Source organism: Lathyrus oleraceus, chromosome 3, assembly GCF_024323335.1.
Source record: "Lathyrus oleraceus cultivar Zhongwan6 chromosome 3, CAAS_Psat_ZW6_1.0, whole genome shotgun sequence".
In the NCBI taxonomy this organism is placed as follows: Eukaryota; Viridiplantae; Streptophyta; class Magnoliopsida; order Fabales; family Fabaceae; genus Lathyrus; species Lathyrus oleraceus.
Window position 1 is genome coordinate 436,476,783 of NC_066581.1, and position 72,089 is coordinate 436,548,871.

At 36.0% G+C, this 72,089-nt stretch overlaps 2 protein-coding genes and 1 pseudogene across 3 annotated transcripts; 2 read left to right on the forward strand and 1 right to left on the reverse strand.

The window, feature by feature from the left end:
- Nucleotides 1–27,603: 27,603 nt before the first annotated feature.
- Nucleotides 27,604–36,014, forward strand: LOC127128079 (SAGA-associated factor 29 homolog A). Of its 2 annotated transcripts, none has more exons than XM_051057329.1 (9): nt 27,604–27,881; nt 29,297–29,390; nt 29,655–29,731; nt 31,459–31,568; nt 32,005–32,090; nt 34,188–34,241; nt 35,161–35,314; nt 35,495–35,508; nt 35,621–36,014. In XM_051057329.1, exons 1-9 carry the CDS (start codon nt 27,764–27,766, stop codon nt 35,721–35,723), a joined length of 810 nt encoding a protein of 269 aa, XP_050913286.1. In that variant the 5' UTR covers nt 27,604–27,763; the 3' UTR covers nt 35,724–36,014. The 2 variants fall into 2 exon arrangements, with proteins under 2 accessions (XP_050913286.1, XP_050913287.1); XM_051057330.1 differs by having other exon boundaries at nt 31,462–31,568.
- A 3,317-nt stretch (nt 36,015–39,331) lies between these two features.
- Nucleotides 39,332–41,820, reverse strand: LOC127128080 (GDSL esterase/lipase At5g14450). Its single transcript, XM_051057331.1, has 5 exons — nt 41,325–41,820; nt 41,033–41,242; nt 40,771–40,943; nt 39,892–40,165; nt 39,332–39,812 (listed from the first exon to the last, which is right to left on the reverse strand). Exons 1-5 carry the CDS (start codon nt 41,557–41,559, stop codon nt 39,565–39,567), a joined length of 1,140 nt encoding a protein of 379 aa, XP_050913288.1. The 5' UTR covers nt 41,560–41,820; the 3' UTR covers nt 39,332–39,564.
- Nucleotides 41,821–42,866: 1,046 nt separating this feature from the next.
- Nucleotides 42,867–44,658, forward strand: LOC127131599 (pectin acetylesterase 2-like; annotated as a pseudogene).
- The last annotated feature ends 27,431 nt before the right edge of the window (nt 44,659–72,089 follow it).

The following is a 72,089-nucleotide window of genomic DNA, read 5'->3' on the forward strand; positions in this document are numbered from 1 at the left end:
CCAAGTTGACTAATTCAATCTACTCTTCAAACGGTTGAATGGCTTTTTCCTCGTGCTCAAGCAAATGAGATAACTCATCAGATACTCCATCATCATTTTCTTCCTTGGCTTCAAACACAAGGAAATCAAAATTTAGAGAGGGAGTAGGATCATTATATTCAATGGGTTTGAGAACCAACCTGCATAATGATTTGATATTTAGATTTTAGAGAAGTGGAGTACGAACAAATATTATGCAGATGGAAAGATTATTATTTATTTATGTTTTTTTGTGATTGCCATTTTCAGAAAAAGAAAAAAGTAAAAACAAACATCCTACATGTGGGTGAATAAAATTGGATTTTATTGATGATAATAAGGAAAATGCCCAACAATGTTTCACTTCTCCCTTAGGCATAGGAGAAGAATTTTTTATTAAAATAATAAAAACAAATTACTTCGAACGGTGCATAACAACAGGAATATCAACAACGACCCAATTGTTGCAAGTCTGGTCGTGTGTTACAAAGTTGTCACAAACTTTATCTTCATCACTGTCTTCAATAATGGAAGTTGAGTGTTGATCATCCTTGTGAATGAACCCTCCACTGCAGAAAACTAGTTGTATAGTCTTGAAATTGGCGTTGAATGACCCTTGTTGAAATCCAAGCCCTGCTATGTCTTATTCTCAATGACTTCCACAACATGGCCCCATCTGTCGGTGCTACCAGCCTGTACAACCTCTTTGACATCCTTCATAGAAGACATGGGTGCCCCAGTCTTCTTCAGTTCATCAACAATAGACAAAGCTTGGAACATCGTTCCAACTTCCTCTTCAGCATCTACATAAGTAAAGGATGACAAATGGCTTACCAATAATGCTTTTTCACCACCAACAGCGACAAGCTTTCCGTTCTTCACAAATTTTAACTTCTCGTGCAGAGTAGATGTCACAACGCCAGCTTTATGGATCCAAGGCCTTCCCAACAAACAACTATAGGTCGGGTGAATGTCCATTACTTGAAAAAGTAATTTGAAAATCACTCGGACCTATCTTTACCGGAAGGTCCACTTCTCCAATGACAACTTTTCGAGAATCATTAAACGCTTTAACAGCCACGCCGTTGTACCTCATCGGGGCGCCCTGATGAGAAATTCTTGCTAGAGTTGACTTCTGCAACACATACAACGATGAGCCAGTGTCAACCAACACATTGGACAAAGTGTCCTATTTGCAGTTCATTGAAATGTGAAGTGTCATGTTGTGATTCCTACCTTCCTCGGGATGTTCTTCATTATAAAAGCTCAGATTATTACAAGAAGTAATATTAGCAATAATATGGTCAAACTGATCCACAGTAACATCATGTTCCACGTAAGCTTATTCCAACACTCTCTGCAATGCTTTCCTATATACCTCAGAATTCATCAATAGAGAGAGCACTGAAATTTTTTATGGTGTTTAAAGCAGCTGCTCCACAATGTTAAATTTTCTTCTCTTGATCAAACGTAACACGTCATTGTTGTATCCCAAAATTTTCCCTCCACTCTTTCATAATTCCATCCAACCACTTGACTTGGAGACCAGTTACTTACATTAATAATTCATTCATATGCATCATCCACTTCACTAGTGGATCACCATAGACTCAAAAGTCTTGGCTGATGCAGCTAGGGTTTGTATAAGGAATCATTTCAAAAATGTGGCTTTGACTTTAATCAAATCATAGGGGATGTGAAACCCTAATTACTTGATGGTATGAATTCAATAAGATGTCGTCTGAGTGATCTTCAGGAGTCTTCAAAACCCTAACTCTTAATGATATGATGATGGACCCCATGGAATCTCTCTAGGCCTTGTCTTGGCCACCAAACCCCTAATGAGAGATCATGCATTGGAGAACTTGTTTGTAGAGTTCTAGTTTGATTCAAAAGGGCTTATTTAGAGAGTATACCTCATTGGGACCTTGGTCAAGGATAGTTGATACATGAATGCCATGTAGGCTGACCTCTGAATTTAGCATTCCTCTAAACCCTAGCTTTGGATCTGGGAGGTTTGTAAATCACTTGGCTTGAGGTTCATGTTTATGGCTTGGCATTATGATTCTGACCTAGCTAAAGTCTAATTCATTGTGTTGTATGATTAATTCAAGGCGTATTTGCATTTGTGTCCCATTGATTTCATGGTCTCATGATCCATTTGATCTAAGTTTAATTTACATCTATATCTCATTATTTACATTGTGTGTCAAGATTCATTCATTTCTAGTCCCATTGATTCAATTTCAATGCCCATTTTAGTTAAGGGATTCCATTGGCCCTTTGTTTTCCACCTCATTCATCTTATTCAAATTGGTATTAGAATGCATCTAAGCCATTTGTTTCATGGTGAAAAAAAGGATCATTTGATTTCATTTTGTTTCATGTGTTTCATTAGGACATCTGACTGAACATGTGTTCCATTCATTGATTACATTATTGATACACATTCCATAAAAAAATTGCAAAGGAAATTGCATTTTTGCATACGTTGACTTTTGGTCAACAATTGACTTTTTGGTCAACCGATTAAACAAAGTCAACAATCAAAATATGAACACCTTAAGCTTAAGGTGTAGCATTCTAATCTCCATTACCAATTAGCATAAGATTGTTTTAGGCCATGATTCATTTAACTAAGTTTTGGTCATGAATAAGTACCTAAGCTAGTGAGATTAAGGCATTGACAATAAAACCATGATATTCATTTCTTATAGTGTAGCATTCATAAAAGAATCTCATATATTTTCCATGGCAAGAGAAGTGAATTTTGATCAAATTTTGAATCATAAATTGCATTGATAAAAGTATAGTTTTCACTTTGCGTTTATATTCACATAACACTACAATACTTGTCTTTAATCAAAATAGAAAGAAAAAAAAAAGCAAAATGCCAACCAATCTCAAAGTTACAATTAGGATCTTTCATACAATTCCATGGTAATGCATCACAATTTTAAAATCAAAGTGTATCCTACACTAATGACGTTAACTTGGTGCTTTGGATTGCGGTCAAAGTAAAAGCGTATCCTACAGTCGAGATCTTGGTGACTTAATGCTACATCCGCATTCAATTGGAGCAGCGTTCCATCCTATAACAAAGCCAAGCTCCATCTCCTTCGAAATGCATAATAGAAGCAGCAAAAGAAGAAGAACATCAGCATGGCAGCATAAGCATGGTATCCAGTTAATTACTTCATAATTTGACCAAACAAGGAAAGGTCCATCACACACCTGGCAGCATAAGCATGGTATCTAGTTAATTACATCAAGATGCAGTCCCATGGTAACCTGTAATAGCAAATAAAGATGACAGAGTATCAGTATTGACAACTAGAGAGTTAGGCAGCACGATTTTCTTTGTGTAACTCTGAACTAATTTAGTAAGGACTATGGGAAGCCCAGCTAATTAAATTGAAGGCTACTATAACATATCATGTTCCAACAACTTTTCAGCAGGGGCATTCCATAATCAAATAGCAAATAAAATCACTATCCAAAACAATACTTGGTCATAGTTAACTGTCATCCAAGAGAATGCACAATGAGACTTTTCATTAGTCTTGCAGAATCTTAACTAAATCAAGAAAAACCTAAAAAAAATCGCAAGCTTAACTAACCTCCAACCGAAATTTACTAACAGAACTAACCAAATTTCACCTTTAACAGAATGGTTGCATTTCTAACAACTTAGTGAATTTCAGTCAGATTTGAGTTGCATCTCTAACTGTTTTTGGGTGAAAATTCGAATCTATAAATACCTATCAGTCTTCAATCACAGTTGGGTTTTTGCTCATTGGCTCGCTCTTCCTTCTTTTCTCTGCGATTTTCTCTTCTTCTCACCCTCTACTAAAAGCTCAATATTATGGCCATTAAAGCTTCAACGCGCATGAGCTGATACCTCGCGCACTCTCCATCACTCTCATTTTCATCAACCTGAAGGAGATTCAAGGACAAGACAACGCGGAAGATTGTAAGAAGGCGAGAAGAAGAAGAAGGCCGAAACCAGAAAGTCTGAAAGATTTGAATCACTTACGAATTGAAGATTTTCTCAGCTTGTATCATCATCTTCGACTCATTTCGTCTTCGAATCTGTAAGCTCCTCTTCTCCGACAGGTGAGCATACTATTAACCGTTTTGCCTTATTTTCGATTTATGATCGCATAGTTGGAGGTTGGAAAAACCAAAGCCCTAAGATTAGGGGCTTGGATTCATCTTTTTGAGAGTTTAATTGTTGATTTGGGGTTTAGGGTTCTTGAGAGGAATGTTTTGGTTTAACATAAGGAGTCGATTGGGAAGAATTCATGTATGGATTCGTGTAGAGGATGTTGAGAGGGAGAGATTGACGTGCGAATTTCCATTCTTGGATGTCTCCGCCGCCGAGGGGGCCTCCGGCACGACGGAGACGGTAACTGGAGTTTAAGGGAACAGTCAGTGTTTGTTGTTCATTAGGTTCCAAGAGAAGCAAGTCAGAGGTTTTCTCGTCCGCTTGAATTATATATCAAGATTTATATCGCATATGATTGCCACATGTGCACCCATATTCAAGCTTCTTCGAAAAGATCAGTCTTGTGATTGGACCAAAGATTTCCAATTTTTTTTTATAGTATCAAAGAATATCTGCTTGAACCTACGATTCTGTCTCCGCCTGTTGAAGGAAGATCATTGATCATGTATTTGATTGTGCTTGATAAGAGTATGGGATGTGTTCTTGGTCAGCAAGATGAATCTGGAAAGAAAGAATATGCAATTTACTACCTTAGTAAGAAATTCACCGACTGCGAGACTCGGTATTCTATGCTTGAAAAAGACTTGTTGCGCATTGGCTTGGGCTGCTAAGCGTCTACGCCAGTATATGTTGAATTATACTACTTTGTTGGTATCTAAAATGGACCCAATCAAGTACATTTTTTAGAAGCCTGCTTTAACTGGGAGAATTGCTTGTTGGTAGATTTTGTTATTTGAGTATAATATTGAATACCGATCTCAAAAATCTATTAAGGGTAGTGTCTTGGCTGACCACTTGGCTCACCAACCTATTGAAGATTACCAGTCAGTGCAGTATGATTTCCCTGATGAAGAGATCTTATACCTGAATATGAAAGATTGTGATGAACCATTGCTTGATGAAGGGCCAGAACCATCATCTTTGGTTGTGTATCAGATCAAAGGTGAATGGGAGACAAATCAACCTGGTTTGATACCATATAGAGATTATGCGAGGAGGATTTCAGCTTTCTTTACAAAGATTGAGTTTCATCTTATCCCTAGAGATGAAAACCGGATGGAAGATGCTCTTGCAACGTTGGCTTCCATGATAGTGGTGAACTTTTGGAATGAAGTTCCCAAGTTGACTGTGATGCGTCTTGATAGCCAACTCATGTGTTTGCTGTTGAAGAAGTCAAAGATGAAAAGCTGTGGTATTTTGATATCAAATGTTTCCTCCAGAGTCAGATTTACCCGCCTGGGGCATCTTTGAAAGATAAGAAGACTTTAAGGAGATTATCTGACAACTTCTACCTGAATGGGGATGTGCTTTACAAGAGAGACTTTGATATGGTTCTGCTCAGATGCATGGATAGACACGAGACAGACTTATTGATGATTGAAGTCCATGAAGGTTCCTTTTGTACTCATTCCAATGGACATGGTATGGCTAAGAAGATGTTGAGAGTGAAGGAGATTGGCGATCCAAAACGTAGCGGAAATTAAAATTTTCTCCTTTAGTGATCCTTACGAATGGGCATGATCAGTGATAGAATATTTACCTCTTGTGACGATTGAAACCTTTGATGCAGATCTACAGAGCGATCACGAACGTTGAACGATGACAACGCCTCTACTCAGTCCACACGAACGGATTCCTTCAATCTCAATGCTAGCTGCTATGAATGAACGCTTTGAGTGAAAGAGAGAGAGAGAGAAAGAAAGAGAAAACGAAAATGCAACCGCAATGAATTCTTCTGCACAAGGGTTCTATTTATAGAACCACTTGTGTGGACTTCAAGCTAAAAAGCCCACTTAAGTGTATGTGGTCCATATATTAAATCACGTATTTAACATAATAAACAGTGAGCGGTATCTAGCAACACATCATTGCTACCCAAGACACGAAAATGTCATGTGATCTGAAAAATCCTTCTGTGATAATACTTATGTGCATAATTACCCTTTTGCCTTTATGTCTATATTGAACACAAGGCATAGAGCGTGTCATCCTTGTCCAGTTCAATATTGGGCCCATAGACATTTATCCTGTTACGCAGGATGGGCAAATTCCATCTAGGTCACTCATGTCCCTCAACATGCTTCATGGAGTACCCATAAACTATCTTTATGGTTATCCAATTACGGACAACGTTTGATCAGCAATAAAGCACTCGACTCTACATCTATGGTCCATAGTGGTTTCAGGTCGAAGGGTGGTATACACCATTATCACCATGAGAATAACTTATGACACTTTGCATAACATTCTATATAGTATTCTCATAGTGGGTCAATCCGATATAAATATTACTCTTAATATTCATACCTATGTTTAAGACTTGATAACTCCTTATCCATGATCCATGAGATGTGATCATCATTCTATATACATAATAGTCTTAATGCTTTAATGTTATCCTACTTCACAATAAAGCTCGACTACAGATACTTTAAGAATAGTGTTCTTATGTTTAATGTGATCTCATGATCAAGCCACACTTGATACATTAAACGGACTAGTTATCCTAGGGACTTTATTAAACAAACATAATAAAGAAAAAGCCTTTTATTATTAATAAATAATTCGATACAAGTACCAAAAGTATTGGCCTCTAGGGCTTACACCAACAATCTCCCACTAGCACTAGAGCCAATCAGGCATACCCTTAATACCCATAGATCTAGTATGGTCATCATGCTTCTGCTGTGCAAGAGGCTTTCTTAGTGGGTCTGCAATATTGTCAAGTGTAGGTACTCTGCATATTTTCACATCTCCTCTATCTATTATCTCTTGAATGAGATGATAACGCCTAAGTATGTGTTTGGATCGTTGGTGAGATCTAGGTTCCTTAGCTTGTGCGATAGCACCATTGTTATCACAATAGAGACCAATGGGATCCACAATGCTAGGAACTATGCCAAGTTTACTAATGAACTTTTTGATCCAAATAGCTTCCTTTGCTGCACTTGAGGCAGCAATATACTCGGCCTCGGTTGTAGAATCAACAACTGTATCTTGCTTTGAACTTTTCCAGCTCACAGCGCCACCATTTAAGCAAAACACATAACCAGATTGTGATCTAAAGTCATCCTTATCTGTCTGGAAGCTAGCATCGGTGTATCCAAATACAACCAGCTTTTCCTGACCTCCATATATCAAGAATGAGTCTTTAGTCCTTCTCAAATACTTAAGGATATTCTTGACAGCTACCCAATGAGCATCACCAGGATCAGATTGGTACCTATTCGTTGCACTTAAAGCATACGAGACATCTAGTCGAGTACATAACATGACATACATGATATATCCTATTGCAGATGCATATGGAATCTTATTCATGCGATCCCTTTCTTCCTTAGTTGAAGGGGATTGTGTTTTTGATAGACACTGGCCATGTTGCATAAGTATGAATCCTTTCTTGGAATCATGCATATTAAAGCGTCTCAGCACTTTGTCTATGTATGTACTCTAACTTAGGCCAAGTAGTTTTTGTGATCTATCTCTATAGATTCTTATTCCTAATATATAGGTTGCTTCACCTAGGTCCTTCATAGAAAAGCATTTCCCCAACCAAGACTTTACTTGTTGCAGGGTAGGGACATCGTTTCCAATGAGTAATAGGTCATCTACATATAATACCAGGAAAACGATCATGCTCCCACTAACCTTCTTGTAGACACAAGGCTCATCTTCGTTCTTGATGAATCCATATTTTTTTACTGTTTCATCAAAACAAAGATTCCATCTTCTAGAAGCTTGCTTCAATCCATACATTGATCTTCGTAACTTACATATCTTTTGGGCTTCCTCCGGTATGTCAAATCCTTCAAGCTGTGTCATGTACACATCCTCAAGAAGATTCTCATTAAGTAAATCAGTTTTGACATCCATCTGCCATATTTCATAATCATGATATGCAGCGATAGCAAGTAAAATCCGAACAGATTTAAGCATTGCAACTGGTGAAAAGGTTTCATCATAGTCAACCCCATGAATTTGTTTATATCCTTTTGCAACCAGTCTTGCCTTATAGGTATGTACCTTCACATCCATGTCAGTCTTCTTTTTGAAGACCCACTTGCATCCTATAGGGTTAACTCTTACAGGAGGCTCTACCAAGGTCCAAACATAGTTTGTGTACATGGAATCCATTTCAGATTTCATGGCTTCTAGCCACTTCTCAGACTCGGGACCAGTTATGGCCTCTTGGTAGGTCACAGGCTCATCTTGATCCATGAGTAATACATCACCTTGATAAGTTATGAGATATCCATATCTCTCAGGTAGGTGACGTATCCTACCTGTCCTACGCTGGTCTTGTTCTACTTGAGCAGGTTTCTCTTCCACAACTACTTGTGTTTCCTGCTCTAATTCCTCCATAGGTGTATCAATGCTTTGTGATTCTTGAGTTTCTTCAAGCTCTACTTTCCTCCCACTGATTCCTTTGGAAATAAAATCCTTTTCTAGGAAAACTCCAGGTCGAGCAACAAACACTTTGCCCTCAGAAGGATTGTAGAAGTAGTACCCTCTTGTTTCTTTAGGATACCCCACAATTAAGCATTTGTCATATTTGGGCTCAAGCTTAGTTGAAATTTTTCGTTTCACATAAACTTCGCAACCCCAAACCTTCATGTAAGACATATGTGGTTTCTTACCACTCCATATCTCATATGGTGTCTTCTCAACCTTTTTGGATGGAACACGGTTAAGTGTGTAAGCTGCTGTCAATAGTGCATGTCCCCAAAAGGAGTTTGGAAGATCGGAGTGACTCATCATGGATCGGACCATGTCTAACAGGGTTCGATTTCTTTTCTCAGATACACCATTCCATTGGGGTGTTCCAGGAGGAGTAAGTTGGGATAGAATCCCACACTCTTTTAGATGGTCATCAAACTCTAGGCTTAAATACTCACCACCTCGATCTAATCGAAGAGTTTTAATATTCTTACCTAGTTGGTTTTGTACTTCATTCTTAAATTCCTTGAACTTTTCAAAGGACTATGATTTGTGTTTCATTAAATACACATAACCATATCTACTGAAATCATCAGTGAATGTGATAAAGTACTGAAAACCTCCTCTGGCTGGTATGTTCAGTGGTCCACATACACCGGTATGTATGAGGCCCAAAAGATCATTCGTTCTTTCACCTTTTCCTGTGAATGGAGACTTTGTCATCTTTCCAATTAAACAAGATCTGCATGTCTCATATGATTCATAATCAAAAGAGTCCAAGAGTCCATCTTTATGGAGTTTGGAAATGCGTTTCTCATTTATGTAGCCTAATCGACAATGCCAAAGGTAAGTTGGATTTAACTCGTTAGATTTCATCCTTTTAGTATTAATGTTATATATAGGCATTTTGAGATCAAGGACATATAGTCCATTGTATTTGTGCAGTAGCATAGAATATATCATTCAAATAAATTGAGCAACAATTATTCTTTATTATAAATGAAAAACCAAACTTGTCCAAACAAGAAATGGAAATAATATTCCTACTAATTGCAGGTACATAATAACAGTTCTCTAACTGAATTATTAAACCACTAGGTAAAGTCAATACATAAGTTCCTACGGCTAAAGCAGCAACCTTTGCTCCATTGCCAACTCGTAGGTCAACTTCACCTTTTGCCAAATCTCTACTTCCTTTTAGCCCCTGCACATTTGTACAAATGTGAGAACCGCATCCAGTATCTAATACCCATGATGCAGAAGTAGATAAATTTATTTCAATAACAAAAATACATGAAGTTGAAGTCTCTACTCCATTCTTCGTATCTTCCAGGTACTTTGGGAAGTTTCTCTTCCAGTGTTCGGTCTTACCGCAATGGAAGCAGGTGCTTGCCTTTGCTATGCCTCCACTAGGTATCAAAGCAGCAACAGTGGGTCTGGGTTTGGCAACTTCCTTGTCTTTCCCTTTATCACCCTGCTTGGTAGCCCTTTTGTTCTGTCTCTTTCCATTTCCTATCATCAGAATGGACTTCCCTTTTGACTTCAAGTTCTGCTCAGCTGTTCTTAACATGGCTAAAAGTTCAGGAAGAGATTTGTCCATATCATTTATATTGAAATTTAGGACAAATTGACTGAATCTATCTGGCAACGATTACAAGATCAAATCAGTCGCAAGTTCCTTTCCGAGGGGAAAACCCAACCTTTCAAGGTTTTCCACATACCCAATCATCTTGAGCACATGAGGACCTACAGGGGCTCCCTCAGCTAACTTGCCTTGAAAAGGGGCTTTTGAAACTTCAAACCTTTCATGCCTTGCTTGCTCTTGATAGAGAATCTTCAGGTGTTTGATCATATTGAACGCTGCCATGTTCTCATGTTGCTTTTTCAATTCTGAGTTCATGGTAGCTAGCATGAGACAAGCAGTTTCATTAGCATCATCGACATGCTTCTTATAAGCATCTCTTTCTGCCTTAGGTGCAGAACTAGGAGGTTCCTCTTCAGGAACATGTTTCTCCAAGACATACAGCTTTTTATCATGTTTGAGGACAATCCTCAGGTTTCGGTGTCAATCCAGAAAAATTGTCTCAGACAATTTTTCCTTGTCAAGGATTGATCGTGAAATGTTGTTAAAGGTGTTTGTTGTCATGGTAATCTACATAAGAATTAATGAAAATATAAGTATCAACAACATATTTAATTAGGCCTTTAATTAAATATGCTCCCACTATTTTACTCAAAACAAATGACCCTCATCATTTGATTCGGAAAATCCCGTTGGAAGATTTTCTAGTGGGTCGAGATCCATATTTCACTTTGTTTTAAGTCCGCGTAGGCGGATTACACAAAACTAGGTTATTTAGGTAGGAACTCCTTCCAATTGTATCTAATACAACTCTCGAATATTTTAGTCGGGTGAATAACTCCTTATTCCAATCCATCATATGGATCATTTCCAACTTTTGCTTCTAAACATATATAATCTTATTATAATTTGTTTAGTTAAGTTTGACCCATTGTTTTAGCAGTTGGATATTATAATTATCCCATCGCACCTTACTAATATAGAACATGCACCTCGCGTAGGCGAAACCTACATTATCCGATACTAGTCTTGATGAGTGCTAAAACTTGGAAAACATAAACTTAATATTTAATTTGAGGGAATTGCAATTATTCTGATCTCACCGGCTTATTTATCATATAAATCGTCTCTCACATGCATCAACATACATTCACATGCATCAACATACATAATGAAACAATTATGTCCCCTAGCGTAATTGTTCTCCCAAGCCAATGAGAGAACCTAAGCTAACCTAATAACGATCTAAGCTTCTCCAAGCAAGATCTTCAAGGTTGTCCTCCTTTGATATTGAATTTTTTTCTTTCTTCATAACATTGTCCTCCTTTGATATTGAATTCTTCTCTTTCTTCATAACATTACATTACAGAAGAAACTCGTTTTACATACGAGGGATTGAGATGAGAAAAGAAGTTACATTAAGAGATTGAAAGGAGAGGCACGACACGCAGGTCGTATTTAAAAACCCAAAACAAAATAAAGGAAAACTAAGGCCATAACTGATCACCACAAGGCAATAATAATAAACACATTATTATTATTAATTTTAATTCTTTAATTAATTAAAACCAAATTAAATTTCGGCGACCGATCACACTACGAAGAGAATTCTGACTCTATGAATGTGACGACCGTCACAAGCATGTTACGACCGTCACGTCCAGCTTGTTACGACCGTCACAGGCCCATGACGAACGTCACGCGACCAAAATAACAGAAACGCCTAGAATTCTGGATCTGTGAATGTGACGACCATCATAAAGCATGTGACGACCGTCACGTCCAGCTTGTTACGATCGTCATAGGTCCATGACGATCGTCACGCGGCCAAAAAAACAACGCTTTGAAACAGTCAACAGACGTGTTCCAACAAGCCCTCAATGCATAACTCTTTGACGGCACAACCCTTACGACGTCACTAATGTCGAATTCCGAAGCAAATGACCATTGATCGCTCAAAGGAAAACAACCATTTAGTGTTTGAATGAACGAAATAGAAACAATATATCATATATACCGTACTTTGTATTAGGATTACTTATATCATATATAAGTTGTTCGGTCTCAATTGCGTAATCTATGGACGATCGATGTATCGCTGCTTCACCATACTAATGTCGGTTTCGAAGCATAGTCAACATCAATCATCCAAATTGTACACACATGATGCCAAATTTAATTACTCGTTTATTCTTTGATTCATTCTGTCTTTTAATCATATTAATACAGAAAATAAACAGCTATCCGATGCATGGTTTCGTAAATGGCTCTGATACCACTGAAGGAGATTGGCGATCCAAAACGCAGCGGAAATTAAAATTTTCTCCTTTAGTGATCCTTACGAATGGGCATGATCAATGATATAATATTTACCTCTTGTGACGATTGAAACCTTCGATGCAAATCTACGGAGCGATCACGAACGTTGAACAATGACAACGCCTCTACTCAGTCCACACGAACGGATTCCTTCAATCTCAGTGCTAGCTGCTATGAATGAAGGCTTTGAGTGAGAGAGAGAGAGAGAGAGAGAGAGAGAGAGAGAGAGAGAGAGAGAGAGAGAGAGAGAGAGAGAGAGAGAGAGAGAGAGAAAGAGAAAACGAAAATGCAACCGCAATGAATGCTTCTGCACAAGGGTTCTATTTATAGAACCACTTGTATGGGCTTCAAGCTAAAAAGCCCACTTAAGTGTATGTGGCCCATATCTTATAATATGCCCAAAATCACTTAAGCGCATGGTACATTACCATATTTCGTATTCTACTTAAGTACACCGTACCTTATGATGTTCTATAATTCACTTAAGTGCACTGTACCTTACGGTGTTCCTTAGTTACTCTATCTCTCATCAATTCGTCCTTTGTGTGTGACCCTATAGGTTTTCGCGGCATTGGCAATTATATTAAATCACGTATTTAACATAATAAACAGTGAGCGGTATCTAGCAACACATCACTGCTACCCAAGATACGAAAATGTCATGCGATCTGACAAATCCTTCTATGATAATACTTATGTGCATAATTACCCTTTTGCCCTTATGTCTATATTGAACACAAGGCATAGAGCGTGTCATCCTTGTCCAGTTCAATATTGGACCCATAGACATTTATCCTATTACGCAGGATGGGCAAATTCCATCTAGGTCACTCATGTCCCTCAACATGCTTCGTGGAGTACCCATCAACTATCTTTATGGTTATCCAGTTACGGACAACGTTTGATCAACAATAAAGCACTCGACTCTACATCTATGGTCCATAATGGTTTCAGGTCGAAGGGTGGTATACACCATTATCACCATGAGAATAACTTATGACACTTTGCATAACATTCTATATAGTATTCTCATAGTGGGTCAATCAGGTATAAATATTACTCTTAATATTCATACCTATGTTTAAGACTTGATAACTCCTTATCCATGATCCATGAGATGTGATCATCAGTCTATATACATAATAGTCTTAATGCTTTAACGTTATCCCACTTCACAATAAAACTCGACTACGGATACTTTAAGAATAGTGTCCTTATGTTTAATGTGATCTCATGATCAAGTCACACTTGATACATTAAACGGACTAGATATCCTAGGGACTTTGTTAAACAAACATAATAAAGAAAAAGCCTTTTATTATTAATAAATAATTCCATACAAGTACCAAAAGTATTGGCCTCTAGGGCTTACACCAACAGAGAGCAGGTTACTATTGGCTGACAATGGAATCTGACTGTTGCAAGTTTGTGAAGAAATGTCACAAGTGTCAAATTTATGCAGATAAAATTCAGGTTCCTCCGACACTGTTGAATGTCATTTCCTCTCCATGGCCTTTCTCCGTGTGGGGAATTGGTATGATTGGCATGATTGAGCCCAAAGATTTGAGCTAACATCGTTTTAGTCTGGTGGCCATTGACTACTTCCAAAAGTGGGTTGAAGCGGCATCATATGCAAATGTAACCAAGCAAATGGTGGTTAGGTTTATCAAGAATCAGATTATATGTCGATATGGTGTGCCAATTAAGATCATTACTGATAATGGATCTAACTTGAAAAATATTATGATGGAAGCTCTTTGTAAAGACTTCAAGATTGCACACCATAATTCTTCTCCCTACAGACCTAAGATGAATGGGGTTATTGAAGCTGCAAATAAAAACATCAAGAAGATATTTTAGAAGATGGTTGTGACGTGCAAAGATTGGTATGAGATGCTCCCATTTGCTTTTCATGGGTACCGTACATCCGTCCGCACTTCAATAGGGGCAAACCCTTTTTCTCTTGTTTATGGTATAGAAGTTGTGATCCCAGTAGAGGTTAAGATCACATCATTGTGTGTCTTGATGGAAGCCAAGTTGACAAAAGTTGAATGGTACCAGACCACATATGATCAGTTGAACTTAATTGAAGAGAAGAGATTGACTGTCATGTGTCATGGTCAGTTATATCAACAGATAATGAAGAAACCTTTTGATAAGAAGGTCAGGCCTCATGTGTTTAGAGAAGGTGACCTTGTGCTCAAGAAAATCTTATCTTTCAAACCTGATGCTAGGGGAAAATGGACTCCTAATTATGAAGACCCATATGCTGTTAAGAGAGCTTTTTCAGGTGGTGCTTTGATTCTTACAACTATGGATGGTGAAAAGTTCACTCGTCCTGTGAATGCCGATGCAGTCAAGAAATACTTCGCCTAAAAAAGGAAAAGAATAACTCGCTAAGTTGAAAACCCGAAAAGGCGGATTAGGCAAAAATGAGCGTCTCGGTGGATTGAAAAACCGAAAGGGCGATCCAGGAAAAAGTTAGAGATATAAAACAGATAAAAAACATTCCGGTAGATTGAGTACCCTACCTTGGGGAAATCTAGGCAAAATTAAGGATTATGGCAAGTAACTGCATTCGGTTAGTTCTGATCATTGAGAGCAGCTTGAGCAGGTCGTTTGATTCTAATTCTTCATTCTCAACCAAATACGAGAGCACAACGGATATTGAAGTTGGTAGAAGGATTAGTGATCGTTGTATTCAATGTAGCCCTTTTCCATGTAAATTACCATTTTCAACTTTGTAAAAATCTATGGAGTCTTGTCATTTACATACTACCATTCTATTAAATAAAGTTGAGCTTTTTATCCAATTGTTTCTATTCTTATTTACTTCTGTTAAATAAAATTGAATTTTTATGATGATAATTTTGAAATAAATGAATAAATAAAAACCATTTTTTCTTAAGAATATAAAAGCAATCACTTTGAAAGCAATCAATTTCAGTAAGGAATATCAACATCAATCTGAGAACAGGTAAGTCTTGATGACGTGAAACCTTGTTGGTCTTCCCCCAAGCAGTTGGTTTGGTAAATTTTCAAACAATTCATCATCTATCCCCAGTAGAGTTGAGTTGTTGATCCGCCTCTTTTTGCAAAACTTTTTCCCAGCCGAGTTATAGGTTCACATCTTCAGCAGTTTGCTTAGATCCTTCGTGCAGAGTTTTATCTCTTGTACTCCCCGGTGAAGTTCATCTTCAGATACGACAATGTTGATTCTAAGCAGTATTTGATTTGGTCCCCTGCGAGGTTGTCTCCCATTTGATATGGTGTGGACATAAAATTCCCCGCAGAGTTAACAATTTAGATCCTCAGTAGATCTTTTCTCTCTCCATCTAGGATTGAGTCATTCAAAGCCAGATAATTCGTGTTCATATCCATCATTTTCTCCAGTTGGTGTTTCCATCTTGTTGAGATTGGCCGAGTGTTGTAGTGGTAATTCAAATATATGATAATTGTATCCACGGTGATTGTTTTGTCAGCATAATCATCAATCATATACATACATACTCATGCATCAGATATTTCATTATGCATTTTATTGCATTTGATTCCCTTATTCTGATCCTCTGCAACTGTGATATCATTTCCCCACGTAGATTTGGTGTGTTTGTCCTCCCTCAACTGTGGAGTGTCAGCCCCTTAAGCAGAAATAGTTTAATCTTTCTCATTCCCCACTGAGTTATTTCCTCGTGGATAATTATTATTTCGTTTCCTCCCCAGTTAATTATCTGGATGGGACCACTCCCCTTGAGTTATATCCTCATTGGGTTGAGTCTTTGTTTGACTGTTTCTTTCTAGTTCTTACCTAGATATATACTTTTGGTCCCTTGAGGGTATATTACCCAATAACTGGTAATATTCTTCTCGATTTTTGAGTACTTTACTTTTTTCGAATACCCGGTAAAAGTAATCTACTTCCTTTACTTTCTCCAGCGGATTCGTTTTCACGTTTCCCAGGAAGTATATCCTTGATATGTTTATCCTAACCGATGATGGATATTCTTCCCTTTTAGTTTTCTACCCAGCAAAAAGGTAGTTATAATCCCTATTTCATCCCCCTGAGAGTTAATCCTTGATTTTTTCATCTTAACCGATGACGGATTTTCTCCTCTTTGCGATCTTCTGCCCAGTAACCGGTAGTTATAAATCCTACTTTTACCTGCTGAGTTTATCCTTGACATGTTCATCCTAACCGGTGATGGATATTCTATCTTTGGTATTCTATCCAGTAACTAATATATATAATTCCTACTTTTCTCTGGCAGTTTATCCTTGATATATTTACCCTAATCGGTAACGGATATTCTCCCGCTTTCTCAGGTGGTCTATCCTTGATATGTTCATCCTAACCGATGATAGATATTCTTCCTCTGAGTTTATCCTTGATATGTTCACTTTAACCAAGTGAAGGATATTCTCTTTTTGGTCTTCTTCCCACTAACCAGTAGTTATAAACCCTATTTGATATTTTTTCCAGCAGGCTATTCTTACCCAGTAACCGGTAACGAATACACCTCCTTTTTCTCAGCGAGTGATCCTTGATATGTTTATCCTAATCGGTAACGGATGTCCCTCTGTCAGAGTACATTATCTTCCTACCCAGTAACCGGTAATAGATAACATACTTCTGGTACTCCTGTGTTGAAGTTCATTCTTCCCCAGTTTGAGTTTGAGTGTGTATTTCCCCAGTGAAGTCGCCAATCCCTTGCTTGAATCGAGTATTTCAGTTTTGTTCTGATTTACCCGTTTTCCCTGTAAATTTTCCCTTATCCCCAACTGAGTCCTTCCATTGATTTATTTTTCATGGAAATTCCTTTCGTGTCTCCAGCAGTTTTTAAGTCGTAGGATAACTTTTGATCCCCCCAAAGTCTCTGTCTCCCCAGTGAGTTTTTCTTATGGAATGCATTATTCTCTCGTGGACTTTCAGTCTCTCCAGATTCTTTTCCTTTGTGGCAATATTTTCCCCACAAAGATTATTTTTACATTCATATCATATGCATCATGAGGTCTCTTAGGGGCCAAAATTTGTTTCTATATGTTGTTATTTAAGTCCATTCTACTGAGTTGATACAAATATTTTAACCATCACATCCTCAGTCAGAATGTCCTTAAATAGGGGTAGCTGTAAGACCCCAATTTTGACCCTAAGATCCCTCATGCTATCTCATCATATGCATTAGCTTAGGGGTCACACCTTGGCATCTTCCTTACCCCTCATTCATTGGGTTTGCATTGGGAGAGGTCACCAAGCACATTTGATTGTATCATACTTTATTTTTCATTATTTACTAACCAAAATACCAAAAATATGCCTATATATAGCTTTTTTTCTTTTGTAGGTAGTGTGTGTGTCCACCAATGCCTCATCAAGTTCATATATAGGGTTTAAGACCCTCAATGCAAGGAGAGCAATCAAGAAATGGTTCAAATTGACTCTAGATATCATATATGGATCCCTTTGGTCTTCACATATCATTTTGATCAAGAATTCATCAACATTTTGAAGCTTGTTTGCCTTGGAAATCCTAATTCATCTAGGTATCTTGTGTGACTTTCTAAGCAAGTTTCTTCAACATTTGATCAAATATTTAAAGGTATACTTCATAATACATCATCTTACACATATATGATCCTCTATGAGTCCCAAAAGAATGTCAAGTTAGCAAGTTTGTTCATGGTGGTTGACCAGAGAAAGTCAACTAGTCAAAATAAGGGTTCCCTAGACCCTATCTCCTACAATTTTTGTCATATGAAAATGCTTTCAAGATCCAAGTTACTCCTTATGACATTCCAAACAACTCTCAGGTGGAAGTCAAGAGCTAGTTTTGCTTGTAAACTCATTTTTATGATGAAAGATTATAGGTCATTTTGTCTAAACCCTGGTTAGGAGGTCAGCTTTCAAGGACCATAACTTGCTCAATTTTTATGAGACTAAATCCATTCAAGTTACATTATCAAATTCAAGATGTCCTTTTAAAATTTGATATTTGGAATAAGTTCAAATTCAACATGCAAATGCATGTGCCAAGAGGAAACATTATAGGTCATTTTGGGCCACTACCATTGAACAAGTGATTTTCCTAGACTTCTAAAATGCATAATTCATTCATGCCAAATCCATATGAGGTCAAATTTGTAACCACATTTAAGAGGTTTTAAAGAGCTACAACTTTTATGAAGGAACTTTTTCCATTTGAAGTTCATAGCCAAAGTTATTCAAAGTGGAAGAAGTGAACATTTGACTTGGTACTTAGAAAATTTTCAAATATGTTTGATTTTCCAAACTTCCACCTCAAAATTCATCATGATCCAAGATTCAAATGGAAAAGTGTTCAACATGAAAGTTGTTCCCCTTGATCTCACCTTTCCAAAAAGTCTAAGATCATCTATTTGGACAAGAAATGAAGGACTTGCGCATGGGTTCTTTTCAAGGGACCAATTGGATGGTTTTCACCTTCACATTTCAAATTCAAATGCATGGTCACATGACATGATTTCAGCATTGTACTCAAGCACTTTTGGACCTGAATACATCACTTGATAGGCCTATCACACACCCATGCAATGAAAATTGCTAAATTTGGAAAAATTTGGAAGTGTGTGGAAATGAATCACATTGCCTATAAATACAACCCTCATGGCTCAGAATTTAGGACCTGATGCCCAAGCTTTGAACCTGCAATCCAAACCCTCATCATTAAAGGATAATCTTGAAGGTTTTCGTTTGAAAATCGAGCTTTAAAACTCATTCTGTTTTGAGGTTGAAACTCCAAGAGTCCAAGCCTCTTTTTGATCTTAATCACCTCCTACAAGCTTCTGAAGCCAAGCCAAGCACAATTGGGATCAAGATCAAGCAAGATTGAAGCTCCTTCAAAGGTAATTTTTCAGAATTTTCATCTCTTTGATTCTCCTTTAATTCTTCACTATTCGTTGTGATATTTGGTTGGCTGAAGTCAAACCAATGTAGGCAACAAGAATGAGTTGCTTTGAGGCCAACTCGAAGCAACTCAGTTCATGATCCTCAAAATTCAAATCCCTGTATCTTTTGATATACTTGGAATTGGAGAAAATTGAGGCCAGATTCGAGCTCCTGAGCATTTTTTTCTTTAAATCCATGTCCTTGTTTTTCATTTTGGTGGTAGTTGGTGGTGGACCAGTCCGGTGAGGTCCACCGGAGAAGAAGACCGAAGCCCTAGCTCCGGTGATGTGTTGGCAATGTCCTGAACCATCATATCTTCTTCCTATCTTCTAATCATGGCCTTCGCTTCTAATTACTATGCGTGTACATGCGTTGAATGTGGAACTTGACGGAGCGCGCATTTTGGGCCTCAGATCCGCCACCTCAATTAATGAGGAAGATATGATGGCCCTTATTTTTTTGTATTTTCTGATTTTTCACTTAATTGCTTTATTTTGTTTGATTCATAATAATTTCATTCTTAATCCAAAAAACATGGGACTTTCACCAAAAATCTTTAAATATTTTTTCTCTTTCATTTTCTGAATTAAAATTATTTTTTGGATTAATTTTGATATTATTTATGAATTAAATGTTTTTGTGCATATTTTTAATTGTTTAAAAATACTTCTGACTTTTCAAAAATGATGAAATTTTTTGTCTATGGTCCTTTGACCTTGTTTGACTTAGGATAAATCTTTTGGCCATTTATTTAGTGTTTTGAAGAGATTTTAGGTTTTGACCAAATTAAATTGAATTTTAATGCATTTTTAATTTGATTTTTAATTGATTAATTGTGTAAAAATTATGTTGAGCCATTTTTATGGTCTTGTGATGTGTTGACTATTTGTTTGGGCATTGGTCAAGCTTGATTTGACTTTTGTTGAATTAAAATAATTGGATTTAGGGGATTGATGAAATGTACATTTCATCTCCCAAAATGAATGAATGATTTTAATTTGATAAAATTCCTCCCATGACCAATTTGTGTTTCTCTCACTTCTCCCCCCCCCCCCCCCTTCCCCCCCCCCCTCCCCCATTCATATTCATCCCTATTCTCTCCCATTCCCTTCATTGACCAATGAAATATCAAATATCCTAAGGCTAATTGGCTCATCAATTACCTTGTGTCAGATGAACCAATACAAGTATGGATGAGATAGGTCCATCCCTCTTGATCTTTTCTTTTAGTGTGTGGTATATTTTAGGAGTTTGGTTCATTATACCAAATCTCTAACATGCATTAACACCTAAATTTTTATTGTCCGACCTCAGATAGTTGTGACTTCTACATAAGTTCAATCATGATTGCTTAACATAGAGTTAAATTCTACCCTAAAGGCATAACATTCTAGTAAGTGAGATTGTAAGTCTCCCATCCTTCATGGTATTATGTGGAAACTTGACCTTTTTTCCTTCCTATGAAAGACGTCTTGGTTTAAGGATCCATACTTGTGAATGGATGGTTGAGTGTTCTCCAAAGAATGACTTAATCAATAAAAGAAAAAGAAGCAAAAATACCATTAACATTCAATTAATCTTGACTAACATTTGACTAACTCTTATTAATATTGCTTCACTTTCAAGTCATTTACTTTATGCAGTTTAATTTTCAGTCATTTATCATTCATTGCCATTTACATTTCGTTAAACTTGTTTATGTTTATGCAATTTTCACTTTGCTCATTTGAGCCATATCTTATGATTGTATATATTTGTTTGTGCATTTGTATTTTGTTTGTGGTCTTAGGACCTTAAAACACTTAATAAATAACAAAAACCCTAAAAAAATGTTTGGGTGGACTGTTGAGTTTGATCTGAACTTTTGGACTTAGGATTAGGCAACATTCCCTATGCAAAAAGGACTTGGCCAATGCCAACATTTTGAGACCAAATTATTGTGAACTGAGCCTTCATCTGATACAAGTCTTGGGATTCATTTGAACTCATCTGCTACATTGTCTTAGTGCAACCTATTATTTTGATCTTTTGTCTAATGCTCTATTCTGAGTTGATCAAGGGGTATTTCATCTGATACATGAGAAGACAAAGAAGACGGCTAGCTATGGTATTTGCTTGCTTGGATAGGGCTATCTTTATTTGATTCCTTGATCTTCATGATGTCTGATATTTCTAATTACTTGTTGATTATTACTTGATTCAAAGTCCAAGGGGAAAATGGATTTTCTATATGACATGTTTGTCTGTTAGATTGCATCCCATTGGTAAAATCTTTTCAACTCTTAACTTTTAATTTTATGCTTAGGATAATCTCTTCATCTTCTCCCATTTCTTAAATTTTAAAATCTCTCCCCCTTTTCAAAAACTTTCTTTGCTTGTAATTTCAAACTTAGACCTTATTTCAACTAGAAACTTTGGCCTTAGGCCAATGGATTTTCAAACTTTTTCTTAAATCAAATTTGTAAATAAATCTAATCATATTGACTTAAAATTTCAAAAGACAAAAAGAACGAACATTTATTAAAATTTTGGGCCCATTTGTGCCCCCTTTACTTAAAACTTTTGATTAAAAACAATTCACTCATTTTTAAATTGTTACCACGAACTACAAGGTTTTGATCCCTCATTTTTATGTTGGTACGTAGGCACAAGTCCGAAGGTCTTGTCAAATACAAAAATATAATCAATGAATTATTTTCTCATCCCCACACTCTATTTTTTCTCAAACATCTTTTATACCAAAAATACATACACACATAAAAAGGGCTCCCTAGGAGTACCTATGACACTTTGGGTGCTAACACATTCCCTTTGTGTAACCAACCCCATTACCTGTAATCTTTGGTATTTTATTAGTTTTGATTTGAAAACTTCTTATCTTTGGGTTTTGTTCATACTTTTCCCTTTTCCTTTGGAAACAATAAAAGCACGGTGGCGACTCTGGTTTTATTGACATTAAGCTTATCCATAGCTTGATGGTCATGAATTTACTCCTACAGAAATTAAGTGGCGACTTTGCTAAGGAGTAGTCCTCAATGGGTTTAGCCTACTTTTTTATGTGTATATATTTGTATATTTGATGTTTGTATATTTGTTTGTGTGATATTTGTCTGTTGTGCTTGGTGATCTCTAAGCGGTGAGATAAGTTCTAACCCGAACTTGAGTGCAATTAAGATAGGAGGATGGTATAGTCATGTTCAAACTTGTGTGGAGTAGTCCTTAAAAAGTTGGCTTGAGACCCATCTACTCAGTGGAGACCCTTTTAGAGTTACTAATGTCACACAAGTTATTTGTGGTTAGGCATTAATTTCTCCAAGCTTGTCAAACACGAACTTACAAACTTGTTGAACACACTAACTAATCGATCTGAACTATTCCCAATTTCTTTCTCAGCGTAAGAAATATGTCAATCTTCAAGCCTTTGGTGAAAATATCGGCCAACAGTGCTTCACTAGAGCAATGTCTCACTTCAAGTTCACCTCGATTCACCTTCTCCCTTAAGAAGTGAAATCTAGCTTCAATGTGCTTGCTTCTCCCATGCAGAACTGAATTTTTTGCAAGATTTATGGATGACTTGTTATTGATCTATAACACTGAGGGTTTCTTCACTTCGACCTTCAAATCTTCTAACACATATCTGATCCAAATTACTTGACAAGCTGCATAGGATTCATCTATATATTCATCCTCACATGACGATAATGCCACCACGTGTTGCTTTCTCGAGCACCATGAGATTGGTGCACGAAACACTTGAAAGAAATATCCAATGGTGCTTCTTCGATCTTCCTTATCTCTACACCAATCAACATCTGAATAGCAATTAACAACAACTTTTTTGCTTTCAGAATCTCGTGGAAACAGAATTCCACAATTTATTGATCGTTTCAGGTATCTCAGGATTCTTCTTGCAACCTTCCTGTGTGACACTCTTGGTTCACTTTTGTATCTGCACACTAATCTAATTGCGAAACCTATATCAAGCCAACTGTTGCATACATACCTTAGAGATCTGACTATTTGTTTGAACAAAGTTGCATCGACTATGTCTTCTTTTCCATGTTTTTTAAGTTTCGGGTTTGTTTCGACATGCGAGGATGCATGATTCGACTCATCCATCTTGAATCTCTTGAGTATTTCTTTGACATACTTTCTTTGATGCAACAACATCCTTTTCTTGGTATTTTGAAATTCCATGCCTAGGAAATATGATAAATTTCCCAGATCCAACATTTCAAATTCCCTCTTCATCAACTCTTTGAACTTCAATAAGTTCTCCATGCTATTTCCTATTACCAGCAAGTCATCGACATACAAACAAATGATGGTTTATATTTTGTGCCTCGACCTAAACGTAGACACCATAATCTGACCTGCATTTAACAAATCCCAATTTGACTAAGTAAGAGTCGATCTTCTTGTTCTGTGCCCTAGGTGTCTATTTAAGACCATATAGCGCTTTGTGCAACTTGTATATTTTCCTTGCTTCCTCCTGAATCACAAACCCAGGAGGTTATGTGACATATACAACTTCATTTAAGGGACAATTTAAAAATGTTGATTTCACATCTAAGTGAAATATCGACCAACTTTGCTTGCATGCCAAGGATACCACCAATCTGACAATTTCTAATCTTGCTACTGGAGCATATACTTCAGAATAGTCGAGTCCTTCTCTCTGAAGAAATCCTCGAGCTACCAATCTTGCTTTATGTCTTGCTATCGACCCATCAACATTGTGCTTCAACTTGAACACCCACCTCACTTCTATAGCTTTTGTATGTGCTGGAAATTCGGCTAACTCCCATGTTATTCCTTTCAATTGCTTGCAACTCTTCGACCATAGCTGACTTCCACAATTTATTTTTTAAGGCTTCGTTATAGTTTATTGGTTCAACATCTGCAAGTAAAGAAAAATGAACTAATTCACCATCTGTTGTGACTTCACCATCCTTAACAACTTCATAGTCTTGAAGCCTTTCTAGAAGAACTCTAGTTCTTTGTGGTCTTTGACTTGTATCAACCACACCCTCTCGACTGTTTGCTTTGATGTTTACTATATCTGGAATCTCAGCAACATCTTTGACTTCAACCTTATTAGTTTCTTTGTCGACGCCATAACCCATCAGTGGCTTGTTAGTTGCTTCACCAGAATTCCAATCCCATGTAGAATTTTCATCAATCACAATATCTCGACTCATTACGATCTTCTCATTTATTGGATTAAACAACCTGTACCCACCAGTTTTATGATATCCTACTAGTATCATAGGGCCACTCTTGTCATCAAGCTTCCTTCTCTTCGCATCAGGAACATGCTTGTAGAAAATAGAGCCAAATACCTTTATATGAGTCACTAATGATCGTTTACCACTCCATACATCTTCAGGAACCTTGCTCTTTAACTTCTTGATAATGAACCTGTTCAAAATGTAAACAACAATGCTGATTGCTTCACTCCATAAGGATTTTGGCAAGTTCTTCTGCTATGCATCTTGCCATATCCAATATTGTTCTATTTATTCTTTATGTTATTCCATTATATTGAGGCGTGTAAAGAGCAGTTACCTCATGATCAATACCATGTTATACATAGAAATCTTCAAACGTCTTGAATGCGTATTCACCACCTCCATCTGTACGCAATACCTTGATCTTCTTTTCACTATGGTTTTCAACAAGCTTCTTGAATCTCTTAAAGATTTCAAATACTTTGTCCTTTCGCTTGATCACATAGATCCACAACTTTCGACTATACTCATTAACAAATGAAACAAAATACTTATTTCCACCAATGGTATGATCGTAGAATGGGCCACATACATCTGAATATACTACTTCTAGTATGCAAGAGGATCTCGTTGGTACAATAAAAGAAAAAAGAGTTTTTGGATTGCTTCCCTACTAAGAAACCTTCACAGAGCTTGTCGGGCATCACAAGACTTGGTATGCCATTTACCATCTCTTGAGTAATCAGTTGATTGAGTGACCTAAAATTTAAATGGCCAAACCGGAAATGCCACAACCAACTATCTTTGTTGTGAATAACTGTCTTCAAGCATTGTATCTTTGTCGAGCAGATCTTGATCTGAAATTTCCTGTTCTTCGATATCAGAGACTTTAAGGCTAGATTATTCTTTGTGTCAAACAGTTCTAAGGCTCCATTTCTCATCACAACTGAGAAACCTTTTTCGACCAGTTGTCCAACACTAAGCAAATTGCACTTCATTCCAGGTACGTAGAGTACATATTTGATCATATATTTTCTATCATTGCTCCTCTAAATAACTATGTCGCCCGTACCTTCTGCTTGCAACGAGCTATTATCTATAATTTTTATCTTGCTCTTCTTCGATTCGTTGGAGTTTGCTAACCACTCTCTTCGACCAGTCATGTGGTTAAACAACCTGTGTCGAGGAACCAGATCTTGGAGTTGACATGTTCATCTCCAACTATAGCCATAAACACCAAATCTTCAAAATCATCTGAATCTTGACGTGCAAGGTTTTCTCCTTCGTCCTTGCCTTTTGTCGCTCCCTTGTCTTTTCTGAACCAACAGTGCTTGGCCAAGTGATCTCATTTTTCACAGTTTTAACACTGCACACCTTTCTTTTCTTCTTTATTAGTCGAAGTTCCTTATCCTCTTTTGGAGGATTCAGAATCGACCTTATGCTTATGAGGGTTCGACCAATAATTCTTACTCCGAGTCTTGCCTCTGAACTTGTTAGAACCACCATGCTTCTTCCATTTTTGAGCCTGTAGTGTCTGTATCGAATCTTGAACGCCCTTTATTTCAACAATTCTAAACTCATGCACCTCCAACGAACCAGTCAAATCTTCCAACTTCAGTGTTTCAAGATTGTTGGATTCTTGAATAACAATGATAACGTGATCAAAGTGAGAGGTTAACGTACACATTACCTTCTCAACTATCGTCTTATCAGTTATGGTTTCACTACAACATTTCATGAGATGAACAAGATTCTGCACCTTAACAACATAACATGCAATCTTTTCATCTTCTCCCATCTGCAGTAATTCGTGATGTCGTCGAACCGTCTACAGCTTGACGCCTTTAACCTTCTCACCGCCTTCGTAATACTTCACCAGAACATCCCATGTCTCCTTTGCTGGTTCAACATGAGAAATCCGATCAAAATTCGCCGAGTCTACCGCCGATTGAATACAAAATAACGCCTTGCAATCTTTCTTCTTGGCATCCTTGTAGTTGACTCTCTGAGCATCAGTTTCATTTGCAACAAGCACATGAACGTCATTAGTAACCACTTCAAGGGTTTCATGGAAGCCAAACAACAATTGTATTTATTTATTCCACCGAATCCAATTCTTGCCGTCAAGAACCGGAAGAGAGTTTGGAATACCACCATTGTTGTCGTTCATCTTTGCAGCGATCAATTAACAACCAAAAATCCCAGAAACACGATCAGTAACGTGTGATTCTTGAAAACACGATCAAGAAAATCGAAGCTCTAGATACCAATTTGTTAGTGCATGAGACACTTGTATGAGAGAAGAGTCTGTGTCAAAAAGGAGAGAGAAAAGAATAGAGAAAATATGACTATTCTTATTGAATGAGTAGAATAGCACACAATTGAATTATAAACTATATCTATTTATATACACGTCCGACTCTAATTAACTTTTGGACTTATGCCTAATCAAATAACTAACTTGAATTATATTCACACCAGATATTTATTTGGTTAAACATTATAATTAGAGTTCAAACCTTAGTTTATATTCACGGATTTTGGTGGTTATTATTATTTTGTCTATAAATTAAAAAAAATAAATTAGTTGTTTTTTACAAGCAAATGAATTAAATTAATTTTTTTTATGAAATAATTATATTAAAATTTAAAATCTTAAAAAGAAGATAGATTCAATGAGATGTCATTTTCAAGACGTATTATCACTTGTTTCTCGGTTTTTAAAAGATTGAATTTTGTATATGATTTATACTTAAATATAAATAAATAATTAAAAAAAATAAAGTTATTTATTTAAACTAAAAAAGAAATCATTTTGAAAAGAATGAACAAAAACGACGTCGTTTCCCTCCTTTGTTCTCAACTAAACAAATGATGAAGTGCGCTTAAAAAAAAAACAAATCCCACGTTGGAATAAATTAAATTTGGAAATTTTAGTTCCCATTTCAGTTTCCGAATTCGGTTCATCGATTTCGAGAGACAACAGCGTTGAAAATTGAAAATCAGAGTCTGATCGAATCAAAACGATGTCGTCGCCGGACATTGTGTCAATTTTGGAGAACTCCAAGGAACTCGATCGGTTAAGGAAAGATCAGGAGGATGTTCTGTCGGAGATCAACAAGCTTCACAAGAAGCTTCAAACCAGTTTGTTACTCTCTCTTATTAAGCTTCTTTTGAATTAATGCTGCATATTCATCAATTTTGTGCTTTTTATAAATGATGATTCATTGTAATGAAGTTGCGTAATTAGTTACTGATTAAGTTGAATTTTGTTTTTAATATTCTTTCTGGACCGTGTTTGATGATTTATTTTGGGAAATAATTTTTAAATGATGCTTGGGTGGTGAATTTTAAGTAACCTGACTTTCAGTTTTTAAATTTCCCAATCATTGCTTCATACGTTAAAAATAATAATCAAACAAATAATTTGGTGTTCCTGACTCTACTTATTTAGAGTTTGTTTGAGAGTTCTTTTTTTTTTTTTAGATTTCTGAAGGGGAAAGTTTTGGAGGGTTGTGTCTATATCTCGAAATGCTTTTGATATTTTTAAAACATTTAAAAAATAATATACTACATTAGTATTGTTTTTTAAATGTTTTAAAAATATCAAATACATTTCAAGATATAGACGCAGTCTTCCAAAGTCTTATGCTGTTTTGTTGCTAGCTGGTTAGTTATAGGCGCACACACACCTATGATGTTCAAATTCAAAATGGAAATGTGTTATACTCATGAGTCATGAATTTTTGAACAAGTTTTTCAATTGTGACTGCATCAAAATCTTTGATATTGTGGAAAATCATGGTCAAATATGCGTTTTGGTTGTGGATGCATCAAAGATCATGATGTTGCAGCCAGAATTGTGGTTGAGGAGCGTTTTTTTAAAAGCTGTTTGTGAAAAGTGTATAGCTTTAATCAAGGATTAGAGTTGTACAATTATGAATTTTCCTTGTTTTTGTTGGTATGTGTGGATGTAACAGGACGAAAATATGCTTTATCATTTTATTTTATTTTACAGTTGAGGAAGGTTACTTAACAGAAATATAACTCAAATATAACAAAAATATGCGACATCGTGAAATAATGAAGAGATATACACAAAAGGAAAGCATGTTGCTGCTGAAAGGCAATGTTTTCATCTTCTATATTTCTTCAATATTTTTTCTTGTATTTAGTGTTTGCGAGCTTCCTCGAAAGGGTAATTCATCAAATAGCCAACTTGTGATGGAAACCAAATGTTTATTTCGTCCACTTCGATAACAGATTTTTGGAAAACTGTTGAAATCATGAAACTTACAAATGCTTTCTGTGATTTTAGGAATTGAGGAAAATCATGCACTGAATGTTATTACTTAAAATTAAGCACCCCTTGTTGCTTTTAGGCTTTGGCATATGATGTTAAAGATCCGAGTTTGTTTATCATTGGAGCTCATTAGATAGGAGTTTCTCTACTTGTTTTGATGTTCTGGAAACACAATCAATATTCAGTTATTCTTATATATTAATTAATGTACTAATGTCTTTGTAATCGTTGTTTATTTCTTTTCATTTTGGTGTAGCTCCTGAACTGGTTGAGAAGCCTGGAGATAACTCATTAGCAAAGCTGAAATTGTTGTATACTCAAGCAAAAGATCTTTCAGACGCGGAAGCAAAGTATGTCTATTCTCGAGCTCTGAAGCATGTAGTTTTATTTCCAACTTTTTTAAAAATCACCAAGATACACGTATTAACTCTTCAAATTTTTGGCCGAGTCTAATTCATATCTACAAAATTGGCTTGTAAGATAAGAATTGTTTAGGCCATATCTTTAGTTGATGCGGAATCTTAAGATTAAGATTAAGTAACTCTTATATACTCTGTCCAGGCTAGGCATTTTACAGCATATATATATGATTCTGTGTTGTTTTTGGTTGCCAGTCTTTCCACGATGTTGATAAGCCAACTCGATACCTTGCTTCCTCCGGGACCGCAAGGACAACCACGGAGGAGATTAGGTTTGTGTCAAATTTATCTTTCACTTGAAATACTATTGCTTAATATTGACTTAAGCTTTAAGAAATAGAATTTGTTGATATGATAAATAAATTAAACAGTTCCAAATCTTTTAGCATGTCATTCTCTTGATTTTCCTTCTTACTTCTATTGTATTATATTACCCTGAAAATATGGGCGTGCCATAATTTAACAATGTCGAAGAGCCAAAACATGTAGCCAAAACATTAGTTTGTTTTTTTCATTTCTAAGGAAAGTAGGAAGAAAATGGAAATGTGTTGTCTGACAATCTTTGTGACAAATGTATACTAAATTTTCATTGATTTCTTCAAGATTTTTCATTTTTCTGGTGGATACTGGTCAATATAGTTAACACCTGTTTTGCCATTTTGGTTGGTTGTGCATAGCAAAGCTATATGAAGTAAATAAAGCGGGAAAAGGGAGAGCATGTTAATGTGTATTTTAGAATCAAACTCAAAATTGTACATTAATTAAAATGGTTATTAAATTTGGTTCAAGTATTGAATCAAGAGAATTTTTTATTTGTTAAGCAGAAACTGTATTGAATTTAAAGATTCAGAGAAAGATTACAAATAATTTAGAAATATATCATCTTATAATGCACAATGATCAATATAAATTATGATAAGTATGAATTAGGAATGACAAAACAACACAACCATAAATCTCAAGAAGTAAAAACTATAAAGGCAAATTTTTTGCTAGAGTATCTAGGCCATTTCTCTAATCGGTGTAGGAGTCTATACACTCCCGCTCACACTTAGTGGACTGATGTGGGTGGAGTAACATGGATCTCAACAGTCAACACCACACCCCTTCACACCCATGATTCGATATCTGGAGCATGGGCAAATGCGGGTGGAATAACAAATATTTTGTCCTAATCACGGATCTAGGATAGTTCCTAATACCATCATAAGTTGATCACTTCCCTAGTCAAATAAAAAGTATAGAGGGAAAATTATTTAAAGATATAAAAATCATATTGATATTGATGGGAGGACATTACAAAAAACGATACACCGTTTATAACTTATAATATTACTGGATTTCTAGTTACAATTAAAAAAGTAAATAAATAATGAAATATAAGGAATTATTGAAACCAATCCTTAAGAAAAATTTATGATACACCAAATTCGATTAAGATACAATCAATATATTATGATGAAAGTATCACTTGATTTAGAGCCATTAGCAATTCATCATGCTATACAAAATTCTAGTTTGCCCGATCTTCTTAAAATGTGTAATTTGAATTGCCAATCATTCATGTCTAATGATGTTAATTTATAGTTTTTTCTTTCTATCACATCACTTCCTATATGGCGGAAATGCTGATTAATAACAAATTCTGATTAGTAACAAATTAGAATAAAATTCTTGGAATATCTACAAACCTTATGCTTTGGAAATGCTTATTAGTAAAAAAAAAAATATTGGTAGACTAAGCACTTGTGCATCGTGTTATCACTGTATCATAATGACGTTTTGCAGCAATTCAGTCATATATCATTAGATAAAAATCAAAATACAGGTGGAAATGTTTATGAAATACTTTTGATGTGGGTAATAAATTTATTGAACTAAATGCTGTCACAGTTTTGTTAATGTTGAATTTTGCATGTAAATTGCATTAACATTACTCCAGTACCAATTAGATGTCAGTTTAATGCACTGTGTCTAGCTAACAGTTCTTCTGTTACAGAAGGCAATGAGCAGAAAAGGAAACGAGTGAAGACTGAGTCAGACATTTCAAGGTTAACTCCGAGTATGAGAAATCAACTTGAGGCTTGTGCCAGTCTTAAGGGTGAACAGGTATATTTTTCCCTTGAAGTTTGATTAATATAAACCAGTAAATATTCAATGCTCTGTTTCTCCTTATGAATAAAGTTTATTTTTCTTATAGTATATTGCATGTGTGCATAGTACATTGCTTTGCTTCTGTTAAGCTTGTGTGTCTTAAATTGCTTCTGTTAAGTTAATTTGAGCTTACAGAGTAATTAGATATTCTGCTGTAGTTTGTTTACTAAACTGTTAGGTTGTTAGTGCAATTTTGTTATAGATTTGTGTTCTATATTCTCAAGGCTCTGCATAAATCAAAAAATGAACAGAGATGACTCACTTCTGACAGTATTTTCTTTCTCTATGTGTTATTAATTTTCTCTTTCTCGGGAAACTCCTTTCTATTCTTACAGAAGCCTCCAGAGTTCTATTTCATTAGGTTAATATGTTTTGGCTTCTCACTTTTCAGGTGGCAGCTAGGGTCACACCACGTAATGCTGATAAGGATGAATGGTTTGTTGTAAAAGTGATACATTTTGATAAGGAATTAAAGGAGTAAGTATACATTCTGTACATAATGTAATATATTAATGTGCAATATTTTATACAATGAGAGGTGTACAGGTAGGTGGAAGAACAACAAAAAGAGTATAAGGGGATGTTTGGAAGGGGGATTTTGTAGAGCAGGGGAGGGCTTGTTTTCTTTTATATATTTAAATTTAGCAAACTATAAAAAGTTTCTAAAAATGGATTAAGTGTGATTGAACTGTCATATGATCATGTATCATGAAATTCTTTTTTTAAAAAATTCCAAATATATAGTAAAATATAGACTTGGCCCTCCAAAACACTCCTTTCAAAATCCTCTTAAACGCCCCTCTTAAATAGACCCTAAGGGTCTGTTTGGGAATTGGTTTTTGGAGGGTTTTAATGTGAAAGGTTTTGGAGGGTTTGGAAGAACAACAAAAAGAGTATATGGGGATGTTTGGAAGGGGGATTTTGTAGAGCAACAAAAAGAGTATAAGGGGATGTTTGGAAGGGGGATTTTGTAGAGCAGGGGAGGGCTTGTTTTCTTTTATATATTTAAATTTAGCAAACTATAAAAAGTTTCTAAAAATGGATTAAGTGTGATTGAACTGTCATATGATCATGTATCATGAAATTCTTTTTTTTAAAAATTCCAAATATATAGTAAAATATAGACTTGGCCCTCCAAAACACTCCTTTCAAAATCCTCTTAAACGCCCCTCTTAAATAGACCCTAAGGGTCTGTTTGGGAATTGGTTTTTGGAGGGTTTTAATGTGAAAGGTTTTGGAGGGTTGCGTCTATATTTTGATGTGTTTGATATTGTTAAGAAATATGGTTGGGCCTAACTCAGCCCTACAAAACCGGACTCTTAACAGATATTTTAAAAAAGTTTAAAAAACACTATGCATTTATATGCTAATGTATTATTATTTTTAAAAAATATCAAACACATTTCAAAATATAACGCAACCCTCCAAAGCCTTCCCCTCTAAAACCTTGCCAAAACCAACTCCCAAACAGACCGTAAGCTTTATTTTGAAAGTTGGAGGGGAGGGCTTTGAAAAAGAGAAGGATGGAGTAAAAACAATTGAGGGATTTAGGTGGAGAGCTTTAGTTTCCCCATCTCCTCCAAACTCGCAAATAGAGCTTTAGTTTCCAAACGATTAGTTGTTCTGGGTGTAACTAGTGCTAATATTTGGAAAGGTCAGTGCATCACATACCAATTGATGACTTGAAGTTATTAGGCATAATAACACGGAGTAGCATACTATGAAACAAGTCTACATATGGTGCGGATGACATTCCCCTCTTAGAATTTAGCCAGGCCTAATTCAAACCCTTATAACTAGCTCCAAAGTGGGAGCTGTGAGTAATGGCAGATGAATGATTTTATTTTACATCTCTAATAGGTTTCTATATGAACCCTTTAGGCTTGAAGGGTGAACAGTACGTAAATTCATTTTGATGAAATTCAAATTATTATTATAAAGATGGGGATGCCAAGAACTGAAATTTGGATAACTTGGTTTTAGAGGCTTCATACCATTTCATGAACCAACTATCTCAAAAAGCTTAAGTTATTATGTAAAGACTCTTGCAACCACTGATACCATGTGGCAAATGTACTCCTTATAAAGAAATACTTGGGCTCTGATACCATTTATGGTAAAAGTAATATTAATAAAGATTTGGTTAATCCGTCATCCCTTTTAAGTTTGGTTACGGTTATGCTGCAAATCATCATATTGAGGTAAAATGTGGCTGCAATTGCGGTTGTGATGTGTCGTGGGGACCTCTAAAGCTAGTATATTGCTGACCGCAATTTAAAACAAATTGAGCTGGCTTTTGGGTTTGAAATACGCTAACATATTCTAAATTCTAACAAGGACAATCATAAACCTCTCCTTAGAATCAATATGCTCGGGCCACTAACTAAATGAGTTTATTATTTGACCAACTTTAAGCTGTTTGAATTGCTCAGATTTGTTTATACAAGTATAAGTTGCCGTTGCTTGGGTATAATTTGTAATTATTGATGAAAAAAATATTACCTATTTGGACACAAACCTTCTACAGTCTTCCTTTTCAATACTCTTTTAATTCATTGTTAAATAATTTTTTAGATTTGAAGTACTTGATGAGGAACCCGGTGATGATGAAGATAGCAGTGGCCAAAGGTAAAAAAGGCTATTTCAAAATTTGTTTTGTTTAATTGTGTACAATGATCATATTGTCAGGTTGTCTTGCTTCATTTTCTGCTTAAATTTTGCATGGATATATTTTAGTATGTGGAGTCAGGTATATCATATTAATCAAACGACACTCAACTTTCTATTATAAATCATGTTTAAAAACAGGCCATTTAAATTCAATTTTTTAACAATTTGGTCTATAGTTTTCTTTAGTTTTTCCTCTACCTTGATGCACTATCCTCCATTATGATTTACCCTATTTATTGGTGTTCATCTACATGTCTTTTCCATACATGCCAAAACCACAAAAGGGAAGATCTACCATCTTTTCAATTGTAGATGTTTCCCTAACTTTCTCTCTTAATACTTTTATTTCTTAACCCTATCATGTCTTGTGTATCCACCAATTTAGATATTTTAATTTCTACATTATAGAGATTACTTTCTTTGACTCTGTTGAATGAGAGAAAAACTAGAGGCATGACATAGTGAAATCGTGTGTCTAAATGACCTCTCTGAAAAATATATTTATAGACTTTGAAATCATGAATATAAAATAACGTCAATTACATAATAACCACAATATCAAATCGACAGAATATATTCTCCCCGTAAACAGAATATACTATTTTAAGCAAATATCATCAGACTTTATGCTAGTTAGCATCCAAATTCATACAACATTGCAGATCTTATAGTTGTGCGGCAAAAGTTTCCCTTCTTTAAACTCGAGTAGTTCTTTCCAATCACAAATTACTGCTGAAATATTAATTTATTTCATCCACCCTATTTGGATTATATGGTTGAAAACACCTTCAATACATTAGTTGAGAAATTTGTGAAATATCATTATGTCATTTGAATGGCTTGTGCTTATTTAATTTGTTCTTTCTGTTGCGTTCAGGCAATACAAGCTTCCCATGGGAAATATCATTCCTTTCCCCAAGAGCAATGATCCTTCAAGTGCTCAAGATTTTCCTCCCGGAAAACATGTTTTGGCAGTCTATCCAGGAACTACTGCACTTTATAAAGCAACAGTTGTTCATGGCCATCGCAGGGTAATAAATCTCTCTTTACTTTAATAGAGCATGATCACTTCTTGATTTTTCCTTGCTTCTAAGAAATTTAATTACTATTAATCCATGCTACTCTTAACTTTGATGACTCTAACATCATATTAACCAATTTTTGTATTGTGCATGTTCTGCGATAATCTCCATCATATCACTAATGTGCAGCGGAAGACAGATGAGTAAGTATAATTCCTTAAGAATTGATGGATCTTTTTTCATAGAAGCCGAACTTATATGAAAAGAAAGTAGATAACTATCTTATGATTGTTTACTCTCTGGTGATCGGAACAGTTATGTGTTGGAGTTTGATGATGACGAAGAAGACGGGTCTCTGCCACAAAGGACAGTGCCATTCCACAAAGTGGTTCCTCTACCAGAAGGACATCGTCAATAAATTACAAGTAATATTTAGCTGTGTATAGAATAGAAATAGCATACTGTATTGTTGTTGGCTGTGTAATATGTTCAATGTATGTCATTTGTTAAGTTAGTAGCACGAAGGACATTGCAGTCTAATTTTATGCACGCACGAATCACATTAGTTTAGTTTAATATTGGGAATCACATTTTTGGTATTGTTCTTTTTTTTTATGGATAAAAGTCCAAGGTTTGTTTAGTGATAACCAATGTTGTAATCTTTTCTCCAGTCTCCGGTATGAAAGTTATGCTGAAAAATTAGCCGTAACATTTTGGAAGTTTATTTGTTTTTCTTATTAATCTGATTGTTGTAATTGAAAACAGTTATTGGAAAACATATTTTAACAATGGTGTTGTCCTCGTAAAAAGACTTGAAGGGCAAGTCCCTTGAGTGAAGACTTGAAGAACGAGTCCCTCAAGCGAAATGTGTGATAATGGTGTTGTCTCAGGAAGGACAAGCAACCTGGAGCGTTGATGTTCTGCCACTTTAAGAGTAGGCGTAAGTCATTATCGGGCTATAAGACGTAGATGTTTGGCTTTATAAATAGTTGGATCATCGTTTTCTCTCCCACTTTCTCCTATAATCATTTCTTGCACTATTTAAGAAATTGCTCTCAATTTCATCCAAATCTTTGCATAAACTCACATAGGACATGTATTAAACCTTACCTCCCTTTCTCTTGTACCTTTCCTTTTTTTTTTATGAGAATGACGATCATTAGGGAGTTATATGAAAACGACCATGTCATATAATCTAACAGCCACAATAAAATTTTAACGATGTAGAGGCATTGTGTAGAGAATGTGAAATAACTATATGGGAAGGTTAATTACAAACTTGTAGAGTTATGAATGTTTGGCAGTTACGATTTTAGCCGTAATGATTATAGTAGTCATAATGATATTGATCCTATTTTGCCTTATTCTTTCTCAAAACAAACAGGGTTATCAATGGCGGCCAGTACTTCAAAATGTGAAGGTATTGAAGATTTTGAAACCCTATATAAGATTGAGGATACAATGGTCTCCTTTCGTATGGGTATAAATTTATCTAGTACGAGTCTTCTATTAAAGATGAGAGGTCTAACATGAAAACATCTTTTGACTCGGAGGAATATTTTTTCTATATGTACCTCTTTGTCGTTTATGACCTAGGGGTACTAATTTCTTTCATTGTGTTTGAATCTGAGGTCTTTAGGGTCATGAATGTCATCCCTCCCAGATATCAACGAATGAGATTTTATCAGGGAATTCGAGATCATTTGTAGGTACTTAGAGGTCACACCAAAAATGCATGTAAGGGTGGTTGGGTAACCTTAAACGCCCTTTCTAAGAGAGTTCTTTTAATCCCTCATTCCAATAACTACAATAATTGAAAAGACAAATTTGTGAGAGTGCAGAGGAAATCACTGAGCACTAGTTTCAATTATACTGAACAGACAAACCAATGCAAATACATGACATATATCGTGAATTTTTGAGTTAGCCAGGAAGAGAGGCTGACGAGCTCTTGGAAGAGTCTTATGTCACGAGCGTGAGGAAAATGGTGGAGCACAACCAAAGTGATGATGGTGATGCTGAGATTGATAATTATTTGAGTAAATTTTATGTGAAATTGAGTGTTGTGTCTTGTTGTGGTTATTTTTTCTCATCTTTATGTTTGTTCTTAAGAGGAAAATCCTTCACGCTAAGGAAAAATGTATAAAGATGTGATAATTGTCAGCCGATTCCAAAAATGATCATGGCGGTATAATACTCCATGGGAAAAGGAAGGCGGAAAAATAAGGGAACATAGTATTTGACAAACTTTTCTAAAATGTCAAACCTGGGGTTGAAGCAACATCATCTCCGATCCGTGTTGAAAAACATAAAGTCCTCAAAAAGAGAGATACCATAAAGTTGGATGTTTTGGATTTCGTAGATCTGGGGTTGAAGCAACATCATCTCCGATCCGAGTTGAAAAACATAAAGTCCTTAAAAAGAGAGATACCATAAAGTTGGATGTTTTGGATTTCCTAGATCTTTGAGGGAATGACATCAGAAGGAAACATTCTCACGACTTCTAAGGTGGTGCGTTCCCTCTAGAATGAGGGTTTTGATGTAATGAGCTTTGCGCGGGATCACATTGACTACCCATATACACTTCCATAATGATCATAAAATGGCGACTTAGTTAGGGGATATGTGGAACGAGTGGTGTTTATGATGGAACACGTGGTGTTTAACCTTTATAAGCAATCAAACATGTGTTGCAGATCACAAAACCAGGTTGGACACCATGAAGGAGCCACTCATTCAGACCTAAACATTGATGAAGTGTATTATGGAATAACGCGACCCACAAATCTCTTTGGACGGATCGGAGGTCGAAGATGCGAATGATATCTCCTTGGTGTACGAGTTCTAGAGTTTTTCTCATATTTCGTGTGTTGCGTCCATCTAAAGAATGCTTTGAGCTATCTCTATCTCAATGGAGTTTGTCATCCATGCCATACCCATTGTATTACATCAACCCCATGCAATAAATAAACAGTTTAAGTTTTCTAGGTGAATTAGGATTCCTTCAAGAAATCCTAGTTTTTTCTTCAACCATAAGTGATAGTTAGAGTTGTTGAGAGAACGTGAGACAATGGTGACATGAGGATTTTCGCTTAGGTGCACGAAGTAGGGGTCGAGCATATCGATTTGATATTTTTGGGAGGGGTTTTCTTGATCTATTGTGCTGGTGATGTTTTCTTGATGATGAGTGTAACAGACTTATTAGAGGTGGAGCGTTTCGAGCGTTAATATTAGATTCTATGGCGCCACCATAATGATGGCCATCGCCAATGAAGACAAAATGAGAAAAAGGGAATTACGAGTCTTGCGAAGAGAGCGAGAAAGAAAGGGAAAAATGAAAAGATTAGGTGTATGTTTAGTTTTGCGGTGAAAATAATTGATTATGAGTGAATTGATTTTGTAAAATTGATTTTTTTTGTTAAAAATGAGTTGGATGTAAAATGATTTATGTTTGAATATATTTATTTAAAAGTGAGCTGAATAATAAATTTCAATGTAAAAATCATGTTTAAACTCAAAAGTTACAAATTATAGTTTCAAGTAGAATCAATTCTAAAGGAAGAAACAATTATGTGGTGGATAAAGGATAAAAGTTAAATGAAAAAAATATCAAAGTAATGTCTCAACTTATTTTATTTAATGAGCTACTCTAAGTTGAAGGAACCCTATCTATTTATGTTTGATTATATTTATTTATTTTAATTAATTTTGAAAACAATCAATTCTATCTAAGAGCAACCAAACATTTCAAAATCAATAGGCTTCCTATATGTTTCTAAGTGAAAATCCAATGTAGTTGTTGGATACATATATGGCTATCCTTCAAAATGACAGTATACAAATTGCACTAAGATTTTGATTATTAATGAAATTGCAAAGTAAAAAAAATCAGCAACAAATTTATTTGATTAACCCATGATATAAAAATTCTAGAACAAGTGGCTAATTAAGTAGCTTATGATGAGTTCAGATAATCAAGGCCAAGGATAAATTTTCAATTTTCAAATTGTTTGTTTCAATCACACATTTAAAAACATCAATTAGAAGGTGACTTTTATTTACTGGAGAATAAATCTCGTATGTTTCATTATGATTTATTTTGACCTAGTGACTAACACATGTTTCACATACAATATTTTTACAGTAAAACTACTAAACTGTGACGAGAGCCTCTTATAAATCTGCAAACAGAAATGTTTCTATTTTTATTTTATGAGCATAAAACAAAACCCTCAGAATGTCCACAACATAAAATGGTTTTAATGCCTATAACATGCTTGAGAAATTGGTGCTGGCGGGTCAGTGAAAGTGCCATTGAGTATACGATTAGCAACCCAATGGTTAGCAGCTTCAGCATAATGAACACCATCCCAACTCACATATGTTGATGGTTTTTCACAAGAAGTGCCATACACATCTTTCCCATTTGCTGTTCCTAAATTTCCACACCATATATGTGTATCATTCACATGATAACCACAGCAGATCTTCATTGGATCCACAAATCCTGAAAATTAAAATCAAACTTTGCATGTTAAACTATATTTTACATACATGGTCATGCCAATAATGAACAAGTAAGTTACCTTCGTTTTTGGTATTGCTGATTAGTCCATATTTTGCGGCATAAACATCTGCGTAAGTAATTGCAGCTTCTGGAAGTTCTGTTCTGAGCTTGATCACTCTGTCCTTAAGCTGCTTGTTGAATTCTACAGCCATCACGTTTTGATCATTTACACATCCATACGGGTCAAAGTAGCCCGCTGGTACACTGTGCTTGTAAAATAAGTTCACTGGTAAACATCCAATGGGGCCAGTGTTGTGTATCCAAAATGACCTCCCTCCTTGTTCGTATATATTCTGCAATCAAGTTTTTTCGGTCAGATTTTAAAGAATGGTATGCCAAGTAGCATTACATCGGTACAAGTGGAACTGAACTCAAATCTCTTATGCAAGACTTGAGGATGTAAAAAATGTAGTTGGCAGGAGTGACATCACAAAGTTGATTAACCAGATTCTTTGATGTCTACAATTGCGACATCAGGGTTTTTGATATCTCCCACAGTCATAGTGCAACCGCAATAGAGGCCACATAAAATGCATTTGATTTGATGGCAGATATTCCGATCGGACTCAAGTCTTTTGACCAATGCGGCTACAGGTATTGTCCATTTTGGGTGTGGGAATTAGTCATGGTTTTGTCTACGGGAAAAGACACAACCGTGACGGATTTCCACACCCAAAGTGAACGTTACCTCGTAACCACGGTGGTCAGTAGACTTGAGGTCGACTAGAACAACACATATCCATAATATCAAAAATTAGGACAGGACTAGGACTAGAACAGCTATTTAAAACCTTTATCCTAATTATTCAACAATGAACATTTTAACACGATTAACAATAAGTTGATTAAAAAGTGATCTATCGGAACATTGGTAGAGACACAAGTGAGTGATACTTACTTTGACTGCAGAAGCTAACTGATTAACTATATCCGGCATGGATGCACGAATTTGGTCAAAGTTCATCTTCCTAAACCCAACCGAGAGATCATTTTGGCCAATATCAAATGTATAGAGTGCCTTAGAGAATTCCTCAGGAACAGGAAGTTTGCTTCTTTCAACTGAATCCTTGGCTAAAATTTTCAACAAACAAAGATCAAACACATTAAACATAATCAATGATAATGAGATAAAAGAAAATTAAAGGGATTCAAATATTCACCTTCTTGGTAAAGTTGCTTGGTTCTTGCTTTGAACTGGTTAAACTGCACAATTTGAATATCAAGAGAAAATGGACTTATCCCATATTGAAATATAGTCTCATTCTGTTTCCTAATGGTAGATCCACCAGTTGCAAAATTTGCTCCATGTCTATAATTGGTTCCAAGTGAATTCAGATAAGCACTTAAATATGGCAAGTTTACCTTCTCAGCTGCACAATTTGTACAAATTGCTTAATAAAGCACTTATCATAAAACTAAGAGACAATAAGATTCAATTTTGATATAGATTACCTATGAAATCAAGAATGACACGACCATCACTGTCTCTTCCGAAAGGTTTATGAAAAAAGCCTTCACCATATGGTGCAGGAATAGGTAAAAATGCAGCTGATATGCCTCCAGTATCAGAGTTTGAGTCTCCAAAGTTGTAGATTGCAGGAAAAGCACAAGAAGGTGATGAGTCTTTGAGTTCCACACGCTTTACACAAGATAGGAAGAACACAGCAAACAGTAAACTTAATCCCATTTTCAGATACCTTGCTATTGCTAAGAGGTGAGAAAGGTTATATATAGATAGAGATCCAAAACAAAGCAAATAAAGTTATTGTTAATAAGGTTTTGTTTTGTACATACACATGTGTGGTCGTAAACCTAAAAAGTTACTCATTTCTACTGCTAGTGTGTGCGTAACGGGGAGAGGATTGCCTCCATTGGGATTTACACTGGATATGATCCAGTTTGAATCCAAATCCTTAAAAGCCAAGCTACTTCTTCTTTTTATATTTTGAGTATATATTTGAATGGTCCAGATTTAACTGAACTATAATGTGACAGGAAGACAATCCACTCCCTGCGTAATGTCACCTAGGGGTGTGCATGGTTCAAAACCATAACCAAATTGAACCAAATATATGGATCAGTTTGGTTTTTAAAACCACTTTGATAAAACCGGTTTATATTTTTAAAATCGGTTTATATTTGGATCGGTTTGGTTAATAACCGGTTTGTACTAAAAAAATTAATTTTTGTTTGGATCAATTTTAAAACCAAATTTCTCTCAAATTTAATTTTCATTCCAACAACTTCTTAACTCTATCCAATGGCTCTTGAAATCAATCACTATTTTTAAATTTCAATAGGAAAAATCAAAATTAAGTAATTAACTATAAGATAGAAAAAAAAATCAATTTCAAAAAAAAAGTTTTAAATCGGTATTTTTTAAACCAGTTTTTTATTTTCTTTAAAAAAACAGTTTTATAAAAAAAACAATTTTATAAAAAAAACAATTTCAAAAAATTATAAAAAATAAATCAAGTTTAAAAAAAATAATTTTATAGCAAAAATAATTTAATTTCTTTAACCTGCCTTTTTATTTCAACTAGTTTTAAATTTAGTTTATGTTAAAAATAGTTATTTAAAAAAACTGCTTTAAATTTAACTCTTATAATCTCCACAAACAATATCATAATCTCCACAAATAATATCTTGATTAAAAACAGAAATAATTTCATTGAATTTGTTACTAGACTAATTAACAACAATAAAATTCTTCAACCTACACTATGAATATAACAAAATATGAAACATGAAGAATCTTTATGTTTTTTCACTTCTAGTTCCATAAGCAATTAATCAGCTTCTTCTGCAATAAGCTTAATGCTGCATAAAATAAAATGAAATTACAATAAGCTTAATACATTAAGTCAAAACAAATCACGCAACAACATAAACCCACAAATGCAGAAAATGCACATATAATAAATTGAGTAGAATATGTTAAAAATAGGAAAACAAATTATGATAAAAAAACACAATAAAAAATCTGATATGAATATGACATTTCCTTATTCAATTGGTATGTATGATGTTGTTATAACAAACCTGCAGATCACACTTCAAGATATAAATATTAGTGAACAGGTCCAGACTCTAATATCTCCAGCATTACTGATGAGCATTCATCACTAGTAGTTCAAAACTCGGACCGCTTGGTACAAACATGACATGCTACATGCCCTGCAAAAACACATACACAATTAGGATTCACACCAAGACAATGCATCCATTCAATTTAAATTCTTTCTAACATACTAATAGCCTAGTGTAATTACTGCAATCATCCAATTATTTGAATTATCATATCATGACTTACAAGTTTGATGATAATAGCAGTACAAGCATTCAATGCACCAACAGCCTAACAGTTTGATAATTGGCCAATGCTAACATATTTCAGTCCATTACAATAACTAGCTTCATAACATTTAAGAACTAATCATAACTTGATTGCATTACTTTTTCACAAGATTCTACACTAGAAATTTAATGATTTTCTTACTGAACTTTAATGTTCAACTCAGTAAATCAATTTACCTTCGACTGACTTTTAGCAAGAGCCAATTCACTCAAAATCAAATTTTTTCAATGCAGAATCAATTTTTTTTCATATTACAAATCAAACTTTTCAAGATTATATAGCTGACTTATTTCTGATATGGGCCCTTTCACTATTTAGAATCATGCAGTTCACAGCTGTAAAGACAAAAGCTATTAGTTAATTGCTCAATGTGATTGATTTGTATTCTCTCTTGTAGTTTGTCTGGATGGATCTTTACCGGCTTACCACTTCCATCGCGGATACGGTTCAGGATCAAACAGTTGGTTGATACATCTAGAGGTATGTGATTGTTCGCGAGATTCATGAACTTTGAACTATGTTCATCTAAGACTGGACATTAGATGTAAATTTCTTTTGGTGACAGGGAGGAGGCTGGTGTGGAACTATCAGAAACTGTATTTACAGTAAGAAAACGCGGCACGGTTCATCCTATTTTATGGAAAAACAAATACCGTTTATCGGAATATTGAGCAGCAAAGCCGAGGAAAATCCAGGTCATAAATCTTAAACTCGTCAACATTGCTTTTGTTTTCATAATTAACTACGTTGAAATTAACACCTTTTCATTTGGATGAATCTGTCTGCAGATTTTTACAATTGGAATCGAGTAAAAGTTCGTTATTGTGACGGGGCATTGTTTAGCGGAGACAGTCAAAATGAGGTAAAAACGAATACAAACTCTGGACTTCCGGCTTAAAACTCACTCAGTGATTGAATTAATGCGCTGAGTTTATCTTTGCTCCATAGGCAGCAGGGTTGTATTTCACAGGGCAGCGCATTTGGCAGGCTGCAATGGAAAATTTAATGTCGAAAGGAATGTGATATGCCAAACAGGTTTGTCTCCGAAAACTCCAAAGAAAAATAATCTCCTTCCTGAAATCTGCTTGATACATGTTTCTTTTCTTTTTCAGGCTCTTCTATCCGGATGTTCTGCGGGAGGTTTATCAGCTATACTACATTGCGATGAGTTCCGGGAATTGTTTCCAAGAACCACTAGAGTAAAGTGCTTTAGCGATGGTGGATTATTCCTTGACTCGTAAACAATAACTAACGAACATTCAATTCTAATCCACTATTATTCGCGGAAGCTGATCTATATCTCGATTCTTGTTTGACGATAAAATAATTCTTTCCAATTTCAGCGTTGACGTATCTGGCCGGTGTAGTTTAAGGAAATGGAAGTGTATCTTCTACACTAGAAATTGTTTTTAAAAAAGTTGAAGCATTCTCGCACCATATCACATTATCTAAATTAATGTTCTTTTAGTTTTTGCTGGAAGATGCATCGTGCATAAAAGTTATCAGAAATACTCAACATCAATTAAAAGAAGCTTCAGTAATTATAGAACGTACCTGGGCTAGAGTTAAATTAAAAAAGCTAGAAGCATCACTATCTCTTCTCTGTACACATACACAAGACAGACTTCTACCAAGCCATGCTGTTGATCCTGCCACAGCCTCCGCTGTAATGAAACAAAATTGCCTATCAATGACTACTCAAAGAGCTTTTACGCTACAAATTTCATCCTAAGTTAATAAAAAAGCAAGATTTGTTCAGTAAGCACTTATTTTATCCTTAGCACACAGTTTCTTTATACTTCAGTTTCCCATGTAAAAACAGAAGCATCAGCTTATTTGAACCATATTTTCATACCAAAAAGATGAATGCAAGTTTCTATAACTGGTTTTTTTCTAACAGTTTACATAATTTACATTTGATTTCAATTAAATCCACAAAAAAGGATAAAAACAACAACAAAACAACAACAATGACTAAATTGTGTAAAAGCATCCCAGTACATCATCTCCTTGAATTCAATTTCACAGCAAAGAAAGAAACTGTAAATTACTTTGTTTATTTCCCAAACAATTTATGTGTTCCTAATCACATTAAGCTTAACCTATAAACCTCTCAAACAAAATAAACAAGCCAATTATAGATGAATTTCGTGAACACCAGATCTAGAGGGATAAAAAAGTAAAATAAATTAACAATGGAATTGAAAGGAAAAGAAAAGTAGATATAAAAAATTCACCTACCAATGCAATTTAAAATAAATTCTGAGTTGCAAGTTGAAGGGTTTGAGAAGAAAGGGTTAGGGTAGGGATTTGGTAGAAGATACACCAGACAATCTTTGTTTCAGTTTCTGAGAATTAGGGATTCTGAAATTTGAGAATTAGGGATTTGAAATGATTATTGAAAAATGGTAACCGTTTACTTGAACCGGTTTGTAATAATGGTTACCGTTTTTTTTATAATTTGATAAATGGATCACCAATTTCTAAATATAATTTTGGGTTGGGCTTTAATGTTTGGATTAATTTGGATAGGAAATTGGTTTATGGTTATTGGTTATTTTGCACACCCCTAATGTCACCGTATCTGTCATGCTGAAATGTGTTTTCTTAATTTAGTGAGTGCATTACCTTTTTAAAAAAAACATGGGGCTTTTTAAAAAAGGATCATGCTAAATCAAAACTACACTAAAAAGTGAGTAAAATAGGAACATGAATTATACTTAAATTTAAAACATTGTAAAGATTTTCTCTTAACCAAACATTTTAGCTATTTGAATATTATATTCAATTATATGGTTTGATATTTTGATTTTGATTTATTATTTTTGATTTATTATTTAAAATATTTGAAATGAATATATGGATTTTTTGAAATTATTTTATTTTATTATTTGTAATGTAATTTGATGTTGGAAAATATAAATATTTTTATTAATAAAAATTGATTTCATTAAATGGATGGTGGCGAGGCGGGGATACTCGAACCCAATCCGTTTAGGATTGATTTAAGTTTTAATTATTCATTCTTGTTGGGGTTTGGGATGGAAAACGAAGATTGTATAGGAATTTAGGTTTGAGTTTGAACGAGATGAAAATCGTTCCCGACCCGCCCTGTTGTCATGCCTACCTTTATATCTCATTAATGTTTTACCTCACTTTGTAAAAGTTTCACGAGTTTGTCTAAAACATAACAAACGCACACCCATTCTCGCTACGCGAAAAATACAGAGTCTCCACCAAACTTTATTTATTTCAAAGGAAAGGGAAAATATCGATAAAATCCCTAAAAGAGAAGAAGATGGTCGTCGCAACCAAATTCGAGTCCAGGAGTCAATTATGTAAGAGAAATGTATTAACACCCCTCACATCCGTTGTACTCAATGAGAACCGTTTTGATTGTTTTGCACGAATGAGTGTTATTATCTAAAGGTTACTTGCAAAAAAAGAAAAATTATGTTTTTAATTAGTGTGCTCGCTAAGGATTCGGATCCTCGTGCCTACGTATTTTTATAGTGCAATGAGAAAGTCAGAGCTTCGTAGTTCATGGTAGAAAATACGGATCTGTTGGTTGTTTTTAATGGATGATGTTAACATTCGCATTTAAGCAGTTAAATGTTGCTTGTATGCTCGCGTATGAGAGGCTTACACATTGTTTGTTTGCGGTGGATCGAAAATAACATCCTTTGCGAAAGGTTTGAATTCCCTAAGGCGGGAAATTGAATTTGATTGATTGTGATTGATTTTAGAGTAGGAGACAAGTATCACACTACAAGCTAAGTACGTCCGACAATCCAAGTACTTGGGAGCTGAAAGGACACGTGCATCCTGACCTCTCTTTTTCATCCCGAAAGATTTTTGTTTATGAAATTTGAGAGGCGAGTTTAATTGTTGGTACTTAGAAGGAGACAAGCATCTAACCACATGCTAAGTACGACTGGCAATTAGAATACTCAGGAGCTGAAAGGACAAGTGCATCATGACCTCTCTTTTTCATCCTATGAGGACCAAATTAAACTCTTTTATTTTTAAGTGTTTCGAATGGAAGACAAGTATTGAGCCACAATCTAAGCACGATGGAAAATCCAAGTACTTGAGAAATAATGTGTACAGATACGTACACCACATCCTTTTTCATTCGATTTATTATAAAAATATTTTGAAAATGACTTGGCGTTGGGTCAAGTGTTTGAAGTTGAATAGAACAAAATGTCTGAATTAAATGAAAGAGGTACTTGATGTACGATCGAGTACTTGCATTCAATTAAGTTTGGTTTGGAAAAAAACTTGATGTTGGATCAAGTTTATTTATGTTATTTTGAAAAAAAAATCTTTTTTAGATCGCTTTTGATTATCTTAGTTAATGGATGAGTGAGGAAGTGATAAAATGGAAAGCATTAAAATTGTTACATGTTCATGGGAGGGGTACATTTTGCCTAAAAGGGGGATTATCATACACCATACAAAATTAAACCATAAGCGCATAAGAATTATTCAAGTGGCAAAATCATAACCATAATTCATGCATGCAATCAAGAGTAAATGATTTAATTTCTAATAAGTTCTAATTGAAAATTAAAGAGCTAAATTCTAAAATAAATTCAATTAAAACCTAAAGTAGAAATCTATCCTAATTAAACTAGCCATTTTTAATGTGTATTTTTTATGAATTAACATGACATTGAAATTAAGCATATTGGAACCTAACCTCTAATGGATTTTAACGAAGAATTAAAGAAACTCCTACAATTCAATTCAATTCAATTCTAAAAGAGAAAATATTCTAATTAACCATGATACATGAACTTACTTTGAATTTACATGAATTAAAATGTGCATGGTCATGAACTAAAAACATAACAAAAATGACAAAAGAATGATAAAAAAACAAGGAATAAAAGTTTAGTAATGAAATCTGCTGGGACGCATAAACCAGTAGGTGTGCAGCTTAGAAACAGAGGCTTTGGGCCTAACAAATAAGGCTTAAACACAAGGTGTTGTTGTTGGGTTCAACAAGGGGTAACCTAAGTAATACAAGGGTGTAAACAACAAAATAGTGGGCTTGAAGGCTCTAACCCAACCTAATTTTCCAAGGGAAGGGAAACAAATTCAGCAAAGCATTCATCTACTCTACACATCATGTTCATGTTATCTCTCTCAAGAACACCTTTACCGGAACTTTTACTCCACCGTGCTGGAGAATGCGGAGTTGGTCGGAATTACCAAACATCACCATCAATTTACTACTCTCAACCTCATCTATCCTAATCTCTCATCAATTCATTCTAGATATTAACCAATTCTTTAAATTAAAGCAAGAAAGTTATGAATCCTAATAATGAAAACTGAAATTAAATGGAGGAGAAGAAGAATCAAGCCACCAAACCTCGGGCTTTGATTCTCCAATGTAAGAACTACATTGTGGTATCAAAAATTCAGCAAACAAATAAGGTATAAAAATTCACCGACCTGCAAGACGGAGGATTGTCTTGGAATTTGTTGAAATTTGAAGATGAAGAAAACTCGAGGTATGCTACTTTGAACCTTTAATCTTCTACTTCTACTATGAACTTCTTCTCTTCAAGAATTAGCTCTGAAATTTTTTGAACTGAATTATTGTTGTTGATTTTGATTATGTGAGTGTGAGAGTAGTGTAGAATATAAGAGACTTAGCTCAATTGGTGACAAACTTCAAGGTGAAGCTTGCTCCAATGGTGACAAAGCTTTAGTGTGGGGAGAGGATATGGAGAAGATGAATTGAGAGAGTGATTTCTGAATTTGTAATAAGTGATTTCTGCGCACACAAAAAATGATTAGGTTTCCCTTTGGTTAAAGAGAGTGATACATTTATATAGGTGATTTTCCCAACTATTTTGGTGAGATTTTCCGGGCAGTGGCGGTTAGAAGTTTGGGCGGCAGTTAGTGTTAATGGATTTCAAGAGCAAGTTGATTATGAAGTTAACAATGTTACTGAGCTGTTAAATTATTAGTTAGAACTGTTATTGAAATGTTAAATGCAGGGACTATTATGGAATTTTAGCTTGGTTTGATGTTAGGATTGGAAATAATTAGTGTAGTTCAAGTGTTGTTGAATGTTGATGTGTTAGAAATTCTTCGTTCAAAGTGTAAATGTTATTATTAGTTGCTGCATAATGTTATTATTGTTATGTATTATGTGAATTAAAACGGGTTTTGCATGTTTGAATGGCACTGCAATGCTAGAAATGAACTGGTTTTTTGCTACGGTTGCAGGTGTAACCAGTTACCAGATGTCGTGTAACCGGTTACCAACACGAAAACATGTGTTCTAGGATGGTTGTATGAGGCTGTAACATACTTGTAACTGGTTACCTTACCGTTGGTAACCAGTTACATACTCGATAACCTGTGTTCTTGCTGCTACTAGAATTGATGAGCATACAAGTGTAACTAGTTACCTGATTCTTGGTAACGAGTTACCAAAATGCAATTTTGGCAGGTTGGCCACTGGGATGGCATGAATAGAAGGTGTAACCAGTTACCTGATTCTTGGTGATCAGTTACAAAAACAAATTTTGGCCTTTTTTCTATGTTATGATGTATTGGCTCATGCGCAATGTCTTGACCTTTTGTGGTTCATTGTGTATTGAATATGGTATATTTTTGCAGGGTTGGCACATGGTAAGAACAACATTTTGGCAAGTCATTTTGGCATCTAGGAAAAACTAGACGATTTGGAAGCTCAAACATGGAGGACTCATGAAGGGATGAAACAAGTGGGGTCTAGGATAGTCAGTTGACTTTGGTCAACTATTTGACCAAAAAGTCAATAGTTAACCAAGAGTCAACTGTGGGTTAAATGATGTAAAATAGTGTAATTTGGTTTTGAACTTTTTTCTAATGGAATGAGATGTTTTTGAAATGGAAATTGGTCTTTTTGTAATGTCTTATGTTTTAAGATAAATCCCTCAGGGTCTTGGTTTGAATACTTGAACTTGTACTTGAATGAAATTGAATGACACATGATTTTAAGGGAATGGATCTTGATTTCTTTGACTTTACTATGAATTGCAAAGCCTCGTCTTAAATCCATACCAATTGGCAAATTCCATAAAATATTAGCCAATCACTTGCAATCCATAATCAGATCCAATGCCCCGATGTAGTCCACATGATCCACAAGTATCTCAGACCAAAATTAAGTGTAGTACCAAATTATCATATGCTTGACTCTTAAGAACACCATGAAGAGGAACTTATCCAGAACTTGTGCCATAAACACCAACCTCTGAATTAATGATGTTTATCTAAGAAATGCAATTGTACATGAATGAATATGGCATGAGTATGTAGATGAACTAAGGATCAAAGGTCGGATGGAAAGTGGAAAGAAGTAGGGAAAATTTTGGGGTATGACAGTTGCCCCTATTTAATCTTCTTGGATATGACGATATGAATAGTAACGACTTTTAGATATTTGAGGTAGAAGAGGATTAAATACCGGAATATCCAAAAACTTTGTCCATTAAGAATGGAGTGAATGTAATGTGAGGTAAGTGTAATAGTGTGAAATTGTTAATGGAATGGAAGATAGGCTTCTGTAGGGTCATCTGTTGGGGATTGGCTGAAATATTATGTTGGGGATGTAGATCATCTGCAAAGAGAGATGTTTGTTATGCATGATGTATGCAACGTGCTATGTATGCAGTGTATATGTTTGATTTTTTACATTTTTGCCTCCACTAACACATTTTGGCAGGTATTGGTGGTTGAGATATTTCTGTAGGGTTCCACAAAGGTAAGAAGATTGTATATTTGCAAAAGGAAAGTAACATAGGTAACTTGAAACTCTCTTCTGAAAAAGGCGGAGAGATCTTGCAAAAGGAAAGTGAGACTTTGCTGGGGAATGCTACAAGATTTTCCGCTACGACATGTAGAGGAAACTTGCAAGAGGAAAGTAAAGAAGTATGACGTTTCCTTACACAAAAGGAAAATGATGAGTCTTTAGCAAAAGGCCAAGAAGGCACGTGAATGGTGAATTTGATTTCTCAAGCAAAAGGCAACGAGGATTCCTTAACAAAAGGCTAAGAAGAAAGATTAAAATGAACTAGTTTCTCATACAAAAGGTAATGAGAACTCCTTAACAAAAGGTCAAGAAGAAATATGAAAGTGAATATGATTTTCTCACGCAAAAGGCATTGATAACTCCTTAGAAAAAGGTTAAGAATAAGGAGTGGATTGAATATGACTTCTCATGCAAAAGGAAATGGGAACTCCTTAACAAAAGGTTAAGAAGAAAGATGAAAGTGAATTAATTTTCTCACAAGAAAGGAAATGAGAACTCCTTAACAAAAGGTTAAGAAGAAAAAGTGAATTAAATATGATTTTCTCACGCAAAAGGCAATGACAACTCCTTAACAAAAGGTTAAGAAGTAAAAGTGAATTGAATATGACTTCTCATGCAAAAGGCAATGATAACTCCTTAGAAAAAGGCTAGGAAGATGGGTGAATTGAATTGGTTTTCTCTTGCAAAAGGCAAGGATAATTCCTTAGAAAAAGGCTAGGAAGGCAAGTTAATGGTAAACGTGATCCCTCACGCAAAAGGCAGTGAAAGGATTTTCTCACACAAAAGGCGGAGAGGACTTGCAAAAGGAAAGTATAGGATGAAGTAAACTTCCCTATGAAAAAGGCAAGGGAGACTTGCAAAAGGCAAGCGAAGGCGATGCAAAAGGTAGAGAATACTTACAAAAGGTAAGCGAAGGTAGAAATGTACTTTCCTATGCAAAAGGCTAATGATACTTACAAAAGGTAGGAAATAAGAAGTATACCAATATATTTTCCCATGCAAAAGGAAAAAGGGGCTTACAAAAGGTAAGCTGAAAGAGTAACTTCCCATACTAAAGGCAGGGGGTACTTACAAAAGGTAAGTAAGTTAGAAATAGAATTCCTTGTGCAAAAGGCCAATGTGGACTTACAAATAACAAGCGTAAATCAAAAGGTCTTCCTATGCAAAAGGCAAGGGGAACTTACAAAAGGTAAGCCAAAATAAAGACTTCCCATGCAAAAGGTAGGGGGAAATTGCAAAAGGCGTGAGTATAATAGATGATAATCCCCATGCAAAAGGCAGAGAGAACTTGCAAAAGGCAAGAGAATGACATGATATCTAACATGTACAACGGAGGAGATGAATCTCTCAAAATATGGCAATCACCTGGACTTGCCAAATATATGTCAGGTGTCAAACAATCGAGAAAGGAGTAAGTTATACGTCTAGTTTCGTATCTTGTACTCAATATGAGAAGTTTTGACAAAGGTAACTTTCTCGTGCAAAAGGAAGTGATGACTTACAAAAGGTATGTAAGTGTAATCAAAAGAAGCTTTTCCATGAAAAAAGGCAGGGAAGACTTGCAAAAGGCAAAGGGGACTTATAAAAGGTAAGCAACAAGAGAAACCTCCATGCGAAAGGAAAGGGAACTTGCAAAAGGCAAGATATTGCGTATAAAATTTTCTTATGCAAAAGGCATAAAATACTGTCAGAAGTCCAATAATACTTGCAAAAGGAAAACGAAGAAGAAATTCTTTGAGAGAACCTACCGGGAATACCAATTAGGAATTTTGTAGGGATGATGTTCTCTTCTAGAAATATTATTGTCCCAGCTGAGGATTTGTCTATGATTTAGAGGAAGGCTTGAATCTGGTTTATGCTAAGTATGCATGTTTGATTTTGTATGACGTAACGCTCCATCTTGATGGACATGCTATGTGCTTTAGTGATGCAATGTTATGCAATAATGGATTACTATATGCAAGATACCAATTGTGATTGGGTTCTGTGGTATGTTTGGACTATACAGGGCCAAATGTTTTTTGTCAAAAGGGATGAAGGTTAAGAATTTTAAGTACCAATGACCATTGGGTTTATCAATTAGAATTAAGGTTTCAAGTTAACGGAAAAACGAGTTTTTAAGTATTCCAATGATGATTGGGCTTTATAGGGTATCAACCGAGGTTAAACTTTGATTTTTGTTGAAGGTGCTTAAAGCTAGATGAGGTATGACAATGCCAAAAAAGACTGGGCTTTTAAGGTTCTAATAAGATTGGGCTTTATGGAGATGCCAATAAACATTGGGCTTTGGCTTTGCTTGTAAGAAGGAATTGACTTCCCGACATCTTGGTCTCTTGGTATTGTTGTAGTGGTGAGACAAATATGGGTCTTCTAGCACCCCAAGCTTGATCTGAGCAGGCAAGTTGAGTGTCAATTATCTTGAGTGAATGACAATTATTGTAATCTGTTAGGTCAAGGTAACCTTTATGATTTTGTGTCCTTGTGCATCATATGAAATATTTGGAAATCGTGGTTATCCTTCAAACATTTCAAATTCAAAGCAATTTTGTGTTTTCTTTCAACGCTTTTGTCATTATCCCCAAAATTTTCAATGCATTGTTTATCAAAAATAAATTCACATTTTGCAAACAAGCAGAAAAAGTAAAAATGAGGAGCACTTTTGCTAAAAGAAATTTTATTGATTAGAAATTGATCCGTAAATGGTCGATTACATGAAGAAGAAATTCCTAAAAGAGGTAATTGCAAAAAAGGTAAAAATACAATGGCAATGAGAAAACCTCGGATTTCCATTGAGTTCCAGTTCTGCTGTGACCCTTATATCCTTGAAGTTCCTTGTACTTTGCTTCCGAGGAGAGTGATTGGATCGATTCTTCCCCTACGGGGTTTCCATAGTTGTAGTGATGGATTCACATATTCTCGACAGACCACAACCTCTTTCCTTTTAAGTCCCTAATTTTACCTAGACCGCCATTCAGGTTTTCAGTCTACCGGGATATCCTTTTTTGCCTAAGTTTCCCCTTAGGATTTTCAACTTAGCGGGTTTTTCATTTCTTTTAATTTTATTCATAATTTTTTCCTGGACCTTTTCTTTTTGTGATCCACTGGGATGCCTATTTTTTTCCTAAGTCGCCCCTTAGGGTTTTCGACTTAGCGGGTCTATTTTTTTAGGCGAAGTATTTTTTGACTGCATCTGCATTCATTGAGGATGAGAGATCTTCACCATCCATAGTTGTGAGAATCAAGGCTCCTCAAGAGTAAATCTTTTTCACAATGTATGGTCCTTCGTAGTTGGGTGTCCATTTTCCCCGTGAATCTGTATGAATTGGCAGAATCTTCTTCCACACCAGGTCTCCTGCCTGGAAAAATTTAGGGCGAACCTTCTTGTCAAATGCTTTCTTCATCTGCTTCTGGTATAGTTGACTCTGGCAACGGGGTTGCCATGCGTTTCTCTTTGATAAGGTTGAGTTAATTGAGCCTCGTTTGAACCCATTCAACTTCTTTAAGCTTGACATCTGTTAAGATCCCGAGGGAGGGAATCTCTACTTTGACAGAAAGAACTACATCCATGTCGTATACAAGAGAGAGTATAGTTGCCTCAATTTAAGTACGTACCAAAGTACGATATCCATGTAAGCAAAAGGTAGCATTTCATGCCAGTCCTTGTACATTTTCACCATCTTCTGAACAATATTCTTAATGTTCTTGTTTGATGCCTCAACAACGCCATTCATCTTCGGACGGTATGGCGATGAGTTATGGTGTTCGATTTTGAAACTTTTGCATAACTCTTTCATTATCTTGTTGTTAAGATTCGATCCATTGTCAGTATTGATCTTGTTGGGAATCTCGTAATGGAAGATGATTTTATTCTTTAGGAAGCGAGCAACCACTTGTTTGGTGAAATTTGCATAATAAGAAACCTCCACCCATCTGGTGAAGTAATCGATGGCTACCAAGATAAATCGATGCCCGTTTGAAGCATTTGCTTCAATATGTCCGATCACATCTATGCCCCAAATGGCAAAAGGCCAAGGTGATGTCAGGACATTCAAGAGAGTTGGTGGCACATGTACTTTGTCTGCATAGATCTGGAATTTGTGCACATTTGAACATGGCGATAACATTCAGTGTCCATTGTCAGCTAGTAATATCCCGCACTCAAGATCTTTTTGGCCGTTGTGTTCCCACTACAATGGGTCCTAAAGGAGCCTTCATGTATTTCTTTTATGATCAGGTATGCTTTGTGTCTATCCACGCATATGAGAAAGACTGAGTCATAATTCCTTTTATAGAGCATTTCCCCGTTCAAGAAGAATTTGGATGAGAGTTTCCTCAGGGTCTTCTTATCTATAATTGACAAGTTTTCAGGGTACTCTTGTTTCTCTAGGTACCTTTTGATGTCATAAAACTAAGTTTTATCATCAGATTCTTCCTCAGTTACTATACAATGTGAAGGTTCATCCAGGTGTTAGCTAGCAAATTTCGACCTAAGAAGCATGAAGCCAGGCCGACCAATGGGATGTCGGAAGCAGGATCCATGAAGAGAAAACCAAAAGGGTTGGGTCGACGAAAGAGGCGAGTCTGTCAAAGTCGAAGGCCAACTTACCATAAGGGGAATTGGTTGTGGGAAGCAAAGAGTGGGAAGTTACCAGCAACGTGGGTGACATGTTCCAACACGTGGCACATCATGAATGGGCCATAACCTCCTAGCAGTTATTTCTTACTACTATTTAAGCAGATGTAATTTTCATTTCAAGGGGTGACATTTTTAGCATTGCAATAGAAATACACTTGAAGTATCAAGCGTTAGAGAGAAAATAGTTAACTTCTTGCAAAAATGTACTTTTGCTTCCCCCATTATTTTCAACTCATTTAACTTGTCAAATTATTTTCATTTAATTCATTCATTTACATCTATATCTTGTCTTTTATGTTTCCTTACTTTTAATGAATTTCTAGTTTGCAAAGTATTTCACTTATTGTTTAAGTATTCCAAACACCTTACCAACAAAACCATCATATACTTAACACGTATCAGCCTAGGACTTTGTAGTCAGTCCTGCAAGTAAACCTCTATAGGAATGCTAAAGATTGTTGCGTAAACAAATTGGAACACCCTGTGGGACACGTTGTGTTCAGTATATGCAACTATGTAGTGGCAAGATGGTGTCACCAAAACCACATGAAGAAACATCTTTGGCGGGAGACACAATCGCGTCACAAACAACCGATGTTGGTTCTGGTGCTATACCCGCGGTTTAGACTACATATAGTGGGCCAATTCTAACACCACATCATCCTCAAATGTCGACACTGATGACGATGGGAACTTTTTGGGCAAGATATGCTCAGTTTTACAGTCCCAATGCACAGAACATTGGCAATGCCAACTGAGTTTATGGTAAGTATGCATAATATCTGTTCGACATTTGGCGAAACGTCATCATCGCCATTCCCACGTTACCAGGGTTAGGACCTTTGGCAGCCTAATTTGGTCGACCCCCGGGTTTTGGATTGTCATCTCAGTCAGTCCCAACTTTCACATGAAGTTCTGCCGCAGTCATGGGACAACAGATGGATGAAAGTAATCATGAAATGGTCCACATGCTGACTCAACAAATGGGCACCATACTCATACATTTAATCCAGGATTCGACCCAGAGTTACCAACAACTGGCAACTTAAGTTCATAAGAATCCCCCACCTCCGCCTTAACCGAAACCCCAGTCCGACAAGAAGAGATGGCAGACGAAACGGTCGAACAAGAATATTAGGAAGTCGAACAAATTCCTAGGATGGATAGAAGGCCTCCCATTGTTTTAATTAATAGGAACCAGGATCCCGACCATGTGGTCAGGCATATTCGACAAGAAGCAACAGATGGGGAGCAAAACCTAGAAGCTATTATCGAGCAAATCACAGTGCGAAATGGAATAAACCCAGGAATACAGAGGCCGACATATTCTTCTCCTTTACCAAATATTGTTTTATAAATAGAATTTCCTAAGGGGTGGAAGGTTCCAAAGTTCACCAAGTTCGACGGAGATACCAAAGAATCTACCGTCGAACATGTTTCTAGGCATCAAACCGAAGCTGGCGACATAGCGATAATGAGGATTTGGAGTTGAAATACTTTCCAAGTGCTCTTACAAAAAATGTGTTCACATGGTTTACAATAATACCTCCACAATCCGTCCAAATATGGACGCAGTTAGAGATATTGTTCCATGAAAAGTTTTACATGGGGAAGTTGAAAATAAGTTTAAAAGAACTAGCCAATGTCAAACGAAAGACCGCTGAGTCAGTTGATAAATACCTAAACAAGTTTAGACTATTTAAGGCTAGATGCTTTACTCAAGTCCCTGAGCACGAGTTAGTCACATGAGGTTTGGATTAGTCTATCAGAAAGAAATTGGATACTCAATATTTGAGGGATATGGCACAATTAGCTGACATAGTTCGACACATCGAACGCCTGAAAGCTGAAAAGACCAAAACTTATCGATACCATAAGAAAGAGAAAGTGTCATATATCGGAGTTGAGGAGTATATTTTGAGGATGAAGAGTTTGTCAATGAAAGTGAGGTCAATATGGCTGAACTCAAGACAAGACCTTCTTACACGTGTAAGGTTTTAAAATCATCGAATGGGAAAAATCCCATCGAAGTAGAAAAACAGATATATGTTGCAAAGACTTACACGTTTGATATATCTAAGTGCAATGAGATATTTGACTTATTGGTTAAAGATGGTAAAATCATTGTTCCTCAGGGTTTAAAGGATCCCCCTCTAGAACAAAAAAAGAAAAGGGGATTCTGTAAGTTTCATAACTTTCTTGGTCATAAAACTTATCAATGTGTTCTTTTCAGGGACTTCGTGCAGAAGGCATTGAAAGAAGGAAGGCTTCAATTTGGCGAAAGGCCAAAGATGCAAGTGGAGTTTGATCCTCTGAAGGTTGAAGAAGCCTTGTACTCTGAACCTCTTGAATGCATGATGGTAGAGACTACTGATGGTCTCATGGAGTCTTTGGATGTTGTTTCTCTAGCTGAATCTTTTGAAGTATTAATGGTCGAGACTACATATGGTTTCGACAAGAGAACTGAAGATGAGTTGGAATCATGTTATCCCTAAGCGGGCGAAAGCCTAACAGATTTCTAAGAGAAATGCAAAGTGAGTGGGTCAAAAGAGATGCTATGTCTAAGGTGTAACGCTATGTTCGACGAGAAAGCCATTGAAAGATTAGAAGTTGACAAAAAGAAGGCACATGAAGAAGATAATGCCATGTTCGTCGAAACGAAGAATACATGAGGCAATTAGTGTTTGACAAACATGGAACACCACGTCGAAACAAAGAACACATGAGGCAATTCCAGCATCCTCGACCACAGACTTTCCTTCCGCAATCAGATATCCCACAGGAGAAGTGGGTGGAATCGGTGAACCCGAAGGGGGGAAAGAGGAAAAAGTGGAGAGTGCTAGATTTAGAAAAAGAAACAACGACGTCAGAAAAGAAGGTTGAAGCAAGGGACTATGTTGTTTCTCCCAACTACAAAGGAAAAAACCCAATGACCAAAACACAATGGAGGCATTACCAATGGAACAAAAAAGCTGGGAAAGAGGCTCCAATTTTGCAGTTGAAGCTTGTCGAAACCTCTGGACAGAAGAGGAAATTCGTCAAAGGAGTATGGACAGAAAAAAAGGAAAGATCGTGGCTAATCAAACAATGGTCGTGACTGTTGATCCTATAGGAAAGAAAGGAATGGTATTTTCCCAAAGTATGAAATGCTCGCCTCAGGTCGAGAAAGAGAAAGAGCCAAAGGATATGCTTGAAACGAATGAGGAAGAGCCTCAATATTCCCCTCAGTCGGATGAAGGGGAACTAGAATACTCTCCCCAATATGATGAAGAGTTCGACGAGGACATGTACGCCGATACGAATGATGACACCTATGGTGATGATTTCATCGTTAACCGCGACATTGTATCAGTATTGCCTGTAGAGTATGATATGGTATCAGAAGTCTCCGAAACAGAGGAAGACTTTATGCCAGATGAAACTATTGGAGGAATGGTGTGGTCGAGGAGCAAAAATCCATGTTCGAGAGGCCTAGCCCAGGGATGATGTACCATATGAAGCCTTTATTCATAAGGGCGAGGGTCAATGGGATAGCAGTAAAAAAGGTATTTGTGGACGGGGGTGCAACCGTCAACTTAATTCCTTATACCTTATTCAAGAAGATGGGGAAATGCGATAATGATCTCCGACAGCATAATATGGTTCTATCCAACTACGAAGGAAAACCCAGTAATATACTTGGTGTTATCCAGGCCGATCTAGCCGTTGGCACGACCACGTGCTCGACGCTTTTTATGGTAATAAATTCCAGAGCAAATTTTAACTTACTCCTTGGACGGGAGTGGATCCATGGAATGGGCACAGTACCTTCAATTGTACATCAAAGGCTCATAATCTGGCTAAAGGACGACATCATGGAAAACATCGAAGCTGACCAAAGTTATTACAGGGTTGACGAGGCAAAGGCTCGAGGAAATATTTCGACCAACATTTGGCCAACATCACACCTTGTGATGACGAATCGGGGTCCTATACTTCAGTCAACGCTGGTCGCGTGTTAAACCTCGATCCCGACCACAAAATCCTATGGGATGCTGAAGAGGAAATGGAGCCAGAAATGGTAACTCCACCCACGGGGTGCCCCGCGGTCAATGAAGATGATTGTTGAGTCAAAATGTTTGGCTCGAATTTTGGCCTATTTGGCTGAAAAACAAAAGAAAGTTGGCCCTAGAAGGGGAGAGACTTTAGAACGCGGATCTAAAAGCCAAAGAGGGAGAACATGGTCGACAAGACCAAACAACAACTTCGGAAATCTGGATGCTTGATTGCATCTATGACAATGAGCCTTTGGGGTTTGAGGAAAACCCATTGAATAAGTTGTAGAAAATGCAAGCACAAGACCCACTAGAAGAAATTGATCTGGGAGATGGAGTCACAAAAATACCAACATACATAAGTGTTAAAGTTGGGTCAAAGATGAAGGTTAAACTGATCAAAGTATTGATAGAATACAAATACTATTTCGCCTAGAACTACGACGAAATGCCTGGTTTAAATCAAAATGCGGAGGAGCATCGACTGCCTATTCAACCCAGGAAAAGGCCAGTAAAGCAACATCCTCGACGCTTTGCTCCAGAGATCATGTAATACCCCAAAATTTACCCTTCATTTTTCCTGGAAGCATGGGATTATGTTTTACACTTCATTAGCATCATATTAGGTCATACTCATTGCATACTGCATTAGTGACATGGAGATCAGGTTTTGATTGATCACTCCTTAACAGAAGGAGCCCACACGAAGCAAGATTGAGAATTGGACTTCATTTTCTAAGTATACAAGTCTCAAGGGTCTCAGGGGGGTCCAAGTATCTTATTATGGTCCTCAGTTCATCAGTGAAGGATTCAAAGCTATCAGAGTGTTCATCTGGATTTAATCAGAAATTAGGGCTTCATGGCTACCTGCAACAGGAAATGTTTGGGTGGAAGTAGAGGAGCTCATCCATGTCATGATTAGAGAGGCATCTTGGCCTAGGAAGATTCACAATTATCTCAGAAAGATCCATTGGCAATCAATGCAATCAGTTCTTGATCATTTTGCCCTAAAACTAGGGTTTGGTATAAAATCAGTTTATTTCTGATTCTTTGGGTGAAACTATTTTCCGTGGCCCTCCATATGTCCACAAGGGTCTACATACAAAAATAAGCTCTTTATTTGAGCTAGAAGTGCTTCAATTGATCAATGGAATCGGGAATCAGACAGTTTGGGAAAAGTCAACTATGGGGCCAGAAAAGTCAACTCCTGACATTTTGAGAGTGGAATCTCAAAATCCATGCCTAGGGGATCCTACATGTGAAATTTGATAAAGGTTGAATCATGGATTCATCATTTAATCAGGAATTGAAAAAGTTACTTAATTTGGAAATGGTTGACTTTCCATTTAGGGCAAGTTTTCATGATCGTTGCACTCACTTTAAGCCCATTTTGCATCAAGATAAAAGCTCAATTTGAAAATTTCTCAAGCATAAAATTTGTTCCTCTTATTCCAAGCTTTCTATAGATATAAAGTTTGCTCCATTTGGATTATAATTGAGAAAGTTATGCTTAGTCAAAGTGAGACATTTTTTTAGGACACTTAGAAAAATTTCTAAGTCCAAAATCTTCAAAATTTGTCAAGACTTCTTGGCTAGTTTTCTTGCACTTCAAGGAATTATTTGAAAATACTTTCTTCACAACAATTATACCTTGCCATGTCCTATTTCACATACTTTTGGAATCATCTCATTTGGGTCCATGGTTTGAGAGATACATTCATTTAAAGTGGGCATCATGACTTGATTTTCTAGGCAGATTTTGGGCCTGCCTGGCCCAATCAGATTTTCTAAGCATGTTGCACAAACCAGTCACGTTTTTTTTACCTCTTTTGGCCATGCATTGGACATCCATTCACTTAAGTTTGGCCCAAAATAACAACATTTTACACCTCACTTCACATTTTTATTCTTATGGATAAATCACTTATTAAAAAGCCCATGAGAACACCTAATCCACCCTATTTAAGAAGCTGAAACCCTAACCCTAAAGGAGCATTGGAATTTCGTGGCAAGGAGGCAAAACTTCATCACATATCAGATTCCATTCCACTTCTATTTTCCATTAGGTAATCATCTCTTCCATTACCATGTTTTGATATATCTACGCTTGCTTACCATGTTCATCACCATTAATCCTTCCTTTTTCATATTTCTTTTTCTTATTTAAAATATTTTCTTCGCCCATAAAATTACCCGAAAATATTTTTCACTTTTCTTAACGTTTTATTTAATTTTATATAATTTTTATTTTCGTATTTTTTTAATATTAATATTTTATTTTAATTATTTATTCTAAATAGTCCATTTTAACACACTTTTTTTATTGATTTCATTTTTATGACTTAAAATTATTGTTAGTATTTGATTTTTAGGATGAAGGTTGACCACTGTCTCATGGTCAACCTTACCTTTTCTTGGAATTTTATTTCGCATTTTCAATTTATTTTGGATTTATTTTTTGACCTAGTTTGGTTGGTTGACTTTTAATTTGACTTCTGTTTTATTTTAATTATTTCACATACCAATTTTATTTATTTTAAAAATATTTTTGGGGGATGATGATGTCCTGACCCCACCTTTTTTAGTTTAGTTTTTCATAATTTTCTTGATTAATTTACTATTTATTCTTGATTTATTTCTAACCTAGTCTTATTAATTGACTTTTGGTTTGACCTATGGTTTGTTTTAATTAATTCACATGCCAATTTTCATTATTTTTAAAATCTTTTTGGGGGATGATGATGTCCTGACCCCACCTTATTTAGTTTAATTTTTCATAATTTTCTTGATTAATTTACTATTTATTCTTGATTTATTTCTAACCTAGTCTTATTAATTGACTTTTGGTTTGACCTATGTTTTGTTTTAATTAATTCACATGCCAATTTTCATTATTTTTAAAATAGTTTTGGAAGATGATGATGTTCTGACCCCACCTTATTTAGTTTAATTTTTCATAATTTTCTTGATTAATTTTCTATTTATTTGTTATTTTTTAAGTTGACTTGAATTTTTAGTTGATTTCTTTATGATCGATGTTTGACTTAGGGATTACTTATGGCAATTGAAGTGATCTTTTGATCCTCCCTCGTTCATCTCATATGCCATGTGTTAGAGGCCTTTTACCTTGATTTTATTTGGTCCTTACCTCATTTCCTGATTAAATTATTCAGTGGACCCTTCGTGTGCATATTTTCATCTGTTTGATTCATCTATTATCTTTTATACTTGTTTCTCTCATTCATGCTTTCTATTGCTTGAATATTTAACATGTTCATACTCCCATGCGTTGTTTAAATGCTCCATTATTTGATTCTTTGGTTTGATTATATATTGTTTATTTATCCGATCTGATTGATAACTGTTGCCTACTTGTATGATGTATGAGACATATATTCTTATTGTTTGTTTGCCATGAACAATCCCCATTCATAACAAATGTACCCCTCTCCCATGAAGTGTATAATATTTATTCTTTCATTCTTTATTCATCTGTTAATACAAGAATTAAAACGAACATTCGATAATCATTTCAAAACAAGATCAAAAGCTCGATCCAACGTCGAGTAATCATTTTCAAAACTTAACAGAACCAGCACGTATTCATTCATCCTTTTGTAAGTCGATTGCCTCAGGCATCGTCATTTCTTTTGTAAGTCTATTGCTTCATGCATCGTCATCTACATGTAAGTCGATTGCCTCAGGCATCGCCATCTATCCTTATCCGTGGTTCCTCTCCTTGCTCCATCCGTCGACTCTTGTTCCGTTTAGGTAGCACCCATTAGATAGAACCCTTTGTATGATAACATAGGTAGAATTCCCTTATTCTTTGCATGCTAAAATTAGGTAGATGCCCCCTTTGTAAATCCTAAAACATAGGTCCATATTGCATGACAACTCTAGGGCAGAGCTTCCCCACTTTTAGACCTTCCGTGCGTCTCCGATCTTGTGGCATGTCAGTCCGTTCTATTGCAAAGAGGTAACTGCCTAAGACTCGATTCAGCGAGCTGTGACACCTACTGCTAGGACGTTGAACATATTGCCCACTTTCCTTTGACACAACTGGTGTCCTCTTTTGTAAGCCCATGTTCAGATGATAATCCTTCACCTCTAGTTAGTCGAACTACGACAACTCTGATTCTCATGTTCAGATGAGATACGTAGGCATGAGATGCGATGTCTTGCCGAGTTTTTGACTGACGACTAACAACTAATCCTTGCTTGCTTTCGCCCTTGCTGCGATTCTTTTCTCTCGCCCTCGTTGCGATCGAGACCTTCCCTTTCTCTTGCCCCAGTTGCAATCGAGACCCTTGTTCCCGTAGTTAGCCGAACAACGTTTTGCTCTGATTCTCATTCCAGATGAGATACGTAGGCATAAGACGCGACGTCTTATCGAGCACACTTCTCTTTAACCCATAGGTAGCCGAGCTACGAAGACTCTGATTCTCATACTCAGATGAGATACGTAGGCAGTGGATGCGACATCCTTGCGAGTCATTTTCTTTTAACCTTCCTTTTAGTAAATAGTACTTTAGATATACCTACACCCTTTAGACTAAAACAACACTTATGAAAAGGGCTCCCTAGGAGTACCTAGGATGTTTTGGGTGCTTAAAACCTTCCCATTGCATAACCAACCCCCTTACCCAGATCTCTGACATTTTTACTAGTTTTTGATTCGATAAAACTTTTAGGTTTTTGTTCGCTTTCTAACCATTCCTTTGGATAAATAGAAGTGCGGTGGCGACTCGACTTGTATGGTTTACCTTGGATTTAGTCAATATCTCTAATGGTAACGAATACCCCGCTACAGATCACTATAAAGATTAAGCAGGAGATCGAAAGACTTCTCAAAATCTAGTTCATCAGAACTGCAAGGTATGCCGAATGGCTAGCTAATATAGTATCTGTTGTTAAGAAAAATGGAGCTCTCAGAGTCTATATAGATTTTAGAGTTTTAAATAATACTATTCTAAAAGATGAGTATTCGATGCACGTGGAGGAGATGCTAGCCGATTCAGCCGCAGGCTTCGAATATTTGAGTATGCTTGATGGCTATTCTGGCTATAATCAAATTCTCATAGCATAAGAGGATGTCCCCAAGACGGCGTTTCGATGTTCTGGAGCTTTGGGGACATATGAATGGGTTGTGATGCTGTTTGTTCTAAAAAATGCTAGAGCAACCTATCAAAGAGCCATGAATGCCATATTCCATGATTTTGTTGAAAATTTTATGCAGGTATACATTGATGATATTGTGATAAAATCGTCATCTGAAAATGATCATCTCGATCACCTTCGATGCTCATTTAAGAGAATGAGAAAATATGGATTAAAAATGAATCCATTAAAATGTGCTTTTGGTGTACGTGCATGAGACTTCTTAGGTTTCGTGGTACACAAGAAAGGCATCGAGATCAACCAAAACAAGACAAAAGAAATTTTGGATCTCAAGCCTTCGTCAACAAGGAAGTCTTTGTTGGGGAAGATGAACTTCTTGAGAAGATTCATATCGAATCTAAGTGGCAAGACGAAGGTTTTTTCGCTACTCATCAAGATCAAGAAGGAGAGTGATTTTCACCGGGGACAAGAGCAGCATGAGGCTTTCAACGCCATCAAAGAATACCTTACAAAGCCTCATATTTTGTTACCTCCTAGTAGGAATAAAAATATGAGTTTGTACATTGCTACGTCGAATACGACCATAGGAAGTATGTTAGCTCAAGAGGATGTCAGTGGTGTCGAAAGACCCATATACTACCTCAGTCGAATTTTGGTAGATGCTGAAACTATGTACATGTAAGACCCTAATTTTGACCCTAAGATCCCTCATGCTATCTCATCATATGCATTAGCATTGGGATCACACCTTGGCATCCTCCTTACCCCTCATTCATTGGGTTTGCATTAGGAGAGATCACCAAGCACATTTGATTGTATCATACTTTGTCTTTCATTATTTACTAACTAAAATGACAAGAATATGTCTATGTATAGCTTTGTTTCTTTTGCAGGTAGTGTATATGTTCACCCATGCTCCATCAAACTCACATCTAGGGTTCGAGATCCTCAATGCAAGGATGCTAATCATGAGATGGTTCAATTGACTCTAGACATCATATATGGATCCCCATGATCCTTATTTATCATTTTGATCAAGAAATCATCAAGAGTTTGAAGCTTGTTTGCCTTGGAAGCCCTAATTCATCTGGACATCTTGTGTGACTTCCTCAGCAAGTTTCTTCATCTTTTGGTCAAATGTTTCAAGGGATACTTCATATTACATCGTATTACACATATATGATCCTCCATGAGTCCCAAATATCAATAGAATGTCAAGTTTGCCAGATGGTTCATGGTGGTTGACCAGAGAAAGTCAACTGGTCAAAACTGGGGTTCCCTAGACCCTATCTCCTACAACTTATGTCATATGAAAATTATTCCAAGATAAAATTTACTCCTTATGACATTCCAAACAACTTTCATGTTGAAGTCAAGAGCTAGTTTTTCTTGGAAAGCTTTTTTTATGGTGAAAGATTATAGGTCATTTTGTCTGAATCCTAGTTAGAAGGTCAACTTCTAAGGACCATAACTTGCTCAATTTGTATGAGATAAAATACATTCAAGTTTCATGATAAAATTTAAGATTTACTCTTCAATTTTTATTCTTGGAATACGTTCAAATTCAACTTGCAAATTCATGTGCCAAGAGGAAACATTATAGGTCATTTTTGGCCACTACCATTGAACAAGTGATTTTCCTCAACTTCTAAAATGCATAACTCCTTCATGCCAAATCCAAATGAGGTTTAATTTGTGACCAAATTGAATAGGTTTGAAAGAGATACAACTTTTATGAATGAAAATTTTCCATTTGAAGCCAATAGCAAAAGTTATTCAAGGTGGAACAACGGAACATTTGACTTGGTACTTAGAAAATTTCCAAATATGTGGGTTCTTTTCAAAGGATCATTTGAATGGATCTCACATTCACTTTTCAGCATTTCACATTGGTAAATTTGAACCTGATAGCATCATTTGATGGGCCTATCACACGCCCATGCAAGCATGCAAGGGAATTACTAATTTTGGCAAAATTTTGAGTGTGTGAAAATCAAATGCAATGCCTATAAATACAACCCTCTTGGCTTAGAATTAAGGACCTCATGCCCAAGCTTTGAACCTGTAATCCAAACTCTCACCGTTAAAGGATAATCTTGAAGGTTTTCATTTGAAAACCGAGCTTCAAATCTCATTCTGTTTTGAGATTGAAACTCCAAGAGTTCAAGCTTTTCCTTGATCCAATTCAGCTCCTATAAGATTCTAAAGCCAAGCCAAGGCCAATTAGAAGCAAGATCAAGCAAGGTTGAAGCTCATTCGAAGGTGATTTTCCAGAAATTTCATCTCTTCGATTCTCTCTCAATTCTTCACTATTCTTTGTGATATTTGGTTGGCTGAAGTCCTACCAATGTAGGCGACAAGATTGAGTTACTTTGAGGTCAAATCGAAGCAACTTAGTTCATGATGCTCAAAATTCAAATCCCCGTATCTTTTTAGATACTTGGAATTAGAGAAAAGTGAGGCTAAATTCGTGATCCTGAGCATTTTCTCTTTGAAATAGTGTCCTTGTTTTTCATTTTCCATTGAAATGAAGTTGGACCAGTCCGGTGGAGGTCATCGTAGAAGATGACCGGAGCCCTAGCTCCGGTGGTGTGTTGTCACGCTTCCTGGCCATCTGATCAAGTTGAAATGTTATAATCTGGAACGTTTCATCTGATTACAACACGTACATGTAATACCCCAATTTTGACCATAAGATCCCTCCTGCAACTTCATCATATGCATTAGCATTGAGATCATACCTTGGCGTCCTCCTCACCCCTCTTTCATTGGGTTTGTTTTGGGAGAGATCACCAAGCACCGTATGATTGTATCATACTTGTATATTATCATTTTTACTAACCCAAATACCAAAAATATGTCTTTGCATTTACTCTTTTGTAGGTAGGGCATGATCCTCATTGATCTAACAAGCTCATATTTAGGGTTTAAGACCCTCATGGCTAAAAGAGCAACGAAGGATGGATACACAATGTCTCAAAGTATCATATATGAGTCCCCATGATCTTAATATGTTACTTTGATCAAGTATTCTTCAAGATTTTGGAGGTAGTTTACCTTGGAAACCCTAGTTTATCTAGGTATCTTGAGTAACTTCTTCAACAAGCTACCTCACCAATTGATCAAATTTCCTCAAGGGTAACTTCAAATTTCATCATCTTATGCATATATGATCTACCATGAGCCAAAAAAAGTCAATATAATTGGAGGTTAGCAAGATGGTTAATGGTGGTTGGCCAGATGAATTCATCTGATCAAAACTGGGTCTCCCTAGACCCTATCTCCAATAATTTTCACCATATGAAAATGATTCCAAGATAAACGTTACTCTATATGACATTAAAAACAACTTTCATGTTGAAGTCTAGAGCTGATTTTGTTGGTGTAAGCCCTAGAGGCCAATACTTTTGGTACTTGTATCGAATTATTTATTAATAATAAAAGGCATTTTCTTTATTATGGTTGATTAATAAAGTCCCTGGAATAGATAGTCCGTTTAATGTATTAAGTGTGACTTAATCATGAGAACACATTAAACATAAGGGCACTATTCTTAAAGTATCCGTAGTCGAGCTTTAGTGTGAAGTGGGATAACATTAAAGCATTAAGACTATTATGTTTGTAGACTGATGATCACATCTCATGGATCATGGATAAAGAGTTATCAAGTCTTAAACATAGGTATGAATATTAGGAGTAATATTTATACCGGATTGACCCGCTATGAGAATACTATATAGAAAGTTATGCAAAGTGTCATAAGTTATTCTCATGGTGATAATAGTGTATACCACTCTTCGACCTGAAACCACTATGGATCCTAGATGTAGAGTCGAGTACTTTGTTGCTGATCTAACGTTGTCCGTAACTGGATAACCATAAAGACAGTTGATGGGTACTCCACAAAGCATGCTGAGGGACATGAGTGTCCTAGATGGAATTTGCCAATCCTGCGTAACAGGATAAATGTCTATGGGCCCAATATTGAACTGGACAAGGGTGACACGGTCTATACCTTGTGTTCAATATAGACATAAGGGCAAAGGGGTAATTATACACATAATTATTATCACAGGAGGTTTTGTCAGATCACATGACATTTTCGTGACTTGGGTAGCAGTGATGTGTTGCTAGATACCGCTCACTGTTTATTATGTTAAATGCGTGATTTAATATAATTGCCAACGCCGCGAAAACCTATAGGGTCACACACAAAGGACGGATTGATGAGAGATAGAATAATTAAGGAACATCGTAAGGTACGGTGTACTTAAACAGAATACGAAATATGGTAAGGTACCAAATACTTAAGTGATTTTGGCATATTATGAGATATAGGCCAAAATGCACTTAAGTGGGCTTTTTGGCTTGAAGCCCACACAAGTGGTTCTATAAATAGAGCTCTTGTGCAGAAGCTTTGTATGGGAATACAACACAACTGAAGAGTTGGAATTTCGTATCTCTCTCTCACTCAAAGCCTTCATTCATAACAACTAGCACTGCGATTGAAGGAATCCGTTCGTGTGGACTGATTAGAGACGTTGTCATCGTTCAACGTTCGTGATCGCCCCGTGGATCTGTATCAAAGGTTTTGATCATTATCAGAGATCTGCACCAAAGGTTTGAATCGCCACAAGAGGTAACGATTCTATCACTGATCATGCCCATTCGTAAGGATCACTAAATGGAGAAATTTTTAAATTCCGCTGCGCCTTGGATGGCTATTCTCCAACAGTGGTATCAGAGCCACTTACGAAACCATGAATCTGATATCTGTTTTTGTTATGTAATAATATGATTAAAACAGAATGAATCAAAGGTTAAATTGAGATCGATCAAGTTACATATATGTGATATATGTAACCCTGATGCAAAATACATTATATATGATATAATGTTCTTGTTTCGTTCATTCAAAAACCTCGATGATTGTTTTCCTTTGAGCGATCAATGGTCGTTTGCTTCTTGATCCGACATTAGTATGGTGAAGCAATGACGTGTTGATCAATCATACTGAATTAACAATCGAGACGTGTTTGACGGTCTGAAATTGGTGCATTAGGGTTAGTGACGACACAAGGGTTGTGTTGTCAGAGAGTTATGCGATTGGGGTTTGAACGCACAAGAGTTGTGCTTCCTAAACACTTTTTGGAACAGTGTTAACCGGTTAACGCGTATGGTTAACCGGTTAACGGAATGCGAAATAATTTTTTTGAGATTTTCAAACAGTGTTAACCGGCTCACGCATTTGGTTAACCGGTTAACGCAAGGCGGAAAACAGTTTTCCAAGACATTTTCAAACAGTGTTAACCGGTTAACGCATTTGGTTAACCGGTTAACGCAAGGCAGAAAACAATTTTTTCAGATTTCAAAACAGTGTTAACCGGTTAACGCATATGGTTAACCGGTTAACGCAAGGAAATTTTCGCCCATTCGGCTAACTCAGTGCTTTAAAAGTGTCAAGTGTTGATATGAAAAGCGACATCGATTTTAAATGAATTGTTCATTAAAATGTGATGATCGGTCGTCGAAATTTAATTTGATTTTAATTAATTAAAGGAATTAATTATAATAATAATAAAGTGTTTATTATTGTCTTGTGGTGATCGGTTATGGCCTTAGTTTTCCTTTGTTTTATTTTGGGTTTTTAAAATACGACCTGCGTGTCGTGCCTCTCTCTTAATCTCCCAAATGTAACTTCTTTTCTCATCTCACTCCCTCGTATGTAAAACGAGTTTCTTTCATGTAATGTAATGATATGAAGAAAGCAAAGAAGTCAGTGCCAAAGGAGGACAACCTTGAAGATCTTGCTTGGAGAAACTTAGATCGTTGTAGGTTAGCTAAGGTTCTCTCATTGGCTTGGGAGAACAATTGCGCTAGGGTCCATAACTGTTTCATTTTTGTTTGTATGCATGTTGATGCATGTGAATGTATGTTGATGCATGTGAGAGACGGTTTATATGATAAACAAGCCGGTGAGATCAGAAAAATTGCAATTCCCTCAAAACTAAATATTAAGTTTTAAGCTTTCCAAGTTTTAACACTCATCAAGACTAGTATCGAATAATGTAGGTTTCGCCTACCCGAGGTGCATGTTCTATATTAGTAAGGTGCGATGGGATAATTGTAATATCCAACTGTTAAAACAATGGGTCAAACTTAACTAAACAAATTATAATAAGATTATATATATGTTTAGAAGAAAGAGTTGGGAATAATCCATATGATGGATTGGAATAAGGAGTTATTCACCCAACTGAAATTTTCGAGAGTTGTATGAGATACAATTGGAAGGAGTTCCTACCTAAAATAACCTAGTTTTGTGTAATCCGCCTACGCGGACTTAGAACGAAGTGAAATATGGATCTCGACCCACTAGAAAATCTTCCAACGGGATTTTCCGAATCAGATGATGAGGGTCATTTGTTTTGAGTAAAATAGTGGGAGCATATTTAATTAAAGGCCTAATTAAATATGTCAATGATACTTATATTTTCATTAATCCTTGTGTAGATTACCATGACAACAAACACCTCTAACAACATATTGCGATCAAACCTTGACAAAGAAAAATTGTCTGGGACAAATTTTCTGGATTGGTACCGAGACATGAGGATTGTCCTCAAACATGATAAAGGGAAAGGCAAGGAAGTTGCCAAACCCAAACCCACTAGTGCTGCCTTGAAGCCTAGTGGAAGCATAGAAAAGGAAGGCACCTGCTTCCATTGCGGTAAGACCGCACACTGGAAGAGGAACTGCCCAAAGTACCTGGAAGATAGGAAGAAAGGAGTAGAGACTCCAACTTCAAGTATTTTTGTTATTGAAATTAATTTATCTACTTCTGCATCATGGGTATTAGATACTGGATGCGGTTCTCACATTTGTAGAAATGTGCATGGACTGAAAAGGAGTAGAGATTTGGCAAAAGGTGAAGTCGACCTACGAGTTGGCAATGGAGCAAAGGTTGCTGCCTTAGCCGTAGGAACTTATGAATTGACTTTACCCAGTGGTTTAATAATTCAGTTAGAGAACTGTTATTATGTACCAACAATTAGCAGGAATATTATTTCCGTTTCTTGTTCGGACAAGTTCGGTTTTTCATTCATAATAAAGAACAATTGTTGTTCAATTTATTTGAATGATATATTCTATGCTACTGCTCAAATGAACAATGGATTATATGTCCTTGATCTTGAAGTGCCAATTTATAACATTAATACTAAAAGGATGAAACCTAATGAGTTAA

Coding starts and splice junctions, on each gene's coding strand:
- LOC127128079 (XM_051057329.1), top strand. CDS start 27,764: ATGTCGTCGCCGGACATTGTGTCAATTTTGGAGAACTCCAAGGAACTC. Junction 32,091..34,187: donor TTTGATAAGGAATTAAAGGA/GTAAGTATACAT, acceptor ATAATTTTTTAG/ATTTGAAGTACTTGATGAGG. Junction 34,242..35,160: donor GAAGATAGCAGTGGCCAAAG/GTAAAAAAGGCT, acceptor TGTTGCGTTCAG/GCAATACAAGCTTCCCATGG.
- LOC127128080 (XM_051057331.1), bottom strand. CDS start 41,559: ATGGGATTAAGTTTACTGTTTGCTGTGTTCTTCCTATCTTGTGTAAAG. Junction 41,243..41,324: donor TGTCATTCTTGATTTCATAG/GTAATCTATATC, acceptor CAAATTGTGCAG/CTGAGAAGGTAAACTTGCCA. Junction 39,813..39,891: donor CAGCAATACCAAAAACGAAG/GTAACTTACTTG, acceptor TTTAATTTTCAG/GATTTGTGGATCCAATGAAG.